This window comes from Natrix helvetica (assembly GCF_964273705.1).
Source record: "Natrix helvetica genome assembly, chromosome: Z".
Taxonomy (NCBI): Eukaryota; Metazoa; Chordata; class Lepidosauria; order Squamata; family Natricidae; genus Natrix; species Natrix helvetica.
In genome coordinates this window covers 34,985,115-35,057,203 of record NC_138554.1, presented here as the reverse complement: position 1 = coordinate 35,057,203, position 72,089 = coordinate 34,985,115, and the positions used below count along the sequence as shown (strand labels likewise).

The following is a 72,089-nucleotide window of genomic DNA, read 5'->3' as shown; positions in this document are numbered from 1 at the left end:
AGCAGGTGAAAGTCACACCTTTTTTCATCAAAACAAAAAAGCCTTGATGAAGCAATTTGGCATATCAATGGCAGAAGCAACTGCCATTATTCAACAATGCCCCACGTGTAGTCTCCAAGCTAATAGTATCCCGCAAGGAGTAAATCCAAGGGGTACTGAGGCTTGTGAAACTTGGCAAATGGATGTCACTCAGTATTCTCCCTTTGCCCCATGGAAATACCTTCACGTTTCTGTGGACACTTTTTCGGGTTTTATCATGGTAACCCCGCAAAGGGGTGAAAATACCAAGCAAACAATTAATCACTGCATTCGATCTTTCGCAACATTGGGGTGTCCAAAAATTTTAAAAACTGACAATGGTCCTGCCTACACCTCCTCTGCTTTTGCTGAATTTTGTTATAGGTGGTTCATTATTCACAAATTTGGAATTCCTTTTAATTCAAAAGGACAAGCAATTGTAGAACGAGCAAATAAAACCTTGAAAATAGCTCTTGATCGGCATATGGGGTCAAAAGGGTTACACCCCCCCAATCTCCCGATGTTGCAAAACATTCTAAATACTTGTCTTTATACTATCAACTTTCTTAACCTCACTGGCACACCTGCTTCCTCTGCAGCCTCTCTTCACTTTTCTAAACCTCCTATCCCTGCCTCCCGACCTCTTGTTTACTACAGGCAATTGCCGGATCCACAGTGGAAAGGTCCGGCACAATTGATCACTTGGGGAAAAGGCTACGCAGCGGTACAAATTGGCGACAAGACTCTCTGGGTTCCTGCTCGTTGTGTTCGCCCGTATCACCGCATACCAGAAGAAGATAAAGATGACCCTGCCTTTTCTTCTCCCCCTGACATATCACTCCTTTTTCTTTAAACTCTTTCTCTCATTGTTATCTTATGCCTCTGCTCGATTTGTTGCTCACCCTCAGGTGATTTTTGCACCTCTTGACACTCATGTGACTTTTGTGTTCAAAGACACTCTTCTCACTACTTGCTCCTATGCCTTGCAGCATCAGGGCCAATTTCTTTTCCCTTCTTTAAAACCTTTGATATTAATTCAATACATATATCATGACTCTTGTCAAGTTCGTCTTTCCTTACACGTAACTCCTCAAACTATTGGCTCCTACTCGTGCATCGGATTTTTGTCCAATAACACCTATTTTAACCAAACTGTTTATCTCTACTCAACACCCTCTGTGGTTTATCCTCCATTATCTTCAATTTTTCTTTCTTGGATGACTCTTGTCCGCACCTCTCCTCACCCCTCTTCAAGAACTTTGCTTCGCCATTTTTCATGCTGTTTTCCAGAGCCATGCAATGTGAATACTTGTTTATGGAAAGCCAAAGAAATTCCAGACTATGCACCAGGAGTAAGCGAGCCTCTCCCAGGAGCAAGGATTCGCCAAAACGCACCGGACTTTCCAAAATACAATTCCCTCATACGAACACACCAGGTACGCTACACCTTCATACAAGGAGTGCCATATGCTCCCACCATGTCTTGTCGACAACGATCTCCTATCAAGAAAAAAGGTACTTTATGGCGATGGTTTTTTAACAACACATGGCTTCCTGAAGATTCAGAACATTATTTACAAACATTTCATTTCCGTACTACTCAATTGACTGTCAAAAACCCTAAGGCAGTAGATTTGGGACTATATCAGTGTGAAATTACCAAAATGATCAAAGGACTTGCCACTTTTGCCAGATTGACCTTATTGTTGTTCCAGAAACAATCCACTCATTCCCCACGAATTCGGCGTGCTGCATCACTTGCGTCTAACAATCAAAGTTGTAGTGATTGCATCACCACCACAATACACAATGGCAAGGTCTCTAAGACATTGATATATCATACCATCAAACCTGAACATTGTCAAATTACTAGTCCATCAACTTGTAGAGTTAATAATACTGTTTATCACATGTGTACCCTTAACAACAAGATTCAATGTTACAACCCAAAAGAAGCAAAAACCGTTACTACATATGTAATGTCCATTTACACCATTGAATGCGGTGTAAGAATTACTCAACAAAACTGAGTTTAAATCCCTCAACACGCAAGTCCACCTCAGTTTTGACGCTTGTTTAGCAATCAATCGCAACTGTTGGAAATCAACTTGTGGGACATTACAATGGGAAAGGAGTCTCATGCTTGAACGAAAATACATGTGCTACAATAACAAAGGGACTTGCTCCGAACGGGACACTTACAGCTTTTGTCCATATTGGTCCTGTGTCAGCATGTGGTCAGGGGATCCACCTGGTGGAAACCATAAATGCAAGTTGGAAACGGGCATAGCCAACAGCAAGTGTCCAAGAAATTCGTGCAACCCAATTACCATAACCTGCACACCTACCAAAACATGGGAAGTAGAATATGGCTTGGCCATAGAAGCAAGTGGTAGAGACCCACACATTGCGTTACGCTGGACAGTAACCAAGCAAACTAAGCAATTGCGAACAACTAAAGTGTCACGATGTTAAAAAGTTTGCTAGGCCTGAACTGCCTAAACTGACATTCAAGAGTTAAACTAAGAAAGCTTTATTGCGCAGGTCATAAAACAAAATGTTATCTGAAAGTGATTTATTGCGCACGCGTTACACATTCCAAAATTCTTTTTCTTCTTTGTTCGGCAGCCAACTTTGGCAGACGTAGCTTTCATTATCAAAATGTAACCATTAGTTATTTTCTGTTTCATTTACTTTTATTATTTTCGTATTAAAGTTTGTTTATTAATTAGAATACTTAAAGACTTTTATTTTTCTCAATATCTCAAAAGATATGCGGAAGGGAATCAGCCACGGTCCATTGATCTCAGATTTCCCCAGGGCATTTTTTTCCTCTGACAACTTGGTAGCAGAGGATGGTTTTGATGATACCAGCTGAGATGGTTACAATTTATGGCTGTATTTTCTCTTCGCGCTATCTTAAGATAACCGACTAAGTCTAATTAGTAATGTCGGAGAAAAAGAAAAAAAAGAAAAAGAAAGATGGGGCGAGCACAGATGAATCAGCTTCCTCTGACGAGGAGGCTTCCTTGGACACAGAGAAGCAAAAACCTTCAAACGTATTCCAGGAGCAACAAAGTGCCGAGCCAAATATGGGGGAAGGAGCTACAGGACGCGACATCCACGAAACGAGGTCAGTGGTTCCTCCTTCTAAAATATCTCCAGGAGATTATGAATTTTTGGGGGCCAAGCCAAAACTTCCCACTCTGCCAGAGCCACTCCATTCCCACACCCTCGCAGATTATCAAACGATTGATGAATGGCAACTGCTGGCACAAAAAAAAATCCTCCCACGCAGAAAGCAGATTTTATGAAATCCCCCCAGATGATGAGCAAGAAATGCAAAGCTATCTTGATCAAATAGAACGTTTCGAAAGATATGCTAGGGAGGTGAGAGTGTGTTTTGAAGAGATAAGGCGAAGTAGGAGAAGCTCCCCCACTCCCAAAATGTCTGAGGACGCCATCTTGTCTTCAAAACAACAGCCTAAGACACACCCCACAGAGTTCATTGGTCAATTAGAACAAAGAGACATGTACACGTCACCGAGGTCAAGTGGTCCCTTTGAGTCAACTGAACTTCCGCATACGTATAGAAAGGAGAGGCAGCCAAAAAGTGAAGCTGCACTGCCATCTGCTGGTGGAGAAAAATTATTACAGCAAAAGATGAAGCAATTGGACCAGATTTTTAGAGATCTGTCTATGAGTTTTACAGAAGCCCAAACTTTGCCCCCAAAGGTTAAGTCTTCACCACCCCCTGAATCCTCCCTAGATGGAAAAAGGCAAAGCCAAAGGCGAATTCGAGGAAGCCAATTTGATGTTGCCACGCAAAGGCCAATGATGCAACCCCAGCATCCCCTGGTTCAACAACCAGATTTGCAACCAGAGCAACAAATTGTTCCTCAGCAGGTATTCACAGTCACCCCCTTGACTGGTGAGTCCAAATTAAAGGAGTCAGGAGAGAATTATAAAGCCTGGGTCAGTGAAATTGCGCTCTTGCTTCGAAGAGAAGGCACATATTCCATGGTTTTTAATCCTCCCCGTCAACCCTGGACACCTGCGATAAGAGACCTCGAAAACAGAGCAATCACGACTTTACTCATGTCAATGGAAAATGAGATCCAAGGTATCTTTCCACCTGATGCAACTGCCCAAGAAATATGGGCTATTTTGGAAGATTGCTACAGGCCTGTTTCAATTGAATCTTCATGTTTGCTCATGTCTGAGTTCCATGGTTCGAAGTTGAAACCTGGTGAACGAATTGGTGGACATTTGACCAAACTGAAAAGAATGAGAAGTGAATTGAGACAAAATGGCCATGTAATCGATGATATCCAAATGATTAGCATCATCATTAACTCATTGAATTATGAATGGAAAGATGCTGTTGCAAAGATTAACTATGTGCCTATTGCTCAACGCACAGTTAACCACGTTTGCAGACTTTTAGTGGAAGACGAAGCTATCAGGTTAGCTACACCACATCTGCAACGGCCTCCAGCGTTAAAGGCTCCAGCCAGACGTCCCTTCCGAGGAAGAGGCTACGCTCCAAGGATGCCAAAATGCTACACCTGCAACCGTGTGGGACATGACACCCGGGATTGTCCCCAACGAGTTCCAGCTCCCGCCACGTACCAGCCCAGAGGAACAGATTCCAGAGGCAGAGGTAGAGGCGGAAGACAAGGCCGTCGTGGTGCAAGGCATGATTCACAAGCTCCACTTGTGACACTGGCCATAACCAACGTTCCACAACCTGATCCAAAGTTCGACAGACGTCTTTTGTGGACTTTAGATAGTGGAGCAGCTGTGCACGTTACCCACAGAAGGGAACTTTTCACAGAGATGGGCGAACCAGAGCCCGAGTATCGAGAACTGTATTCCTTCACCAACCACACTTGCAAGGTCATGGGAAAAGGAACTGTTTACATTGAAGAGCTCGATACACACATCCCTGATGTTTATTACATACCTTCAGCAACCAGTAATTTGCTTAGTCAAAGTCACTTGTCTAGAGAGTTAAAGTTCCAGGTTCACCACCTCGAAAAAGCAAGTTACTTAGTTAAAGATGGTGATATTGTTGCTGAAACCATGCTGATTGGTGGTGTTTATTACTTAAAGCCAAAGCCTAAAGGGCAAGCACAGGCAAGTATGCAAACTCCAAAAAGGCACAACGCAGACCCAGAGAGAGTTGTCCCAGAGAGAGAAAGCATTACTGTGCCAAAGGCTCCTAAAGCCAACAAACAGAGAAAACAAAAACAGATTGCTCAGAGCAAGCCTGAGGGTCCTCATGAAACTGTTAATGTTGAGAATTCACTAACTGGTAAACCTTTGCATTCCAGGTGTATTCATAAGTGGCACAGAAGATTGGGGCATGCCAGCTTCCGTGTTCTTGGAAAGATGCCGGAGTTCGCAAAAGGTTTGGATCTAAAGGGGTGTAAGGTGTTTTTGGATTGTGCGGTTTGCAAAAAGGCTAAATCCAAGGCGGCTGCAATTCCAAAACACGCTACACACCGGTCAACACGCATTTTTGATTTGGTACACACTGACATAGTGGGTCCTTTCCCACCAACACTTGGTGGCAGAAAGTATTTTTTAACAATTGTAGATAATCATTCTAGATATGGATTTGTATATCCTATGAGAGAGAAATCTGAGACCTTTCAGATCTTTAAAGACTTTGCAGCGTTTGTTTCTACACAATACCAAGTTCGCATCGCCAGAATCCAGAGTGACCGTGGTGCAGAATTCATGTCTCAGCGTTTCCAGGACTGGATGCGTAAGAATGGAATTCTTCATCAGACATCTGCTCCATATACACCGGCTCATAACGGAGTCGTAGAAAGAAGACAAGGGGTTCTACAAACCATGATGCGTTGTCTTCTAGAAGATGCCAATCTCAGTAACGCATACTGGGGTGAAGCAATCAAATATGCAAATTACATTGTCAACCGTACTTGGAGCAGTGTAATCAATCAAACTCCTTTCTACATGCTGTATGGCTACAAGCCTGATCTCAAGAACCTCCACATTTTTGGTTCATATGCTATGGTGAACACTCCCTTAAGTCAAAGAAGAAAGGGAGGTACAGTAGCAAAGAGACTGAGATTTATGGGTATTGATGATAATTCAAAATGGTACAAATTCATTGATACTAAACATGTGATTGTCATTTCACAATCTGCTAATTTCGAGGAAGACATTGACTGGTCCAGGATTCATTCCAATGATCCTGAAGTTTATTTTCCTAGAGATGGTGTTCCAGATGCCACGCAGCCTGATGGCAATTCGCAGGCAGATATTCCTTCTACCAGCTCTTCACAACCTGATGTTCCGTCTTCGCAAGCCACGGATGCTGATGCTAGCGACGAACGTGAGGACGAGGATGATGATGAAGAAGAAGAAGACTGGACTGATGTTCCTAGACGCTCCAAGAGGGCCACAAAAGGAATCCCTCCACAACGTTATTCATGGCAACTGACAAAGTCACCATTACCTTTGATTTGCAACGTTACTCTTCCTCCTGAGACATTCACACAAATCAAACAGCTTCCTGATTCAGAACAAGACAAGTGGTATGATGCAATGCAGGATGAAATGGACAGTTTAAAGAAACTTAATGTATTCACACCTGCAAAACCTCCAGCAAATAAGAAAGTCATTGGCACCCGATGGGTCTACAGAATCAAGAAGAAACCAAATGGTGAGTCTTTATACAAAGCCAGACTTGTAGCTCAGGGTTTCGCTCAACGTTATCCTGAGGACTACACAAACACTTACTCACCAACAGTCAGAACTGAAAGTGTAAAAATTGCTTTAACCACTGCAACTATTCTTGGTTTAGAAGTTTTTCAATTTGATGTGGACACAGCTTATCTACATGCAGACCTAGATGAAGAGATCTACGTGAGAAGCCCTCCAGGATTCCGAAAGCAAGAAGGGGATACCTGGTTCCTGAACAAAAGTCTTTATGGTCTGAAACAGTCAGGTTTAATGTGGTATTTATGTCTTACTGACAAACTAAATTCAATGGGCTTTATTAAGTCCGAAACTGATGAATGCGTGTTCACAAAAAGATCTAACAATGCATATGAGATAATTCTTGTTTATGTTGATGATATTGTTTATATTGGTCCAAATAAGAAAATGAGTGAGATTTTTGCCAAAAGTTTGCAGAGATACTTCACACTAAAATCTTTAGGACACATTAGCACTTATTTAGGTGTTCAAATTGAAAAGACACAGAAGGGGTTTAGTCTTTCACAAGAAGAGAAAATTGACCACATTCTACATCATTGCAACATGAAAGATGCTAGCACAACAAAGACACCCATGCAAACAGATTTTCACAACTTAACACATGAACCAAGTCCTGAGTTCGAGGATCAAACACTTTATCGTTCAGTCATTGGTTCACTATTATATATTAGTAGTTGGACCAGACCTGACATCGCACTTAGTGTTAATCTTTTATCATGACACGTAGGTAAGGCAACACAATTTCATTGGTCATGCATTAAGAAGTTGTTGAAATACCTGAAACACACTAAACACATGAAGTTATTGCTAGAACCAACACACACTGATCAACCAAAGTTGATTTGTTTTTCTGATTCCGACTGGGCGAGCGACAAGAAGTCACGCAAAAGCACTTCTGGTTACCTGATGTTCCTAAATGGTTGTCCTGTTTACTGGCAAGTGAGAAAACAGAGTTTTGTTTCATGTTCATCTACTGAAGCTGAATATGCTTGTGTTTCAGATGCTTGTAATTCTCTAACGTGGTTTGATGCTTTGATCACAGATATCTGGACACGTCCGATTCGACCAATCACCATGATGGAAGATAATGTATCTGTTGTCTATATTTCTGAGTCACATTTTACAGGTTCTAGGTCCAGACACATTGACATTCGTTATCAAAACACAAAGCAATTAGTTAAGCAAGGTTTTGTTAAATTGCAACATGTTTCTACACATGATCAGATCGCAGACATGCTTAACAAACCACTTGCTGCAAATCAACACGAGTATCTGCGAAAGAAGATGTGCCTTAATTGATGATTTGATGACGTCAGCCCAGACAAGCAAAAGAAGGGGTGTCACGATGTTAAAAAGTTTGCTAGGCCTGAACTGCCTAAACTGACATTCAAGAGTTAAACTAAGAAAGCTTTATTGCGCAGGTCATAAAACAAAATGTTATCTGAAAGTGATTTATTGCGCACGCGTTACACATTCCAAAATTCTTTTTCTTCTTTGTTCGGCAGCCAACTTTGGCAGACGTAGCTTTCATTATCAAAATGTAACCATTAGTTATTTTCTGTTTCATTTACTTTTATTATTTTCGTATTAAAGTTTGTTTATTAATTAGAATACTTAAAGACTTTTATTTTTCTCAATATCTCAAAAGATATGCGGAAGGGAATCAGCCACGGTCCATTGATCTCAGATTTCCCCAGGGCATTTTTTTCCCCTGACAACTTGGTAGCAGAGGATGGTTTTGATGATACCAGCTGAGATGGTTACAATTTATGGCTGTATTTTCTCTTCGCGCTATCTTAAGATAACCGACTAAGCCTAATTAGCAATGTCGGAGAAAAAGAAAAAAAAGAAAAAGAAAGATGGGGCGAGCACAGATGAATCAGCTTCCTCTGATGAGGAGGCTTCCTTGGACACAGAGAAGCAAAAATCTTCAAACGTATTCCAGGAGCAACAAAGTGCCGAGCCAAATATGGGGGAAGGAGCTACAGGACGCGACATCCACGAAACGAGGTCAGTGGTTCCTCCTTCTAAAATATCTCCAGGAGATTATGAATTTTTGGGGGCCAAGCCAAAACTTCCCACTCTGCCAGAGCCACTCCATTCCCAGACCCTCGCAGATTATCAAACGATTGATGAATGGCAACTGCCGGCACAAAAAAAAATCCTCCCACGCAGAAAGCAGATTTTATGAAATCCCCCCAGATGATGAGCAAGAAATGCAAAGCTATCTTGATCAAATAGAACGTTTCGAAAGATATGCTAGGGAGGCGAGAGTGTGTTTTGAAGAGATAAGGCGAAGTAGGAGAAGCTCCCCCACTCCCAAAATGTCTGAGGACGCCATCTTGTCTTCAAAACAACAGCCTAAGACACACCCCACAGAGTTCATTGGTCAATTAGAACAAAGAGACATGTACACGTCACTGAGGTCACGTGGTCCCTTTGACACCTATAACACCTATTTTAACCAAACTGTTTATCTCTACTCAACACCCTCTGTGGTTTATCCTCCATTATCTTCAATTTTTCTTTCTTGTATGACTCTTGTCCGCACCTCTCCTCACCCCTCTTCAAGAACTTTGCTTCGCCATTTTTCATGCTGTTTTCCAGAGCCATGCGATGTGAATACTTGTTTATGGAAAGCCAAAGAAATTCCAGACTATGCACCAGGAGTAAGCGAGCCTCTCCCAGGAGCAAGGATTTGCCAAAACGCGCCGGACTTTCCAAAATACAATTCCCTCATACGAACACACCAGGTACGCTACACCTTCATACAAGGAGTGCCATATGCTCCCACCATGTCTTGTCGACAACGATCTCCTATCAAGAAAAAAGGTACTTTATGGCGATGGTTTTTTAACAACACATGGCTTCCTGAAGATTCAGAACATTATTTACAAACATTTAATTTCCGTACTACTCAATTGACTGTCAAAAACCCTAAGGCAGTAGATTTGGGACTATATCAGTGTGAAATTACCAAAATGATCAAAGGACTTGCCACTTTTGCCAGATTGACCTTATTGTTGTTCCAGAAACAATCCACTCATTCCCCACAAATTCGGCGTGCTGCATCACTTGCGTCTAACAATCAAAGTTGTAGTGATTGCATCACCACCACAATACACAATGGCAAGGTCTCTAAGACATTGATATATCATACAATCAAACCTGAACATTGTCAAATTACTAGTCCATCAACTTGTAGAGTTAATAATACTGTTTATCACATGTGTACCCTTAACAACAAGATTCAATGTTACAACCCAAAAGAAGCAAAAACCGTTACTACATATGTAATGTCCATTTACACCATTGAATGCGATGTAAGAATTACTCAACAAAACTGAGTTTAAATCCCTCAACACGCAAGTCCACCTCAGTTTTGACGCTTGTTTAGCAATCAATCGCAACTGTTGGAAATCAACTTGTGGGACATTACAATGGGAAAGGAGTCTCATGCTTGAACGAAAATACATGTGCTACAATAACAAAGGGACTTGCTCTGAACGGGGCACTTACAGCTTTTGTCCCTATTGGTCCTGTGTCAGCATGTGGTCAGGGGATCCACCTGGTGGAAACCATAAATGCAAGTTGGAAACGGGCATAGCCAACAGCAAGTGTCCAAGAAATTCGTGCAACCCAATTACCATAACCTGCACACCTACCAAAACATGGGAAGTAGAATATGGCTTGGCCATAGAAGCAAGTGGTAGAGACCCACACATTGCGTTACGCTGGACAGTAACCAAGCAAACTAAGCAATTGCGAACAACTAAAGGACTTTTTTGGTCATTTTATCAGGAAATTGAGAAATTGAATATCCCCAAAATACCACAACATGTTACTAACACTTTTGTCCAACTAGCAGAGGACATTGCTAACACATTGAATGTTACTAATTGTTTTGTATGTGGGGGAACCAACATGGGGGAAAAATGGCCCTGGGAAGCCCAAGAACTGAATTATTCTAAAATAATGAAAATGGACAAACTAGGTAATTTGTCATACACAAAAGGGAAAGATGGGGACTGGACTCTTACAACAAATCTTGTGGGAAATGTTTGCTTCTCCAGACCTGTTGGTTCCAAATGTACAAAAGTAGGGAACTTAATTTGCACTGGGAAATGGGAAAATGGGATATGGTGGTCAGGAAAAAATAGCTCAGCTGGACAAGACGAAACTGCTTTGTTTAAAGTTACACACATGAAAAAGTTTTTGACAAACCCAAACAATCAATCACTCACATGGTTAGCACCCGATGGGCTGTATTGGATATGTGGAAAAATGGCCTATGGACACCTCCCAGCTAATTGGTGCGGAACATGTGTCTTGGGCATTATTAGACCTGGGTTTTTTCTCCTCCCACTAAACACACAACAAGTCTTAGGGGTCCCCGTTTACGACGAAATAGGGAACCATCGCAGAAAGCGCGAGGACGTTGTTTCCTCAATAGGTAAAGTTGTTGTGGGAGGGAACCAAGGCACATGGGGAAATGATGAATGGCCAGCTGAACGTATCATACAAGTATACGGCCCTGCCACATGGGCCGAAGATGGTATGTATGGATACCGCACACCCATCTACTTATTAAACCGACTTATTCGTTTACAAGCTGTAGTAGAAATAATAACAAATGAGACTGTCAAAGGCCTGACACAATTAGCCAAAGAAAGTGTAAAATCTAGAACATACATAATGCAAAATAGACTTGCACTAGACTACTTGCTTGCTAAAGAAGGAGGAGTATGTGGAAAATTCAATTTAACTAATTGTTGTATTGAAATTGATGAAAGTGGTAAAGTAATTAAGGAAATTACTGACAAAATGATGAAAATTGCCCATGTTCCTGTGCAAACATGGAATGGATTTAATTTTGGAGGTATGTTCGATGGTATTTTACCCAAATTCCCAGGTTTAAAAGCTGTTTTTATATTTGTTGCAATGATTGCTATGGGATGTATATTATTACCCTGCTTATTGCCTATTTTTGTATTCATGATTAAGCGTAGTTTGAATGCCATTGCTGAAGCAAAAACTACTGCACAAATTAATATGATGCTTGAGAATAATGCGTATATGTTGATACCAACAGATGAAAGTAAGCAACCCTTGCTACATTTCTCCCCGGATAATGATTCAGAAGATGACGCTGAAAGAATGGTAGGTGCGGACACTGGAAGCCTGGGGTTGGAGGGCAACACGTGACCTGAAATAGCACTCACCTCCATGGACATAAAAGCTCCATGTTTTCAGCTTTAATAAAGTTAAAACAGAGGAGATGTAGCGATCATGTTTAAAGTTGCTAGCTGCATCACATTTTTGCTAAGCCGGCACAAAGCTTGCTCAAGGTTTTGCTTTGCAACATTTCTATGCAACATTCTTCGCTTTGCAACATTTCTATGCACCATTCTTCTGTAACATCTTTTTGTAACATGTGAACAAGCTTGCCCGGTAACAAGTATACGTGACAAGTGAACAAAGCCTGCCCAGTAACAAGTGTTTTAACCAATCATGTAATAACACGCTGTAAGACAGAAACCTTTTGTATGATTTTAATAAATACCGTCTCAATCGGCCAGCCGGGGTCTTTGGATCTTGCTGAGCTGGTTGATGCGTTGCAACACATCATGGAGTCCGTACTTCCTTGGCAGTATCAGGCCCGCCTAACCTAGGCGCACCCCAGCTGGGGTCCCATAGCCGAGCTCAGTCAGGCTCACCTCTGCAGGGGTTTCGATGCCTAGCTCCGGCTCACCTTTGCAAGGGTCCACACTCAAAGCAGACGAGGTCGCCATGTGGCAGCCAGCCACACATTCACTCTCACATATGCACTTAAAATGGTGTGCGCATGGACACAACATTAAAAAAGGGGGGGGGGGAAGTACATTTTTTTCAATCAAGATTGTTCTGTGCATGTGCAGAACAGAAAACCAAGATGGCACCACAGAGGATAGAACTGATATGGTCACATGTCCACCAGAGCTACTACCTATTTGGCTGAACTGGACTAAATAGGTAGGAACCCACCTCTTAATAAGTATCTGTATCACAGGTATATTATCACATCTCCCTCTACTCCCAAACATTTCAATCTTTTTTATTGTATTTCCTTCCTAATTTCATAGGAACATCAGCATGGAAAACCCGTTGCTTAAGGAATAGAAAAAAACAATTTATGGGATATATATTTTGCTTCTCATGAGCCATTTGCTGCCAGACATGCTATTCTATTATTTGGTCCATGCTGATGTAAATCCAGCTCCCTGAAACACAGCACTGAATTTTTGTCTTCCAATCAATTAGTGGAAAGCTCAAAAAGAACCATTAAGGAAAAAAATGTATCATAAAAACAAATCTGGTTTGCCAATTGATAGATCATTTATTATTGAATGTTACAGAGCTTATGATAAATCTTTTTCTTTTTCCCTTATGAGGGAAAAAGATCCCTCATTGTCATAATTCTTTCTGGCCTCTACTTTTAAAATGGCTGACCACTATTTATACAAATTATATGCCATTTTAATAGTAGAGGCTGGAAAGAATTATGACAATGAGGGATCTTTGCTTCACAACTGTGTCTAATTTTGGAGATCATGAATATCTTTTGGGTTGAAAGTACTAATGTTCAATGTCATTCTCTTGCCAACATTTGGCAAGAGAATGCATAATTACATCAATTGACCTCTGGATATGAGCTAATGCCTACAGATAGTTGACACATTGGGTTGCCCTTGTTCCATTTTTTCAAGGAAGGTGGGGATGATGAAACAAAGTGAACAAGAGTCAGAATAATGTAACTAAAAAATTCAAAATAAATTTGCATACACCAGAAAAATAGAAAAGAAATTGCATTTATCTATCATCATTTTGTCTATACTATTGTTTGATAGGGTTAACAAATTCAAAAGAACTAATAAATTCTGCTACATTAGAACACATCAATTTGAGACATGGCTTTTCATTTTGGGTTGATTTTTATTATATTTATATGTTTTCATTGATTTATATTTGATTTCATGTTGAGTGTGCATTTTGTTATTTTATCACTGTTACCTACTTTGAGTACAGTTAAAATAAGGAAGGGGAACAGGTGACTTATTCACAAATGTAACCACATTATCTATACCTGGTTATTGTTTTCCATAATACAAAATGGCAAGACTGATTTCTATACAATTTTGGACTATGAACAAATTTAAAATGTTGAGACCATTAGACAGATATTTATATAATATGTTTGGCACGGTAGATATATTCATTAGAAATAAGGAAGGAAACATGAATTCTATTGAAGCAGCACTTGGTTTTGCAGGGATCCAAGATTTCCATTCATTTTCTTTAATTAAATAATATGGAAAAAAATAACAAAATTGAAAAAAAATATTATTGAAAAATAAATAATTAAAAAGTTGACAGATAATTAGGTATGCGTAGGAATTCATGAGCACTAAAGAACATATTGATATGCTTGAAATACGTAGCGCAGGGTGAAACTCAAGGCCCCTGGGCCAGATCCAGCCCTGCAGGATGCTTAGTTCTGGGACATGGGCCGCCATGGAAACAGTGAAAGACTGCCCAATGGTGCCTCTGCCAGCAGAAACAGAGCCTAGGGGTCCACATGTAGGCCCATGAGCTTCATTTTTTTCTGGCAGAGGGCTGAAGGAGGCTGTCATGGTTGAAAACATGGCCCAGGGGACTGAGTAGCCCCCTGGCCTGTTTTCACTGGCAAGAGGCCATTGTGGCTAAAAATGAGGCCAAGAGGGCAATGTGTGCCCCCCCCCCAGGCTCTGTTTTCTCTGGCAGAAAGCTAGCAAAATAAACTAAAAGCAAAACAAAACAAAAGGAGAAATGTTTCCCCTTTCACATTTGAACATCCAAGAAGGGACAGGAAAGGAAAAAAGGAAAGAGGAAAAACAAAGAAAAGAAAGGAAAGATGGGAAGAAAGCAAGGAAGGAAAAAGAAGGAAAATGGGAAGGAAGAAGAAAGGAGAATGAAGATGGAAGGAAAAATAAGAGAAGGAAGGAAGGAAGGAAGGAAGGAAGGAAGGAAGGAAGGAAGGAAGGAAGGAAGGAAGGAAGGAAGGAAGGAGATTATAATGAGAGTGAGGGAGGGTCTGGGGGAAGTCCTGCCTTAGCACTTGGCACGATGGGTGCCTCTGATATGAGTGATGTCAAGCTGGCCACACCCACCCTGGCCAAGCCCACCCTCGCTGCCCATGGTCAACACAACGTTCAATGAAATTGAGTATGACATGCCTGACCAGAGGAAAACAGCATGTACATATAATTGTCATTTAAATTAATTTTTTTTTAAAAAAATCAGTAATTCATTTTTCTTTCACTATGGGCAATGCAAGAAATAGCATATTCTTTCTTCTTCCTTCTTGTATCATTGCTTTACTTTTGTTTTCTTACAATTTTAATTCACTTAAAAGAGCTTTTGGTACCTCTAACCTGCTGCCTGTCAGTTGTGTGGATTTGTCCAACTAAGACACATTTACTTGATTGATGAGCTGAAATTTCAGAAGGTTTTGTTGGAGAAATTCTATACCTTAAGGAGAAAAAGAGGTGAGTCAGAGATTTCCTCTGCATGGCTGACATTAGAAAAGGAATTCCATACAGCATGGATTCCAGAAATACAAGAGCTAAACTTTCTGGACTTTTATTTTCAAGATACTCTAGATACTCCCATGTAACACCTCTCCTGCGCGAGCTGCACTGGCTACCTGTAGTTTTTCGGGTGCATTTCAAGGTCCTGATTACCATCTTTAAAGCACTCCATGGCACAGGACCTAGTTACTTGTGGGATCGCATCCTCCCACATACATCCCTGCGGCCAATCCGCTCTCACAGGGAGGGGCTTCTCCAGGTGCCGTCCACTAGGCAATGCCAGTGGGCGACGCCAAGGAGTAGGGCCTTCTCTGTGATGGGCCCAACCCTCTGGAATGACCTCCCCCCCGATATCAGAACCACCACAGACTTCCGCTCCTTCCGACAAAAATTGAAGACTCACCTGTTTTGATTAGCTGGCCTGGCATAATTATAATTGTGACAACTGTTACCTCCTGGAAACATATTCTTACCTGGTTATTTATAGGGTACGGTTTTAAATTTAATTGATTTTAGGGTATTTAGAACCAGATTTATATTCTTCCGTACAGTTCTTTTTAAATTTTTAACCTCCTCCTTATGTGTATTTATATCTGTATTTGTTATATTCTTTCCTCCCCGACTTACGACCGGGGATTCCCCCTGTTGTCAGCCAGCAACAGCCATGCTGCGCCTTAGCCAATCAGGCGCGGCATGGCTGAAGGCGGGCTGATCTGCTCTCCTGATTGGTTCCTCGGCCTGACAGCTCTCCCTTAAATAGCTGTCAGGCTAAGGAACGGGCGATTCTCTCCTGTATTGCTCGTTGTAGTTAATTCAAATAAAATAGAGTTGGACGTTCCTCAGTGTGTCAAGCCTCGTCTTTCCCCACACTTCTTCACTGGCGACGAAGGTGGGATCCTCCTGAGGCGACGACCCTGACGGAACCCAACCTCTTCACACAGCCGCTTGAGTTTAGCTCCCCGAGCCGCACAACTCCAAGCTGCTATGTCTTCGCTTCCTCCGTTCGCTCCCTTCGGAACTGAGGGAGAAGGATGGACGGGATTTTTGGAACGCTTCGAGTGTTTCCTGCGAGCCAACGGGAAAAGGGGTATCCCGATGGAGGAGAAGTGCAGCTTCTTCCTCAGTAGCTGCAGAACCCCGATGTTCAACGCCGCCCGGGCGTTGGCAGCCCCTTTGCCAGTCCACGATCTCGACTGGGATACGCTGATGGCCAAGCTGAAGGGACATTACGCCCCGACCCCATCGAAAATTACCAGGCGGTACGCTTTCCGTCAGTGCGTCCAGAAGCCGCACGAAGACGTCAGCCAGTTCCTCCAGTCCTTGCGGACCACAGCTATACCCTGCGAGTTCCCGGACTTGGAGGACAACCTGGTGGAACAATTTGTCAGCGGAATCAGGGACCGCCGGCTGAGGAGGCGTCTCCTGGCTCGGCCAGAAATCACCTTGGCAGAGGCGGTCGCTGAGGCACGGGCGGTGGAGTTGTCTGAGCAATCCGTCGCTGAGATGGACCGCCACCCGTTTACATCTTCCCCAGCGCATACCTGCCTCATTGATCAGCTGGTGCCCATGCCGAGCCCGGCTGAAGAAGAGGAAGAGCTCGTGGCTCGCCTGGCAGAACTGCAGAGACGCCGCAATCCGCGACCTCCGCGCCAGACTTTGACAACCTGCCTTGGCTGCGGGGGCAGCCACGACCGGTCCGCCTGCCCATTCCGGGCATCCATCTGCCGCCGGTGTTCAAAAAAGGGGCACCTGGCCCAAGTTTGCCGAGCTGTGCTACCACCACCACCACCCCAAGGAGCCACAGGCCAGCAGATGACAGCAGGACCGCAGCAGCCCCGCCGCCAGCCGCGCTCGAGAGCCAGCTGCTACACCGTGGAGCCAGGCCCAGCAGCCGCCCCTGCTGAGGCGATCTATCAGGCCTCCGCAGGTGCGGACAGAATCAAGGCGTCAGTCCTCATTGAGGGCGCGCCTTGTGTAATGGAGGTGGACTCCGGCTCGTCCCGCTCCATAATTGCCTGGGCTGACTTTCACAAACTGTGCCCCGGCGTCCTTAAACGCCAATTGACTGCCAGCCCCGTGGCCCTAAGGGACTATCAGGGGTCACTTATCCCAACCCTGGGCTGCTATACGGTCAGGGTTGAATACGGGGGGTTTTCGGGTTGCCTGCCAGTCCTAGTAGTTGAGAAGCCCCTCCCCGCATTGCTGGGGCTGGATTGGTTCCCCGCCCTTGGTCTCTCCGTGCAGGGGGTGCACTCCATCTCAGACACGCCCCCTGACGTAGCTGCTGTCATCTCCGCCTACGCGGACGTCTTTGACGGCCAGCTGGGACTATACAAGGGCACCCCCATCTCTCTTAACTTAGATCCCCAGGTTGCTCCCATTAGGCTGAAGGCCCGCAGGGTGCCTTTTGCCTTAAGGGCCAAAGTTGATGAGGAGATTGACCGCTTGCTGGCGCAGGGCATATTGGAGCCTGTTGACTACTCGCGTTGGGAGACCCCAATAGTGGTCCCTGTGAAGGCCGACGGCTCCATACGCCTCTGCGCCGATTTTAAATCCACCATCAATTTGGCCCTTCAGGCAAACCCCTATCCAGTCCCTGTCCTACAGCACCTGCTCCACTCCCTGGGGCAGGGCTGTATTTTCGCGAAACTGGATATGGCGCAGGCCTACCAGCAGCTCCCGGTGGATGACGAAGCGGCGGCTGCGCAGACTATCGTCACCCACCGAGGGGCTTTCCGTTGCTGCCGCCTCCAATTCGGCGTTTCCGTGGCCCCGGGGATCTTCCAGAGCCTCATGGAGCGATTGCTCCATGGGCTCCCTGGCGTTGTACCCTATTTCGACGATGTCCTGATCGCTGCATCCAGCCGCTCAGGACTCCTCGAAGTACTGGGGAAGTTCCTCGACCATTTTAGGGGCGCGGGTCTCAAATTGAAGCTCAGCAAATGCTCATTTGCTGTGCCTAAAGTGGACTTCCTCGGCTTCTCCATAGACGCCCACGGAATCCACCCCACCCCTGCGAAAGTCGCAGCCATTAAGAACGCCCCCACCCCCGCCTCTAAGGCGGAGCTGCAGTCGTTCTTAGGGCTTTTAAATTTCTACGCGCCATTTTTGCCGCACAAGGCGTCACTAGCCGAGCCGCTGCATCGGTTGCTCGACCGATCGGCGGCCTGGCGCTGCGGCAGCCGCGAAGCGCATGCGTTCACGGCTGTCAAAGACATGCTGACGTCAGAGGCAGTCCTAGTCCAATATAGTGACAGGATGCCCCTGACTCTAGCGTGTGACGCCTCCCCCGTGGGTCTGGGGGCTGTCCTGAGCCACGTCCTCCCCAATGGCTCGGAAGCCCCCATAGCTTTTTATTCCCGGACACTCTCTCCAGCGGAGAGAAATTACAGCCAGATCGACAAGGAGGCTCTGGCTGCCGTGTCCGGGGTTAAAAAGTTCCACGGACGGCATTTCACGCTCTTCACTGACCACAAGCCGCTCCTTGGGCTTCTGGCCGGTGACCGTCCGACACCCCCCATTCTGTCACCCCGGATGACACGCTGGGTGGAGTTCCTAGTGGCATACTCGTATGCCCTGGTCTACCGCCCTGGCAAGGAGCTTGGGCACGCTGATGCCCTCAGCCGCTGCCCCTTGCCCGTCTCCGACCCTCAGACAGTGCCTTGCCTGTCTGTTTTGGCCATTGCAGACCTCGCCTTGCCGCTCTCCGCGGGCAATGTGGCGGCAGCGTCTCTGGCTGACCCCACCCTCTCCCAGGTGATGACCTGGGTTCTGCGAGGGTGGCCTGGGGGACCGGTGTCCGACGACCACCGCCCCTACAAGGCCAGGCAGCTAGAGCTGTCCCTTCACAGTGGGTGCCTCCTGTGGGGGGACAGGGTGATCATTCCACCCACACTGCGTGAACAGGTGCTGTCTCATCTCCATGAGGGCCACCCTGGCATAGCGCGCATGAAGGCGCTGGCGCGCAGCTATGTTTGGTGGCCCCATCTGGACAACGAGATAGCTACCTGGGTTGCCAGGTGCTCGACCTGCCAGGTCTCCCGTCTAGCGCCTCCGGCGGCCCCGCCGCGGGAGTGGGAGATTCCTCGCGGCCCATGGTCACGCCTCCACCTGGATTTCGCCGGGCCCTTCCGAGGCCAGGTTTTCCTGGTGGTGGTGGACGCTTACTCGCGCTGGGTGGAGCTCATCCTCATGACCTCCACCACAGCTGAGGCCACTGTCCGAGCATTAACGCGCCTGTTTGCCACCCACGGCTTGCCAGACGTTGTTGTGTCGGACAATGGGCTGCAGTTTGCGTCCACCGTGTTCCAGGAATTCCTGGCCACCCAGGGTATCCGGCACGCCCCAGTCGCTCCCTATCATCCGGCCAGCAATGGCCGGGTGGAACGCGCTGTCCGCTCGGCCAAGGACGCCCTTGGACGAATGGACAAGGGCGACTGGCCCACGAGGGTGGCTGCTTACCTCCTGGTTCAGCATTCCACCCCGTGTCCACTGTCAGGGAAAACCCCCGCTGAGCTGCTGATGGGCCGGCGCCTGCGGACCACCTTAGATAGGTTGCACCCAACCTATTCTGAGGCACAGCCGAGCAACCTGGGCCCCCCCTCCCCGCTCCTTCCGTGAGGGCGATCTCGTTTGGGCAAGGGCTTTCTCCGGGGATCTTAAGTGGGTGCCTGCCACCGTCACTTCTGTAACCGGCCCCTGCTCTTACAGGGTCCGGACCGCCGACGGTGCAGACTGGCGCCGCCACGTGGATCAGCTAAGGCGTCGCCAACCTTCGGATCCACACAACAACCCTGCAGGGTTGGCCTCTGCCATTCCACCACAAGCCCTGGGGTTGGCGCCGCAACCGATTTCCCCGCCGTGGCCGTTGCCCTGGCCGCAAGAAGGGCCAACAGAGACTGCTCCGAGCGCTCTCCGCCTTCCACAGCCTTGCAGCGTCCCAGCCCCCGATGGGCTACCAGCTCCTCCATTGCACCCGATATTGGCCTTCCCTCAATCAGGCCAGCCTTTCCCTAGTTGCAATTCAAAATTCCCTGTCTCAAGCCCGCCAGCGGCCGCGCCACCCCGGCCCTGCCTACCTGCTCCTGAGTCTCCGCCTCCACCTCCGTCTGGAATAGGCCTTCAAGATGGCGCCCGGAGCTCCACTCCCTTCAGGGAGGAGCTCCCACGGACACCACCTCCTCCTCCGACGATCTGCCCAGTTCTGAGGCGTTCTGGGCGTGTCCGACGCCGCCCAGCCTATCTTAGCGACTACGTATGCTCCACTGTTACGCATGCATCCTCGCTAGGGGGGAAGGAGTGTTATATTCTTTCCTCCCCGACTTACGACCGTGGATTCCCCCTGTTGTCAGCCAGAAACAGCCATGCTGCGCCTTAGCCAATCAGGCGCGGCATGGCTGAAGGCGGGCTGATCTGCTCTCCTGATTGGTTCCTCGGCCTGACAGCTCTCCCTTAAATAGCTGTCAGGCTAAGGAACGGGCGATTCTCTCCTGTATTGCTCGTTGTAGTTAATTCAAATAAAATAGAGTTGGACGTTCCTCAGTGTGTCAAGCCTCGTCTTTCCCCACACTTCTTCAGTATTTATATTTGTATTTGATACTTATTGTTTGTTGTGTGGACTGTACACCGCCCCGAGTCCTTTTCGGGAGAGGGGGCGGTCTAGAAATTCGAAGAAAATAAAATAAATAAAATAAGTATTAAGGCACTGGTGAATTTCACAGATCACCCACCAACCAACTAGTTTAACAACTGGGAGCCAGCATTTTGCTACTTCTAACTATGTCACCTCGATTGTCTTTCATGCAACTTGTAGAGTTTTACAATGAAAGGATTTGAACTAGGGTGAGAAGGAAAGCACTATTTTGAGAGTACATCAACTGAAACCATATTGACTTATTTGCAGACTGATAGTGTACTATTTCCAAAGCACCAGAAGGCAAGACAAAAATCAATGGTTGGAAACAAATCAAGGAGAGAAGCAACCTAGAACTAAGAAGAACTTTTACAATAGTGAGGACAATTAATCAGTCGAATGGCTTGTCTTCAGAAGTTGTGGGTGCTCTATCACTGAAAGCTTTTAAGAAGAGACTGGACAGCCACTTGTCAAAATAGTATATGGTCTCCTGTTTTGCTGGGGGTTGAACTGGAAGACCTCCCAGATCCTTTCCAATTCTGTTATTCTGTTAAATAGCAGGAAAGCCAGTGCCCTCTGTACATCAGTAATCATGCCAACTTTTGTCAAAGCAAAAACCCTCAGAGATTTTCAAGGATTTGGGTTTAGAATTATTTGCTTTGTTTCAAAATACCAAAGAAATAGAAAATATTTTTGTCCTGAACAAAAGTTTTGAAAATAAATATAGATACGGACTCATTTTATTAATCTTTCCTCCTACTCCACAGAAATTAATCTTTTTTTTAAACTACAAGTTTGCAATGTGATTATCAAAATACTAGAAAAAGTAAGTCAACTGCACATTTTTTCTCTCTTAAAATTTTCATTTAGAAATATCGCAAGATTATCATCCTCCCTGTTTCCTAAGAAAAGCAAACAATCCAGGAACAGATTATGTATGTAAGCAAAATCTTGCTCCCATTTTTTATAGAAATTTGATTCATTTGTAGTCTTTAGATTTCCCTTCCTTTTTTGGTATTTGGGGAACCAATGCATCACTCCATTAATCTCCTCCTGACATGTAGATTGCCAAAAAACTCTTTTTTTTAGATGTTAGGAAATTTATTTTAGACAAGAAAATATAATATGGAAGATGGTACAAACTAGGTTTACAGTGTAAAATTCACCTGCCTAGCTTTTTTTGAATTTACAAAATATATGAAAAAGAACAACTAACGTTCTAAAATTCTGCCTTCCTCTAAAACAGTGATGGCTAACCTTTTTGTCCTTGCCTGCTGAAAGCGTATGTGCACACAATAGTGCATGTGCCCACACACATAATACAATGTGTGTGCAACCCCTACGTGTCTCTTGTGCATGTGTACACAAAAAAACCCATGCTTCCCCCACGTATGCACATGCGATCCCCCCGTGTCCCGTTTTGGGCCTAGCAGACCTCCCTAAAACCTCCTGGGACCAAAAACAAGGTGCATGCCTACGCTGTTATGGGTGTTATGTCCCCCTGGTATGCAGCTTTATTATTCTCTAGCATTCATCTCCATTGTTCAGTGATGCATTTCCTGCATCTCTAGGATTTACCTTTATCTGCTCCTCTGAGGCACTTTCTGTTCCTGTTGGATGTACATAGTTATATTCTTGAGGAGGAGGCACGCGCGCATGCGCAGTGGAGCTCAGTTGGGCTGCTGGCTCCCATGCCAGCAGAGAGGCTTCCATGTGTCACCTGAGGCATGCATGCCATAGGTTCACCATCATGGGTCTAAAAGTTTCAATGATAAAATTAAAATTATTTTAATTAAATTTTAAATACTGTGTGTAAAATTATTGTTTTAATTAAATTTTAAATTACAATTTCAGTCTCAGTAACAGCAATAGTTTTATAAAGACTAATTGACTTTGGGTGTTTGGACCTGTGAATAATTTTTCATCTTTTTCCTGAGGGAGTGAAATTTGGGGGACTTCTGGCTGGCTCAGTACTGCCATTGCACAGTCAGCCATAATCAGATGATCCTTTCAATGTTGGAAAGGAACATTCCTCTATCATGAAACATTTTCAATTACCCTGATCATATTCATTTCCTTTCATTTATCAAAATTTAAAGCTGCCCATCTCCCTCACAAAGGGACTTTGGACAATGTAAAGTATTAAAATGTAAAACCATATTGCTCATCCAATTCTTTCTGGAGAATCTATGATCCAAACAAAAAACAGAAAATAGCAATATATTGACGAAGATTTTTAGTCATCTAGGTAGAATTGTTTGGAAGTTGTCTGGAAGGCAAATGGATCTTTTTTTCTTTGAAATATTTTGTTGCTTATCCGAGTAGCTTTTTAGCAAAAAATTTGCAAATCGAACAAAATATATTTCACTTCTTGTTATTCACTGAAATTATTATACAAGCAATTAATATAAGTTAAATAAATAACATTGCTTCAATTAAACAGAGGAAAGAACTAGAAAAACAAAGCAAAGTATTTTAAAAGTGGAGTATGCATAGGTATAGAATAGGCCAGAGTTGGGTTGCTACCAGTATAGCCTGGATCAGCCGAACTGGTAGTAGTGGAGGTGGGAGGCTCTGCCACCCTCCCAGAAGCTTCTGTGCATGCTCAGAAGCATCGCACCCACACACGCACAGGGGCACACCCAAACCAGTAGTAAAAAAATTGGCAACCTTCCTCTAGAATAGGCAGTACCTGTCTCAACAGTAATAACTATGAAAATATCTAAGCATTCTAGTTGACAACCACTTACGTATAAGTTGCAACAAAGATGATAAATGATCTAGAGTTAAATTGTTTGATGAATAGATGAGTGAGCTAGGTATGTCTAACCTATCAAAGAGAAGGATTGGGGGAGGGGCAAAACTGTCTTCCGATACAGAAAAGGGGATTGAGTTATTCATGAAAGTATCAGAGTGCAGGAAAAGAGGTAATGGGTGGAAGCTTGTTAAAGAGAGATCATACCTAATAGTAAGGAGAAATTTTCTGAAAATGAGAATTATTAATCAATGGAATAGCTTGCCTCCAGAATTATGGTGCTCCATCCTTGGAGGTTTTCAAGATATAGATTGGACAACCATTTTATGGAATGTTATAAGACTTCCACCTTGAGCTGGGAGTTGGCCTAGAAAAACTCCAAGGTTCTTTCTAGCCCTTTAATTTTATGTTCTAATATTCCCTAAAGGCACATCTTAAATGGAAAGTTACTCTATATCATTTTTATGCAAAAATGTTCAGAATGACTTTGTCTGAATTAATTATATTAATTCAGAATTATATTCAGAGAATGCAGGCTCAAATATTATCACAGGTTCATTTTCCATTCTGTAATCACGTACAAATTGTCGAGGAAATGGAAAAGTACCATAGTCTCTTTATGTAATCTGCTTTTCCTAATATGCTGAAGAACAGGTCAAAGCATCATTGGGAAAGAATGTTTGATGGTACAAAGATTTGTGTGAATAGAAAGATAAGGAGAGAGAAAGTATCCTACAGATGTTACAAAAGTATCAGGGGCTTGACCTCTCTCAGGACCTATTTACAAATCTTCAGTTTATTTTACAACAGAGTAAATAGACTTTTTGTATTTTTCTTTCAAACATCTAAAGCTTTTTTGAAACTGGTACAGATTACATTCATGTTAGTGTAGAAGTAGAGCTTCTATACATTTGTTTCCTGCTAATCTTATTTCCAACTGAAAATACCACTGGAAAGAGCATTTGAAAATCCTCTTTCTGATATTCTTATAAGCCACGAATAGACTGGTGTTAGGAAGTTTAATAGATTTCTCCTGATTAAGCATCTGCAAAATGTCTTGTTCTGAGAGTGGAATATTTGAAATAATTCTGCAACTTTTTGTTTCTTGGCCAAATGAGCTGATCCAAATATTCTTGCTGGTATAATATTTTTTCTGGAAGTTAATTTTGTGAACCAGGAATAGATGTGGTTTTCAGAATGTGGCCTGGCTCAAGAAAATACTTCTCTAGTATAGCCCACATTTCTTGCAGGAATAATGTCTATCAATATAAAGGCTGGATTTGACTTCAAAGTGAACAGAAATAAACCAAAATATTGAAGAATTTTCATGGAAAATACACACACCCACACACACACACACATAGTACAAAGCTAGACTTGATGGTGGGAGAGAACACTGAGTCCCTACATATCCTTTCTGAGATTTACATATACTTCTGGAATCCTGGCAGTCTTGATTCTTAAATGGTTTCTTTTATTTTATTTTTCCTCTCTCCTCTCCTCTCCTCTCCTCTCCTCTCCTCTCCTCCCCTCTCCTTTTCTTTCTTCCCCTTCCTCTCCTCTTCTCTTTCTGTGTCATGTCTAAATGGTTTCTTTAGTTAATTTAGCATATTGTGATAATATACAGGGGGTCCTCACAGTTCATTGAACAAAAATGTATTTAGTGACAATTCAAATTTACAACAGAAATGAAAAAAGTGATTTATGACTGTTTTTCATAATTACAATCTTTGCAGAATCCCTGTGATCATGTGATCAAATTTCAGACTTATGGCACACTTATGACTATTGTTGTGTCCCAAGGCCATGTGATCACCTTTTGTGAACTTCTGACAAGCAAAGTCAATAGAGAAGCCATATTCATGTAACAGCCAGATTACTAATTTATCTTTTTTTTTAAAAAAAAATTATTGAAAGTTTTAATCTTTAAAAACAGTAAAGAAGACACAACAAGGGGAAAAAACACAATAAAACAAAACAAAACACAGAACATACATTATAGAGTAATTTTAGAGCTTTCAATATCTGCTTTCCTGCTTAGCTTTTATAATTCTCCCTTCTGCAATACCTTCCTATCACTATAACCTTGTCCTCTGATATAACAAGCATAATATTAACACTTATAGTAATATTCATTATTTGTATCTCCATCTATTTATATTCTCTATTTCCTGTTTTGGCTTCTGATTTCTAGCCACTTGTACAATTTATTCCATACTTTACAGAAGTCCAATTCTTCTCTTTCTTTTAGTTCTATTGTCATTTTGTCCATTTCTTCACATTCAAGTATTTTCCTGATTGTAGTTTCATCTGAGGGTGTATTAATTTTTTTCCAATTTTGTGCGAAGGCAATCCTGGCTGCAGTGAGTATGTGTATGATTATGTATTGTACATTTTTTGATCCAGTAGTCCTAATAAGAATGCTTCTGGTTTGAGTTCTATTTTTCGCTCAGTAATTTCTTCTAACCACTTTCGAATTTTGCACCAGTACTTCCTTGTGATGGGGCACGTCCACCACATGTGATAAAATGTTCCAGGCTTGTGATTGCATCTCCAACAATTAGGGGATAGATTTGGGTACATTTTGGCCAATCTCGCTAGAGGCAAATGACATCTATAAAACATTTTATAGAGGTTTTCTTTGTAAGTTGCTGCCTTCGTAAATTTATAATTTCTTTCCCACAGTTTATCCCATTTTTCTAACTCTATATTGTGGCCAAAATTTCTTCCCCAGCTAATCATTGTCTCCTTTACCATCTCTTCCTCCATTTTATATTTTAAAAGAAAAATATATAATCTAGTGATCATTTTTCCTCCCGTTCCTAGTAATATTTTATCTAATTCCACTTGTGTCTCATATATTCCATATTTTTCCGATCTTTTTTAAATCTTGTTTTAATTTGTAGGTAGGGCCACCATTCCATATTTATTTCCTGTGCTTTCAGATCTTGTACTGGTTTTAGTTCTCCTTTTTCATCTAAGAAGTCTGCATATCTTACCATTTAACTAAGGTCTATAGTATATGGATATGTCATTGCCTCCATGGTTGATAACAGCTTGGGATTTTCAGGTAATGTTTTTTTTTTTAATTTTTCCCCAGACCCTAAACAAAGTATCCCTTATTATATGTCTCTGAAAGTAGGAATGGGATTTAGTCTTTCCCTCCCAGAGGAAGCCATGCCAACCTAGTTGGAGATTGTGTCCTTCTAGCATAAGGATTCTTTTATTTTTTAATTGGATCCAGTCTTTTAACCATATTAGGGCTGCCGCCTGGTAATATAGTTCCCAATTTGGGAGTCCAAAACCGCTTCTATTTCTACTATCTTGTAGAAGTTTGTATTTGATACGCGGTTTTTTCCCTAACCAAATAAATTTGGATAGCATTTTATTTAGTTGTTCGAAAAAAAAATTCTCTAATTTAATCGGTATTGTTTGAAAAGGATAGAATAATTTGGGTAGTATATTCATTTTGATTGTTGAGATTCTGCCAATTAGTGATATCTGTAGTTTAGTCCAATTGTCCAAATCTTTTTGTATCTGTCGTAGCAGTTTGTTGTAATTATCTTCTTTTATTGTAATACATTTTGCCGATAGCCATATTCCCAAATATTTAATTTTCTTGGCCCTCAAAATTCCCAGTTTCCCCTCCAGTTCTTCATTTTGTCTTTTGGTTAAATTCTTAGTTAATATTTTAGTTTTTTCTTTATTTGTTTTAAGCCCTGCCACTTTACCAAATCAATGTCTCTAGTGAGAGGATAAATAACAAAGGGGATAGCGGGCATCCCTGTCTTACCCCTTTGGTTATGCTGAAGTCATCTGTTGCTTCCCCGTTTAATATTATTTTTGCCCTCTGACTCGAATATATTGCTCTGATCATTCCGATGAATTTCTCTCCGAAGTTCATTACTGCTAATTGATTTATAAGAAAATCCCAATTCAGATTATCGAATTCTTTTTGTGCATCGAAAAATATCAATGCTGCTTGTTTTCCTGGATGTATTTTGTAGTATTCTAATATGTCCATTATTGTTCGTATATTGTTTTTATGTGTTTGTTGGGTAAAAATCCGTTTTGGTCTGGGTGTATGATTCCGTTTAATATATTTTTAATTCTTTCCGCCATTATTGTCATAATTATTTTATAATCAGCATTTAGCAGCAAGATTGGCCTATAATTTTGGGTCTTTTGTTTTTCAGCGTTGTCTTTGGGAATTAGTGTTATTAGTGCCTCCATCCAGGATTTTGGTGTCTTAGCTCGATACTTCATTATACATTTCTAATAATATGTTCTCTAATAATTTTTTCAATTCTTTATAAAATTCTGCTGGACCTGCCATTTTATTATTTTTTTTGTTTTTGGATTGCCCTTTTTAATTCTAGCCTCATTATTTTCTCATTTAATGTTTCTTTTATTGTTTTCAGTAGGGTTGGAAGATTCCTCCTCTGGAGATACCTTTTAATATCCTCCTCTTCTATTTCCTCTCGGTAGTACAATGCTTAGCAGTAAGTATCTTACTGCTATATTTTTTTCTTCCTTTTGGTGGTGTATCACCCCTTTTTCATCCTCTAGTTGCTGTATTATTTTCTTTTCTTTCTCTTTTTTTAGTTTATAGGCTAGCCATCTCCCCAGTTTATTGGCATTTTCAAATAATTTTGCCTACATGATCTAATTTTCTGGGTCACTTCTTTTTGTGTAATTAAGTTTAATCTATATTTAATTATTTCTTTTTCTTCTTTGGCTCTTTGTTTTGAAGTTCTTTCTGATGTTTATATTCTATTTTCCCCAGTTTCTCCTGAAGCTCTGTATATCATTTCTTTTTATCTTTGTTTCTTCTTATTGTATATACTATTGTAATGTCTCGCACATAAGCTATTCAAAACCTATGGGATGCAACCAAAGCTAAATAATTCCAGTTTTCTTTTAGGAAAAATGCTAATTCTTTTTCCACATACTGTATATAATTATTTTCTTTTACAATCCTCTGATTCATGGTCCATCTCTTTTTCCTTTTGGCTTCTCCTTTCCATTTGATTGTTAATGAGTTATGGTCAAAATAAATTAAAATAAACCATTTTAAAAAATCTATACTCAATATTTTAAAATGTATTGTGTTTGGAATTTTTTAAAATAGTTTTACTTAAAAGTATTGAGTATAGAATATTTTAAAATGGTTTACTTCAATTTATTGTTTGTGGACTCTTTTTTTAAAATTGTCTTAGACTATTTAAAAAAAGATTATATCAAAAACAAATTAAAATAAACCATTTTTAAAAATTCTATACTCAATACTTTAAAATGTATTGTGCTTGGAATTGTTTTAAATCATTTTATTGTAATTTATTGTGTATGGAATATTTTTAATGGTTTCATTTTAAATTATTGTTTGTGGAATAGTTTGAAATGGTTACAGTATAAATTATTGCTGGTGGAATAATGGTTACAGTATACTATTGCTGGTACAATACCTTAAAATGGTTATAGTATAAATTATTGCTGGTGGAATAATGGTTACAATATACTATTGCTGGTACAATACCTTAAAATGGTTATAGTATAAATTATTGCTGGTGGAATAATGGTTACAGTATACTATTGCTGGAACAATACCTCAAAATGGTTACAGTCTAAATTATTGCTGATGGAATACTTAACAATAGTTTTTAAGGATTTTTTAAATTTATAGAATATCTTTTTAAAAAATTATTTTTAGGGGATTTTTATTTTTTAATTGTTTATAAAATATATTTACTACAAGAAATGTTATTCCTATTTGCAAATGTTTTCTTTGTGATGCAATATGTTGCTTTTAAGTGTTCAGACCAGGTTTACATGTCTCAAAGTGACTGCTTTTCTATGGGCAGGCCAGGTTGGTGCAAGGCAGCTTTGCCAGATTTGATTTGTTTCATCCTCATTGTTTAGGTAATTGAGAGGTCGTTGCTGGTTCTGTGAGCTTCCTGGCACTGTCCTTTATAATTTCCCACAATGCCTTGATGGTTTTTATTCCAGTGGCTTTGTCTTTCCTGTCCTTAGGGTTAAGGAAAAAAACTGGTTTCATTTGCAGTCTTTGGGGGGGGGTATTTTTGGATGTTTTCCTGGCACTGTCATAGCTTATGGCATAGGGTGTGGGTCAGTGGTGGGTTTCAAAATTTTTACTCTGTGGGTGTGGCCTGCTTTGTGGGAGTGGCTTGCCAGCCATGTAACTGGTGGGAGTGGCTTGCTGGCAATATGACCGGGTGGGAGTGGCTTGCCAGCCATGTGACTGGGTGGGAGTGGCTTGCTGCCCATGTGACTGGGTGGGAGTAGCCAAGACAATGTCACTGAATTCTTTGCCCCAATGAATGAACTACAATAAAATTAAAATAAGTACAAAAACAATAAAAGAGCTACTTAAAGAAGGAAGATGACTGTTCTTGCGGTCTTCAGTATAACTGACTCCAATGAATGGGCTGCACAAAGAAGAGACACAGAAATGAACTCTTTCATTGCATGCACTGCATCGAAACCAGCACACAAAACAATAAAGTTTTTTTCCCCTAACCCTAAGGACAGGAAAGACAAAGCCACTGGAATAAAAACCATCAAAGCATTGTGGGAACTTGGACAGTGCCAGGAAGCTCACAGAACCAGCAGCCACCTCAGAACTAGCTAAACAATGAGGGTGAACACAAAATCTGGCAAAGCTGCCTTGCAACAACCTGGTCTGCCCATAGAAAAGCAGCCACTTTGAGACACATAAACTTGGTCTGAACACTTAAAAGCAACATATTGCATCACAAAGAAAACATTTGCAAAAAGGAATAACATTTCTTGTAGTAAATATATTTTATAAACAATTAAAAAATTAAAATGACCTAAAATAATTTAAAAAAAGATATTCTATAAATAAATAAAAAATCCTTAAAAACCATTGTTAAGTATTCCACCAGTATTAATTTATACTGTAACCATTTTGAGGTATTGTACCAGCAATAGTATACTGTAACCATTATTCCACCAGCAGTAATTTATACTGTAACATTTTAAGGGTACAGCAATAATTTATACTGTAACCATTTCAAACTATTCCACACACAATAATTTAAAATGAAACCATTAAAAATATTCCATACACAATAAATTACAATAAAATGATTTAAAACAATTCTATGCACAATACATTTTAAAGTATAGATTTTTTAAAAAAATGGTTTATTTTAATTTATTTTGGATAGAACCTTTTTTTAAATAGTCTAAGACAATTTTAAAAAAGAATCCACACACTATAAATTGAAGTTAACCATTTTAAAATATTCTATACTTTTAAGTAAAATTATTTTTAAAAATTCTATGCACAATAAATAAAATCTTATTTTAAAATACATTAAAAAAATAATGTACATGGGGCTTCCCTTGAGATGCACTCGGAGACTACAGTTGGTCCAGAATACGGCCGCGCGGGTGATTATGGGGAGGACTAGGCACTCCCATGTAACACCTCTCCTACGCGAGCTGCACTGGCTTCCTGTGGTCTATCGGGTGCATTTCAAGGTTTTGATTATGATCTTTAAAGCGTTCCATGGCACAGGACCTAGTTACTTGCGGGACCGCATCCTGCCCCATACATCCCTACGACCAATCCGCTCACACAGAGAGGGACTACTCCGGGTGCCGTCCACAAAACAGTGTCGGGGGGCGACACCCAGGAGCAGGGCCTTCTCTGTGATGGGCCCAGCCCTGTGGAATGACCTCCCCCCTGACATCAGGATTACTTCCGATCTCCGCTCCTTCCGTGTAAAGCTCAAGACTCACCTCTTTCAATTATCTGGCCTGGCTCAACCGTAGTTTATCCTATTCCTCCTGACAGTCCTTTTTAAATTGTATTATTATTTTGGGGTATTTTTTAATGGCTAATTTTCATTATTATTAATGTAATGTATATTTAATTATCACCTCCTCCATGCATGTATGTATATGTATGTATATGTGTGTATCTACATGTTTACATGTATGTATGTATATTTTTATTGTACACCGCCCCGAGTCCCTTGTGGAGAGGGAGCGGCTAACAAATTAAATTATTATTATTATTATTATTATTATTATTATTATTATTATTATTATTATTATTATTATTATTATTATTATTATTATTATTATTATTATTATTATTATTATTATTATTATTATTATTATTAAAAGAAAAAGAACTGGGTTACTTACCAGCAGGCAGAATCGGCAGCACTCCAATGCGATGGATCCAACTCCGATGCAATGGATGGATGCAACAAGCCGGTTCCGGCGGCTGACGGCGATGGGCAGAGACTGCTCGCCCCGCGCATCCCCGGTGGGCTCCCCACCCCTTGGGGGGCACAGGACGCCCCAAAGAGGCATTCTGCCAGAGGAGCGGCGCGGCAGGAGGACCCCTGCATCGGCGGCGGCCGTCGGGGGGCTCTCGCTTCGCTCCAGGCACCGAGGAGCGCGAAGGGGAGACGCGCTGAAGCGTCTTCGCTGTGAGGCTGTCCGGAAGAAAAAAAGAAAGCTGAAGGATGCGGCGGCAGTGCGGTGAGGTGTAGACTCCCTTCATACCTATCACCAACTCTAAAACTTGTCAGTTGTGTTAATTGGAACTTTTGCTAATTTGGAGAGGTGCGGCTGGAGGGGAGGGGGATTTCCCCCCCCCTTGGACAAGCGGCTAGAAACAAACGTGCTCGTAGCCCCAAGGGAAGGAGGAGGGGGAGAGCCAAACCAAAGAGGTCACACTCCAACTAAATGGATCTTCAGATTTAAACCTTCAGGTTTTAAGACAATGCGATCTGGAAGCCTTGGGAACTTTGAATTTTGAAAACTTTATTTGTAGCCTCAGTACCCGAAGTTGGCAGGGCAAGATGGCACACTTCCGTTGTCTTCATGAAAGCTGAACTTGACTCCACCTCTTAGCTTCAGGCTTCCGGTCTTTGTCTCCGTGTTATTTGGATAATTCTCTTGTGGATTGTTTGTTTTTGAACTTTCTGGACTGAAAAAGTCTGTTCCCTGCCAGGGTGATTAGAGAGTTCCCTTGTGCTTGATCTCTCTACCCTCCGGACTCCCTTGGCTGCTCTACCACTCTGATTGATTCCTCTCTATACTGACTGGACCCTTTACTACCAACAATGACATCTAAAAGACCACCTCCTGGAAAGTCTGGCTTTGCTGCCTCTGCCCCGACATCTGCAACCTCAAGTCTGAGCACACAATCAACATTGACAGCCTTTAAACAAGCTAAAACTACGGACTTGGAGTTTCATCAAATGTTTCAGCAACTTCTACAGGGACAAGAGGAAATAAAGAAACAACTGAAGGAGATGAAAGAAGAAATTAGAGGGAACCAGGAAAAAATTAATAAGAACTCACAGAGACTGGATCTCTTGGAGCGGGGGGTGGCTGAGATGAGGGGGGGGTGAATGGCGTGCAGAAGGGAAACAAAGAGCTTGACACCCAACAAATGAAAATAGAGTTTGAGAGAATGTCTTTTTATCTTAGGTTTCAAAATGTGATGGAGACAGATGATGAAAACATAAGGGACATCATGACAACTATCTTGGCTGAGTATATCCAAAAAGAAAAACAACAGATGGGGTGGGAAATAGACTTGGTTTATAGAGTGAACTCTGCATATGCTAGAACACACAATGTCCCCAGGGAGGTACATATTAAATTTCTTAGGAAAAGCACAAGAGATGAAATTCTGAATACACAAAGGGGACAAGCCCTGACATACAAAGATAAGGAGATAACCATACTGAAACAGATCCCCAAGAAAGTGAGGGAGAAAAGAAAATATTATTCGCAATTGGCGAATAAATTATACCAGAAGGGGGTGTGGTTTCATTGGTTGCTGCCTGAAGGTATGTTAATATTCTGGGAGGAGACAAGAGTCAGAATTAATACACCCATAGAGGCGCAGGCCTTTATGGAAAAAAATAAACTACTCCTAGAAAAACCAGAAGATATCCCAGTAGATGCACAAGACACGGGAGGGGCCGGAGCACTGCCAATGGGGGGAGATGGGGCGTCATCAAGAAAGCTCAGATCACACAAATAAGTAAGAAAATCCACATGACATAAATTGATTGAAATTATTAATGAATCTATCACACTGACTATATGTTATTATGTAATATTTGAATGCTATGCAAATGTACACCATGAGTCTGGAGGGGGGGTATACCTACTGCAGTTTGCGGCTGCCACAATTTGTAACTTTCCCCATACCTTTTCCTTTTGTAAAACACCAAAAAATCAATAAAACTTTGTTTAAAAAAAAAAGGAGCAGACAGGCAGAGAGGCAGCAGGACAGGTAAAACTCTGGACTTGAGGGACAAGGCCAGGGTTGTCACTAAGCAGGTTGCCTGGAAGGCTCAGCCAGCCAGGCGAGGATGGAGAGGGGGGTGGGGGGCTTTCGGCCTTCCCTCGTGGAAGCTAGCCTCTCGCCGCCCACGCCGCCTCCGCCACCCGTGGCTTTAGCTAGGAAAGGCCTGCAACTAAAAAGGATATATAATATTAAATACCTGAAGGCCTTCCCTCGTGGAAGCTAGCCTCCCACTGCCCACGCCACCCCTGACAGTCCGCGGCTTTAGCTAGGGAAGGTCTGATGGCCTTCCCTTGTGGAAGCTAGCCTCCTGCCGCCCGCGCCACCCCCGCCAGCCCACAGCTTTAGCTAGGGAAGGCCTGAAGGCCTCCCTCATGGAAGCTAGCCTCCCACCGCCCCCCCTCATGCTTAGTTGCTTACCTGAGGGAAGCAGCAAGCTCCTGGAAGGCGAAGGGAGTTTTGAAATGGAGGACCCGGTCAGCAAGCATGATGCGAGAGCTGTTCTGGAGGAATGTTGGCCATTGGCACCACCCTTTTAAAAGGGTCACCTCCAGCCCACTCACTGATTGGCTGGACTCCAGCCAATCAGTGAGCGGCGGGCTGGGCTAGCCTAGTTTACAGGTCCGGTTACTTCCGGGTCTGGTCACGAACCAGTTTGCTTGAATCGGTGCGAAATGGCAGAAACCCATCACTGGTGTGGGTGTGTAATGTCCCGCAGTTATCTACGCATTAATAATGAGCTAGTAATATTTCCTTATACATTTTAGGGACCTTTCCTTATATAATTGGTGTTTTCTTTCATACTTTTGGATTTCTAATTTCTGTTTCTTTTAGTTAGCAATTGCTAAAACAAATCCCACGTGAAAAAGTATTCAAAGCCTTCTTGATTTTAATTGTCAATTTATTTATTCCTGCACATTGTAATATTTATTCATTTTCATATCTCTGTTTTTCCACTGTTGTGCAAACACAATTCCAGCAGCTGCTAATATGTGTAAAATTAAATATATATTATACTCCTTTTCAATATAGCCAACAAAATATTTCTGGTTTTAATTCCATATCTTGTTTTACCATTGCTTCTAACCACTAACTTCTGAATAGCTACTTGGACCAACCTAACAACCAGGAAAGCAATAACACAAGTATGTACTTGATTGTATCTCTTTCATTGTGTTATTCTTATGTAAGGTGTAAGTGCAAGCGATTAAAGTCTTGATTTCTGTGTCTCTCCTTTGTGCAGGTTGTTGAAGCAAAGTGATAGGGTGGTGTGCAGAAGACCGGCAAGGCAGTGGTCCTTCCTCTGTAAGTAGCTGTCTTTATTGCTGGGTGTGCTCTGTGTTGGATTCATCCTTGAGATAGTGAAGTACAAGTGATGTGTCTCTCCTTTGTGCAGGTTATTGGGGCAAAGTGGTGAGGTGGTGGTGCAGAAGACACAAAAAAGGACAGTAATTTTTCTTTTTCTATTATTTTGCGTGCTTGTTTCATCCTAATGCAGTGCATGCAGTTAAAGTCTTGCTTTCTGTGTCTCTCTTTTGTGCAGGCTATTGGAGCAAGGTGGTGAGGTGGTAGTGTAGAAAACCAGCAAGGCAGTAATCTTCCCTCTGTAAGTAGCTGTCTTTATTGTTTTGTGTGCTGGTTTTATCCCAATGCAGTGCATGCAATGAAAGAGTTCATTTCTGTGTCTCTTCTTTGTGCTGCACATTCATTGGAGTCAGTGATACTGAAGACTGGCAAGAACAGTCATCTTCCTTCTGTAAGTAGCTCTTTTATTGTTTTTGTACTTATTTTAATCTTATTATAGTTCATCCATTGGGGCAAAGAATTCAGTGAAATCGACTTGGCCACTCCCACCCAGTCACATGGCTGGCAAACCACTCCCACCCAGTCACATGGCCAGTAAACCACTCCCACAAAGCAGGCCACACCCCCAGATTATGTTCCAAAAAAATTTGAAACCCACCACTGGGGGAGGGACTTAAACACTACAATGGGACCAAATGATCAAGCATTATTTAATCATTTTAAGATTCACTATGATGACAATGTAACAGGAGAATCTTTGCATTCCAGACAATTTAAAGACCCTTAAGCTAATCAGACAAGTTTGTGTGTAAGACAAATGACTATATGTTTGCATCTTTGTATCCTTAATGGGTCCCCATGGGGAATATATTTATCGGGGAGCAGGAAGAAAATCCACAGTTGATTACTGGATAATATCATATGACCTCCTGAAGTTCTTATGGTGGTAGACTCGCGACTGGAAAGCAATCATAATACAATACTTCTTATCTCACATTGCACCAGAAATCTCTAAGGGCAGGCACTGCCTACCTACCCAGGTTAGAGACTCAAAATACCCAGGTAAAAAATAAATGGAATGAGAAAAATGCTAAGGAAGTTACTAAATGGATGTTAACCCCTGAAACCATCGAGCTACGTACATCTCTACTAAGAAATAAGTGTGGAGGATCTTATCTAGAGGGGTTTGAATCCTTAATTTTCAATTTGAATTCAGTTCTCAGTAACAGATTACTAGCTCACTCCAAAAGGCCGGTTTCAAAGAACAAAAAATGGTTCGATAGAGATTGCATGCAACTAAAAAGGATATATAATATGGAATACAAGAAAAGTAAAAGTGCCCCCTTTGAGGATCACACTTACTCCTTAAAGCAGCTGAAAGCACAATATAAGAACCTTCTAAAATAAAAGAAAAGTGCGGTTCTGAAGGAGTCTTGGCATAGATTAATTACAGCAGTCAGGACAAAAAATACATCCCTTTTTTGGTACATCATCAGGGGATTGGGAAAACCTCCCTTACCCCAACAAATCAGGTTCCGATTCATGACTGGGAAGAGTATTTTAGGGAGCTTTTTATACAGATCCTGACTATGTAACCAAGGAGAGCCAAGCTAGTTTGGACCAAACTCCTTACTGGCCCCCTGTTACACCAGAAGATATATCCGGGTTGATTGGAGCCCTAAAGACTAAAAAGGCACCCGGGGCTGATAATGTCCTGCCAGAAATAATAAAAAAGAAGGCCAGTTGGTGGGCTCCACTTTTAGCATCACTGTTTACATTTATAGATAAAACAGGCCATATACCTAGAGATTGGGGAGTAGCAATTATCATACCAATTTATAAAAAAGGTAATAGAAATGACCCAGGCAATTATAGACCCATTAGTCTTCTAAGCGTTATTAGTAAACTGTATGCCAAACACCTAAATTATAAATTTCAAGATAGGATAATTTCAGGGAGGATAATCAAAGACGAACAAGCCAGTTTTAGAGAAGGAAGATCTACAGTGGATCATATCTTGGTACTCCACTATTTAGTACAAAAATACATATACTGTATATATATATATAAAATCCTCTCTTTTTGTGGCCTTCCTTGATTTTAAGCAGGCCTTTGATTCAAATTCCAGGATCACCCTCTGGGAGAAATTAAAATGCACTACTATCGATAAACACCTCCTCTTCCTCATACAAAAGTTGTATGCCAATTCCACCTTGAAAGTGAGGAATCCCCAAGGGAGTTTAACCGGCTCAGTAAGGGTACAAAAAGGGGTACGGCAGGCTTGCATCCTGTCCCCCTCCCTCTTTAAGTTCTATATTAATCCCCTGATTGATCTCTTACAGAACCCTGATTTCCATCCTCCTAACCTAGCACAATGCAAAGTGCCAATTCTCTTATATGCTGCTGCTGCTGCTATCATTTCACAAACTCCTGTAGGACTGAAGAGAGCAATTAGGGCAACACTCGGCTATTGCAGGCAAAACAAGCTGGTCCTTAACTTTGATAAATCAAAAATTTTAGTTTTTGCTAAAAGACCAAGCCAATACTCCTGGAAAATAGAAGGGCATAGTTTGGAACAGGTTAGAACATTTAGATACCTTGGGGTGGTTTTCCAATTGCAAGGGACATGGAAGGCACACCTGGATCACACATTGCAAGTAGCCAATAGGTCCTCAAATGCAATTAAACATTTCTTTTATACAGGTGGAGGTCAGTTAGTACCTGCTGCCTTAAAACTTTTTGAGGTCAAAACATTGGCACAAATTCTATATGGGGCACAAACAGGAATCCTTGCAAAGAAAGACTTGCTAGAAACCATACAAACCAAATTCCTGTGAGCCATCTTAGCTGCACCCAATGGAACTCCAAATGCCGAGAAAAGAATTGAGACAGGCATGCCTCAAATTCAGGTAAGAGCCTGGAAGATGATGATCATTCATTGGCTTAAAATGCATTTCTTTCCAGAGGGACTGTCTCCACTAGTGTTGACTGACAATTTCCCCTCCCCCTGGAAACAGGCAGTTGATCACAAACTGGGCTCTTATGGGCTCTCACCATTATTCTTAATGTCCCTAGGCCAGTGACGGCGAACCTATGGCACGTGTGCCAAAGGTGGCACGTGGAGCCATTTGTCAGGGCACGCGAGGCACTGCCTTGCATGTGCGCGCTGCCCAGCTGACTTCTGGTTTGCTTGGAGGGTCATTTTGAGTGCTCCGAAGATATCAGGGAAGCCTCCGGACGGTCGCTGAAGCCTTCGGAGTGCTTAAAATGACCCTCTGAGCAAACCGGAAGTCCGGTTTGCTCGGAGGATCATTTTGAGCGCTCCGAAGACTTCAGGGACTGTCTGGAGGCTTCGCTGATGCCTCCGGAGGATGCCCGGGGGGGCGGGGGCGGGGGAGGCTGTTTTCGCCCTACCCAGGCTCCTATAAAGCCTCTGGAGCCTGGGGAGGGTGAAAAAAGCATGTAAAAATGGGAGGGGGGCCGCCTGTAGTGCGTACATGCGCAGTGGGGGTTGCACATTGCATTATGGGTGTGGCACGCCCACACACGACCCCCCCTGCACTCCCCCCACTTATGGCACGTGAGCCAAAAAAGGTTCGCCATCACTGCCCTAGGCTTTGATCAAGCAAAGCAAGTAGTAATTAATAGAATGATGGACATGGAGTTCCAAGAAGAACTAAATAGGTTGCCTCTCCACAGTAGGGGCAGAATCAAACAGGGTGTGTGGGAATCGGCAAGATATCTAAATGACCTGATCTTCCCAAAACAAAGAATAGCTTTCTTCAGAGCCAGATTTAACATTCTTCCTTCAGCACTCCTCCAGGGCAGGTATAAGAGAACAACTATAGCAGAACAGGTTTGTATATAATTCACATGTTCTATTACAATGTAAGTCTGCACATATTCTCCCCTTATTAGAGAGATTGCCAGGGAGGGCAGACAATTTTTAGCTGGGCTTTCTCCTCCAGGACACTAACCCGGTTACCATGTATGCAGTGGCAAAGTTCTGTGCTGCTGCAATGTCCATAAGAAAAAAATTGGCTACAGAAGTATAGTTGTCACCTTCTACAAATTATCTGGACATATCTCTAACAATCTTTGGATCATGGTATTTACTCCTATACTTAACAGCATTGTACCCAGGTAAACCAGGGAGTGACCGAACAATCTGATAACATGTATGTTATCAGTCTTGTTATAAATGATAGCTATGCTTATCTTTCTGGGAAGGGCAAGATATGCCTTTGAGTTAGTATTAACTGATTGTGATTGCCTGGATTAGTTCCTGTACATTTCTTGATAAGAAACACCTTTTCCTTCTTCCTAGGAAGGTACTGATAAAGAGTGACTGTTTCATTGTCATCCAGTTGGCCTTGTGCATAAGGTAAAACTAGAACTCCCACTCTCCCACTCCCCGTTCCAGTGGAGTACCCCCGAGCAGCAGGCATTCCAGGCCTTGAAGCAAGCATTCATGAAGGAGCCCATCTTGAAACATCCTGACCACCACAGTCCATTTGGGGTGGAAGCGGATGCATCAGATGTTGCTGTTGGAGTGGTGTTACTCCAGCCTCACACATCCAGCAGTACACTATCCCCCTGCGCATATTATTCACAGAATCTTAATTCTTCTGAGAACAACTACACTATCTGGGAGAAGGAGAAGGAGCTACTGGCCATTAAGATGGTGTTTGAGGACTGGAGACATCATCTGAAGGGGGCCCAACATCAAATTGAGGTCTGGACAGACCACAAAAACCTGGAGTTCCTGCAGATCACCCGGAAACTGAACCAACATCAGATTTGTGGTCCCTCTTCTTTTACAGGGTCATTTTCCATGTCACTTATATCCCCAGTGCTTGCAACCAAAGGGCAGATGTGCTCTTGCAGAAACCAGAATATTCCATATTGAAGATCTTGCTCCAGACAGTTTTGCCTGTGGAGTCTTTCTCCGCACTTCAGGAACCAGTGGACTTACGGGTTTAGATATGGAAAGCGCGGTGGCATGAGGATTACATGGATCAACGGAAGGAAGAGGTTGCGCCCCCCTCTCCATGGACATTTAACAAGGACCTCTTGTGGTACTGAGACAGGCTATCTGTGCTGGTGTGGCCATTCTAGGACCTTATCCTGTCAAAGCGCCATGATAATCTTGTGGCAGGGCACTTCGACATCTTTAAGCCATTGAACCTAGTTTCTCACACCTTTTGGTGGCCACAGTTGTGACACAGTGTCCAGGCCTATGTCATATCCTGTGTTCAATTTTGAGAGGTCAAGTCAGCAACGGGAGCTCCCCTAGGACTCTTCCAGCCATTGCCAACAAAGGAGAGACCTTGGGGTGCCATTTCCATGGACTTCTTGATGGTTTTTCCTACATCTTCTGAATTCATGACCATGTTCATGGTGGTAGACATGCTGACAAAGATGGCACATTTCATTCCATCTCATGGATTACCGATGGCTCATGCCAATACTTGCATGTTTATCCAACATGTCTCCTGGCTGCACAGCCTACCTGGTAGGATCATTTCAGACAGAGGGGCTCAGTTTACAGCCCAGTTTGGAAAGGGCTGATGATGGCTGTAGAAGTGAAAATCTGCCTGTCATCGGCGCATCATCCAGAAACCAACGGAGAGACTGAGAAAGTCAGTCTGGAGCAATACCTGCACTGATTCATGAACCAGCAATAAGACAATTGGTCAGATTATTTGGCAGTAGCAGAGTTTGCATTTAACAACTCACAGTACATCTCCATGCAAATGATCCCTTTCTTGGTGATTGTGGAATATCATCCTCAATTCTTTCCCCTTATGCAAATCAACTCATTGGTTCTGGCAGCTAATGACTATCTATCTGAGTTGCAGGCTGTCCATCAATTGGTGCGAAGGTATCTAGAGAAATCCAAGGAGGACTATAAAAGAGTCATGGATCGACCTCAGAGGATGATGCCATTGGCTGTGGGGGATTGGGTATGGTTGTCCACCAGACACCTTCCATCAGACTGGCTGGTCAGGAAGCTAGACAACTGGTACCTTGGCATGTTCCCTGTTGAAGCAGTCATCAACCCTATTGCTTACCATCTGACATTGCCATGCTCGATGCAAGTCCATCTGGTCTTCCATAGATTCTTCCTTCTTCTAGAATAGCTTGTCTGTCCACTCTGACAACATGACCATCCCCAGCCAGTGCCATGTCATGGAGATGGATTGCCCGAGCATGAAGTTGCCAGCATTCGGGACTCCTGGTGGCTGAAAGGATGGTTTTCTTTTGTGAAAGAGGAAAATTCTCATTTCTCCAAATTTCAAATTAACTAGGTTACTTGAGCCAAGTTTGTTGGAAGAGTACTAGGGACATAATACAAGTTTATGTCCACTTGAAAAGTGTTCAAACAACTTTTAATGCTGAAAAAAAATGCTGATTAGTAATAATAGCAAATATTCAGCAATTTGTTTTATGCCTTCACTTGCATTTCTTTTACGTTTAAACTTTTTTTATTCTAGCTCCCAGATAGTGGGGGACTAGACTAGATTAATTAGCCTGTGTCTACATATTCATTGGAATCACAGGACAGAACAGGCGTTCAGTCGTTTTTCTTCAGAAATTTGTCATAAAGTAATTACTCACACTTCTTCTGAAAAGATTATCATAATATTTGTTTATGAACTGTATATATAGCCTGTTATATATTTTATCATCAATCAATCCTAGACGGGCAGAGTTTGCACTGAATTCAGTTTTCACTGAATAGATGAATGTGATTTCTTCCAGCTTAATGTGAGTATGGTTACTTGGAGAATATTTTTCTTTACAAATATTTTATTTTCAAAGAGGAATTAGGACTGTATACTCAGTTAACCTTGTGCTTGTTCTTGAAAAGGTAGGCTGAAGGTTTTTACTTTTTCCCAGACTCTCTTCATTTATTGGGCTTTAAGGCTAAGAATGGGAGGTAGAAATAACATAATAAATAATAATAATTATTATATTTTTATTTTATTTATTAGATTTAGAAACTGACCAATTCCTTCACAGCAGGAAAATGTGGTGTACCAGTAATACACGAAAGCCATAAAATTGAATAAAAATTTAAAATGGATACAATATCGTCAAAATTCAATATTAAAAATTAATTAAAAGGCAGGGGGATTTCAGGAAGCTAGTCACTCTCAGGTCTTTATACATCTTTGTCAGGTCCCAAAAGTGCTTTTTCAAGAAGCAACTGGACTTTCTGGTTTTTCTTTGGAGATGTTTTGCTTCTGATCCAAGAAGCTTCTTCAGCTTCTTCAGAGTGGGGGCCAACTTAACTGCTGGGGAGGGGGGAAGGTTCCAAAAAGCCAGGACAATGGCAGAGAAGGCTTTCTTTTTGGACTCTGCCAATCAGAATTCTTTAGCTGATATGTCTAACATACCTTCCCTTCCTAACTGAGTGGAACAGGCCAAAGTAGTGAGATGAAGATGGTTCTATAGGTAATCTGACTTTATTGTACTTGAGAGAAACATGTATAACAGAAAAAGAATTCTAGTATAATCATGACATGTGTATCATGTGCTACCATAGCCGGATGGGTTTATAATTCAGTCTAATGACATAGTTTATTTTGTATCTGAATAAGGAACTACATACTTAGACATAACTTGTGCTACGTACATATGTATATTTCAGAGATAAAACATAGAGGCAAGCGTGCACAATGTATATATTTAATTCTTACATTGAGGTCTTGTACAATAGGAAGGCTGACCTTTTTAGATGTGCAAAGAATAAAGTAGCATACTAAAACTCCAAAGCACATTTATTTTCCAAAGGCCTTGAATCAATTTATAATGTATAGTATTCTTTTAATGAGATACAAGAAAAAAGATTTTTTATCATGCATGTCTTTATTTTTCATCTCTTAAACAACTATCTCATTACTGAGTACCTGACTTACTCAGAAGACTCACAGACTAGATAGGATTTAATTGGATTCTTTGCCATTGGCAAAAATAAAACCATATACAACCAGAACAGTTGTGGAGTATCAGAGATACACACATATTTGTTGCTGAATCATCTGTGATACAACACTAGTTAGATATTTCATCTTTGTCTTGATGACTTTAAAAGACATTAATCTATATGAACGTGACAGATAAATCTAGTCTGGGTTCTACAAGTTTTCATTCCTTGTAATAATTCCTTTCATACTTTCATTCTCATTTCTCCAAATTTCAAATGAACTAGGCTGCTTGTTCACAAACTTTAATTGAAAAAAAAAATGCTGATTAGTAATAATAGCAAATATTCAGCAACTTGTTTTATGCCTTCACTTCCATTTCTTTTAGGTTTGAACATTTTTTTATTCTAGCTCCCAGATAGTGGGGGACTAGACTACATTAATTGCTTATGGTAGAATAGAAGAAAAAGAACTGAAGAAAAATAAAAAAATGCAATGTATTTTGCTGATAATAATGGAATGTCTGTGGCAAAGTAAAGCAAAGATAGTTCTAATAGTAATAGGCACCTTAGGTACAATCCCAAAATATCTGGAGCATTCCTTGAACACCATCCATATTGACACAATCACCATCAGCCAGTTGCAAAAGGCAGCTTTACATGGATAGCTACATACTGATATTTTAAGTTCATAGGACAACATCTCCCTATCCTAGGGAAGGACTCAATAGGTAGATAAAAATATTAAATCTAAACATGTAGCTGATTGTGCAACAAACAATAATAATGTAGCTACAGCAACAAACAATTGTGTAATGGTATGTATGGGATATTTTCTGAAAATGTTTCTTTCCCACAGAAATATCTGAAATCTTTAGGTTATTCAAAGAAAAGAACCAGAATAAAAATGGTAAGAACATATGTAATTTATTTCTCTATAACCGGAAATATGTCATTGTTTACTGCCTTTAGAACAAAGTAAATTTCAGCATGGAACAATGAAAGTGAAGTGTGTGACTTCCTATTGCAACTTCCAGAGTTTTCTGCAATCATGACTGCTGAAAATGAGAATCAGTTTTTGACCTTTCTGTAGCCCTGAAGCAAGCATATTACAAAAGAAAACGGAACACCGAAAGGTCTTATACAGATGTCAAACCTGTACATTTAGACAGTGTGACTGACCATTCAGTGATACTTAGCATCTACTTCTTAATGTTAAATGATATTGAAGGTGTTGCTGTCTTCCAAACGTACACTGCCAGGAGTTAAATTGAACAGAATAAAATTTGACTGAATTCATTTCACTGAATTTGTTGCCTATGCAAAATTTATAAAATCTCTCTCTTTCTTTCAATAAAGGACAGATTTTCTAAACTGCCAGCTTTCACCCCCAGGTAAACAACATATTATAATATTCTCTCTTGATTTACAGTCATTGAAATGGTAGGTATAAATCTTAATGCTAATTTGCCCCATCAAAGTGGCAACCCTAAACCTACTAACATTTGAATTATATATCCAATCATATCAATATTTTGCCAAGAAGGAAGAATAAAAGTTTCATAATTAACTCACAATGAACAACTCTGGCATCTACAGTAAATGCTGATCCTGGAGCAAGCCAGATTTCAGAGGAATCTGCTAAATTAGATTTAGCTTTTATACGGTTGGTTAGATAAGAAGCAGTTCTATCCATTAGTTTAACTTTTTGTTTCAGTAAAATATGTTCATAAAGTGTCACTGACATTTTATTAATATAATTTTTATTAATTTTGATTAATCAGTATCATGATATATTAATGCCTGTTAGCAAACATATGAGAATTAATATTGTCTTCTGCTACTTGGCTGACACCTGCTCTTGATGATAACCAAAGAGGATATTTGTCAATTATATTTCCTCTACTTTTTAATTTACAAACCACTATGTTTGTAAACCACATTGTTCTAATAACCTCAATTTTCCCAGGCTACAGTATAAATTTATGCATGGACTTGACATATGCTTTCTGAAAATTTAAAATTTAAATTGCAGATATAATCATTTAGAAAAAAAATAAAAATATAATCTTTGTCTCTAAATTTTTAATAATATAATATGCAATAAAAAACTAATCACCTTCTATTTTCTTACAATTGTAGCTTTTTGCATCTACAATACTTGAAATCTTTAAGTCACCAGAAGGTTGCTTAAATGTTTCAAGCATTGTAGATAAGGAGTGTTTGAATGATGACTGATTTCTACCTTTCTGTGTTTCTTTCCAAATAGTGACATCCGGATTTCCAGAGATATATCAAAACATGAAAAACAGAATGTAGAGGCCAGAAAATGCATAGTGAAAGCATGTCTTCAGAAGCTTAAAATTGAATGTTCCATGGTAAAAATCCATACATAACATTGAATTACATGTTAAGAGTGTTGGGGCAGGGGAAGAGTCAGAATTTGCTTTAATTTAATGTTGCTTAAATTTAAGTTAAATATCTTAATAAGCAGCATAATCACATACTACATAGTAAATCATTGTAACCCCTTTTTTCACATTCAAACAGAAGCAAATTTGAAGGGGCTTATGAGCTACAACTAGGGTTCAGAGGCATGAATGGATCTGTACAGCAGATGGCTCTTTGTTAGGGAAAGCGGGAAAGTAATGGCTCCATTGTTGACGAAATTTCTAGCAGTGGTTTACCTATAACCTGTCCAGGGAAAAGAGAGGTAATCTGCCATTGGTTGAATTAAGGTTTAGTAAAGCTGGTTAAAAAAGGGGAAAAGATCTAAGAAAGAAGATAGACCACAGTAGAGTAGAAATAAATGGATCCGCATGAGAGATTGGAAGGAAGAATGAATTGGAAAAATAGGAGACAATGAAAAATATTTGAATTAATGTCAAATTCATTTCAACAGCAGTTTGATAATTGAGAAAAGTATATTTTTGTGCTGAATTCATATATGGTACTAAATCATAACTTGTTTCATAGTAGTTTGTTGATGTAATAATAGCTGGTTTCACACAGCATGCTAAGCTATAAACCATAGTTTATGAAGTATAACATTTGGGTTCATACAATACATTTAGCCACACTAACAAATATTATTATACATTAATAAATGCTTGAGTACATGAGTAAAGAATTTGTGCTACAAAAACAATGATATTCATAGGGCATTTTGTTACTATTATGATGAAAATTTTAAGTTTTTGTGATTAGTTGTACATGAACAAAATCAGTTCATAAATGGAAACAGAAGAGAAGAAGTCATCGTAGGATGACATGCTAAATTTTAAAACACACATTATATGTTATGAGATTAGGTGTAAAATAAGATTCCAATTGACAGATTTTTAATGATATGATAAATGACATTTCCAAACACACACACACCATTCATCATATATTTAAGTTTTAAGTGTTCAACTTGACAGCTGGATATTATCAAAAATAATTATTATTTTTCTGTCCCCAGAACAATATCCCCAATATTGCCATATTGGGTTCAGGCGGGGGACTGAGGGCTTTAATTGCACTGCAGGGAACCCTGGGAGAGCTGCAGAAACAAGATCTGCTGGATATAGTGATGTATCTTTGTGGAGTATCAGGTTCAACATGGTAAGTGGCAGCAAACTATATTGGTGGATGACTTATACATTTATAGACACAGCACTGAACAAAAAGCCAGAGATCTGATAAAATTACCTCTACCAATTCTGCAGGCTGTAGGTGGATGAATCTATGACATGGGAATGGCATTTGAGAGAATAGAGACATGGCTGGAAGGAGAAAGGAGTTTTAAATGTCTTGATATTTAAAATTACATTTGTCAATTCCTGAAAATAAATAGCTTTTTCACTAAGTAAGGCTTCTGAGTAAATCAACCTTAAACATTTGACCAATAGTTTTATATGTATATATTAACCACTCCCACAGATATCCAGATAAGGGGCGGGGGGGAACCTCTTGCATGACCTATTTTCTCCAATGAGTCATAAATCAAACACACATGCCATTCTTTTTAGCTTTTTGCACAGAATGCTGATAACCACTATCTTTTGTTCCTGAACTAGGAACTAAAAATAATTACTGGGATTTGCTGGGACATATTTTATGGGCAGGAACATGACTGCTACTATCTCAGGCAAAATAGAAAAGTTGGGAAATGTGCATTTTTAACCCTTAGTTTTCAGGTTTGGGGTAATCCTCCACCATTGCTATGCCAACAGTTTTACCTATTTTCAAGGTGTATGTCATACATTTATGAAAATGAAGAATGGGGAAAACAACTAAAGAGCTTGGAAGAGAAGTTGTGTGACAAACTGGTAAATCCACACTGGGACTGGAAGAGAGTGTTAAAAAAACTGATTGAGTCAAGTAAAGATGACACATACTCCTTGACTGATTTCTGGGGTTATGTTATAGTTTACAAAATAATGCATGACGTGAGTATAATGAATTCCTTTTAATAAATATTTTGTTGTTCCCTAGAAATATGATGGATGCTGTAACTGTTTTAAGTGATTTAGGAAACAAACATGCAAATGTTCTCATGAAACAATAGTGCAATATCTTTTGCATTTATTTCATTCTACCCTGCCACAACTGTTTTAGGAAGGAAAAAAAGGAGGGAGAGAGGGAAAGAGAATAATGGATAACTACTTTCTTATGGAAGAAAACAAAATGGAAATTATTATTGTAAAAATACAACACATGAGATTATGTTTAATATTGTGGAGTGGAATGTTCCAACTCATTCTCTTCCATTCCACTCCACTGCATTCCATTCCAATTTCCAAGCTTTTTTCCCCTCAGCAGTATCAGTAGAGAGTATCCTTAAGTATATGAAATTTTCATTGGACTTTCAGAAAGAAATCACTTGTTTGTAAAGTTACATGAAATAAAAGAGATTTTTTTCCTTTTCTTATTTTAACACAATAGCTTCAATTGCGGGGACTAATTAGTGGGATAATAGCATTTATAAAACTGAACATTTAACTACATGGATGTACACTTGATTAAAATCCCTTCTCCAAAGTAGACTTTTGTATTAATAGGAAAGCTAATGTTTCCTTCAGATTGTGCTTGATTTTTGTGTGGAAGAGAATTTGTCATGACATTTTCTAAGTATCCATATTGTAGTAATTTATCACATGATTTATAGTTCAAGATTTATTTTCCCTTTTCTTAGTGTGCCTCCCAGGGCTGAGAGAAATTATCCACCTGGCTTTCTTCCTAAAGCAGGATTAGGACTCACAGTGTCCCAGAGCTCACATATACCAAAGTGATAATTAAGCCCATTTAGTTTATATCCGATATGTAACTTGGCTTGGATTATTTGCTTATGAGTTTCTTTCTCAACAGCTGGATGATCATCATCTGTCTGATGAACAGAACATTTGTAACAATGGGGTAGTTCCTTACCCAATCTATGCAGCAGTGGATGGAACCAGATTACATCCTGATGCAAATCAATTCAACTCAGGTGAACACTAAAATCTGTCTATGTTTATCACAACTTTCATTTTGAAATCAACACATGCTGGATTGTCTGTCTCTATCTATCTATCTATCTATCTATCTATCTATCTATCTATCTATCATCTATCTATCTATCTATCTATCTATCTATCTATCTATCATCTATCTATCTATCTATCCACACACACAATGTATACACACATACATTAGATAGATAGATAGATAGATAGATAGATAGATAGATAGATAGATAGATAGATAGATAGATAGATAGATATTGTTTGGGGAAGTCACAAATATATGTTATCTTTTTAATCCACTTTTGAGGCATATTTTTCTGATAATATTATGTGCAACAATATCTTTAATACAGATATAGGACCAGAATTTGCGAAGAAAGGTGGTTGCTAGATAAGTCATGCCCAATTTTATGATCTAGTTGCCATGTTAAGTGAATCACTGCAGTTAATAAGGGAATCATGGTGTTAGTAAGCAAACCCAGCTTCCACTATTGCATTTTCTTGTCAGAAGCTGGCTGAGAAGCTAACAAAGAATGATCACATGAGATGCTGCAACTATTGTAAATAAATGCTGGTTGCCAAGTGACCAAATTTTGATCATGTAATCATAGGGATGCACTGACAGTCATAAGCATGAGGGTTGGTTTTAATTGGTTTCTAAATGATTTTTGGGAAGAGGAAGATAACCTGTAAGAAATGATTCAAACTTTGAGGCACTCTTCATGCAATAGCAGGATATTAAAAGAACTATCCTGCTCTGCAACAGTAGTACTTACATGTTCAAACTGTAATTTTTCAATCTCTTTAAAGATATCTGGTTTGAATTTACACCACATGAGAGTGGATTCTTCAACCCTGGAGCATTTGTGGATGTGACTCTCCTTGGAAGCAAGTTTGAGAATGGCAAACTGAAGGAAAAGAAGAATGAAAAGAAAATGACTTATCTGAGAGGTAGCATTGCTTTTGATAGACATATACTGATGTAGAATGCACAGTCTGGCAGGGAAGCTTAATTACAGAGAATCTTTACTCCAGTTGGAATATTGGACAGACTACTATACATAAATTGTACAAGGTTACTGATTTGTTTGCAGCTGTGTTAGTATCTTTGGGAGGCATAGATGGAAATTGAAACACCACAAGCACAATGTGAGTGAATTACAGATGGTATTCAACCAGTTCTGACAGGTTCTGGATAACTAGTAGCAGAATTTTTGAGTAGTTCAGAGAACTGGCAAATAGGCTGGCTCCGCTCCCGCTGCCTCCCAGCTGATCTTCACACACCCACAAAGCCACACCATGACCACAAAGCCACACCCACAGAACTGATAGCAAAAAAAAATTGAATCCCACCACTGGAATGAATGTAATGGTTCACACAAGAGAAGGCATACTATTGTGCAGTTGTAGTGCAATAAGTCTGCAATTTAATATGCACACCTCTCAGAATAAATTGGGGAGATAATGGACTCATAGAAATTTACTTTACAGTACATATTTCTAGAATTGCACTAAAACTCCTAAATCTTATAAATTTAAGGGATGGGGAATGACAACATTACGGGATTAGATAAGGTCACCAACTTTATTGTTCTCTTTCTTTTTTTTCCTATTTTAACATTCTGTAACATGTTTACAAGTGCACAAGTAAAATATAAAACCAGATATGTGACTGTAGTGAGCAGGGTTGTCTCTATAGGATAGCCAGGTAGTGATCACAATAATCTGCTATAAAACATTACATTCTGAATCAAAAGTAGTGATGTGGTAGTATCGTACCTGCTGCTATCACCTACGTTCAAAGGGAAATGTTATCTACATGTTATCTAACCTGTACTCTGTGGCATGGAGCACTCATATCCTGCTGATTCTGTTGGATAATAAAATATTTGTAGCAGCAGAATAGAAGATAAAGGGAAAAAATCACAAAATACAAAGATCTTCAAATAGAAGTAGAATGACTGTGGAAAAAGAGAGTAAATGTGGTAAGGGGTATTTGGGTACAATCCCACAACATCTGGAGCACTTAAAAATTTAAAAAATGTAAACACTGTCAATATTGACAAAAGTAAAGCTGCCTTTTGCAATTGACTAATGGACACATTAGTCAATTGCAAAAGGCAGCTTTACTTGGAAAGTTCTGGGACAGTACATATTATTAAGTAACAAAAACTGTCTATCCCATAGCTAAGATTAGAGAAGGATTTGAAAGATGGATAAACATCCAAACGACTGTATGATGAACCATAATGAAATAAATTGTTGTTGCAGCATCAACAGGGTTATAACAGATGTTATACATGTTTCCAGATGTATAACATTGAGGCATGTGGTGTCTGAATGTGTCAAAAAAAAAAAACCCTGCAATTTTTATATACACACGTAGTTTTTATCTCTAATATCTTACATTTATAGCTATGACTTATTGCGCGATCTAGAATACAGTACTTGTGCAATTTAAAAATGATAGTTTATAACTTTGTTAGGATAATAAATCCAAAATACCTGTTTATTTGTTATGATTTTTATTTTCTATGAAGCACACACAGTGCTTTTTAAAGTGAGAAAATAAGATATTGTTATTTCAAAGAAAGGAACTATCTTTATGAGTGGTTCCCATAATGCTTTTAGGGAAAACTTATCTTGAGGGGATGGGAAAGATCAAAATAACAAATAACTGAGATGATACATACAAGTCTATATCTCACCTGAGGCATCTCCAAATAATGACCAAATTATTATTTTCAATATGATCAAGGGGCCAAATTATTAAATAAATATGTAATTAGATAATAATTATATTAACTATATTTCTTGGTAGTGAAGTTTAATTTTAACTAGAGTGAATTGTATTTATTTGTCTTCCATTTACCATGTCTTGCTTTTGGGAGGATGGCCAACACATTGGTCCAAAAAATGCAATATATTTAAGCATTCTGTCTGACATAACATATGCTTGCACATTTTGCTAAGTTTCTAGAAAACTATTCCTTTTCTTTCAGGATTATGGGGAAGTGCTGTTGCAGATTTCACAACAGACATGCAAGTTTTAAGAGGTATTGTATGTTTCATATTGATGCAAAAAGTTATCCAAGATTGGACTGTGGCCCAATTGAGCAAAGAAAGTCTCAGCATTCCAGAAGAGCTAGAAAAAAATATTTAAAAAATAAATCTTCCATAAAAGATATGTGTACTGGTGGGACAAATTTTGCCACATGCAAAGTGAAAGGAAATTAATTTCCAGTGAATAAATGAATTTCAAACGTATGTACTCTTATGCCCTCTTATATGGAAATTTTAGCTGATGTAAAGTCAGATTGTTTTCCCAGATAAATATTCTTTAGAAAATGCTGAGATAGCTATAACAGCACAGCTGTTTATTTTTGTTTCATTTAATGTTAGACATATCCTTTAGCATTGAGCTATAAAATTTGATTTTGATTGAATTTTGATTGCTAATTAAGATTTGTTAGATTAAAAGATTTTAGAACTGGCCATATAATAGATTGAAAAAAAAATTGTTAAAACTGCCCAGAAAATAAAGGTCGTCCAGAAAAGTATACTTACTTACACACTAATTAAAACGTTAAAAGTGTCAAATAAAACAGTCCTGGATGACTTGACAACTGATCCAAGAAGAATTTTTCAAGTCTTTAATTTGGAGATAATAACTTTCAGGTGTTTATATGACCAGATGAACTTAAAAAGATGTTAAATAATTGAAAGGTTTATATAGATAAAGTTATTATTTGAAATGTGACATGTTTTTAACGAGGTTGTGAACATATTTATAAACTGAAACTGTTTGACTCTATTATATTTCTAGATATCCTTAAGAAGTTGATTTTTCATTATGAAGCATCAGGTAAGTTCCCAATGAAGCATCAAGTAAGTTCTAACTTGTTAGAAGTACATAACATCAGATCTCTTCAAAAGAAAACCACTCTCTTTTTATCAAGTCTAAACCCTTGCATTTGCACTGTGCAATATTGATAGTAGCTTTTTTGTCTAAAGGGCCAAGAATAGAAATATCAGCTTGTGAAAAAGCACAAGTCCAAAATTAGGATACTATGATATTACCAGAAAAGATTGGTAAGGACAACATAAAACAAAAAGATTTTTTCAGTACATATTCTCCAAACCCCACTTTTTATCACCACCTGGAGATGCTAGAAAAGAGATATTTTGCACATACACAAAAATCTCATCCAGTTAATCAAACACTAGAAAAGATTCCAAAATGATGTCAATGTCTTGACAGCAAATGTTTTGCCTCATTACCTTACAAATAAAGACATATTGTTAGGCTTTAAGCACCTTGTCAAGGAAGTATACAGCTGCTATAGGATGGCTATACAAGTAGTCTTTAATTCACTAATGAGATTTCAAATTGTTCTTTCCAGCAAGAAGCAAAGCTTCTCTTTTTGCTTCAAGTGATAGCCTAATATGACCTGGCAATTATAGTATTATGATAATACTTAAAAACAAACAAGGGACAACTTGTTAAGAAAGGAATGTTCTGTGAGTGATTGAACTTTAGCTTAAAATCTGGGCGGAATTGGGCAATAATTTTTTTATGCTGTATCATAAGAAATGGACACTTACTTTGAAGATATAAAAAAATAATTCAGCAATGTCATTCTATTTTTGAAGAATACAGATGCTCCTGTGACTACTGTAAAGTTGCTTTAGAGACAACACAGTTCTCCCAGCATATTATGGAAAGCCAAACATATATGATGGAAAGTAAAACACATGAAGCTATTAAGAAGCATATCACAAACATTACAGAAATCCTAGAAAGTAAGTTTCCTAGAAAGTAAGTTGATCTTAAAGAATGGTAGGTTTTAGCCTTTTCTGTTTCTGTGAAATTCATCATGATTTCACTAGTGGCTTCTACTTCTGATTCATAGCCTGAAGACAAATTCCTGCCAGCAAGAATACAGTAGTGAATTATCTTGTAGAATTAGACATGAGTATCTAATTGTATCTAAGTGAAGGAGTTTTCTTGTCCATTTCATTTAGCTTTAGATTGTGCTTTGGGTCAGAATACCTATTAGATTTTCAAAATCCAGCTGTTTTTACTAAATAAAACCCAAAGTAATTGGCAATTAAAGTATACATGTGCATGTCTACAATCCTATCTATTCTGTTTCTCTCTTTTGAAATAGACAGCATTATGCAATGTGCAAAGGGCAGTGTGTTGTTTTTCTATATAATAATAGAAGAAAAATAGTAAACCAAAAAATTAAATCCATGTGATAAGAAGAAAAGGAAATATGGTTCAGACTAACAGAATAACACTAATACCATTCAGGGAACTGGCAATTTATTACTTCTCTGCGCAGTGAGGCAACATATTGAATTATTGATTCACCCTTCCTCTGAAGGCACTGCCTAAATGCATGTCTTCTCACAATCTTAGACGGGGTTGGAGCATAGTGATTTTTTAATTTACTCAGGAGCACCTCCAAGGTACAGTATTCATGGACGCCGGGGTGGACAACACTCTAGCTGTGCCAAACATTTCCGGGCCGCAGGCACTAAGGAAGAATCCCTTCTTCCTTTCTGCCATCGCCTCAGTAAGATCATTGGCTAGAATGAAGCAATCAAATCTCTCAATGAATGCTTCCCAGGATTCTTTTTCTGCATTGAAAGGCATGAAGCTCGGGATGGCTGCCATTATGAGGATTAGAATTAAAACACTAGCTCGGATGGCTGAGGGAATTTAAAATTCCATCCTCGTCGCCAGTTTTATGTATTCCCTGTGAAGGGACAAGTGACTGAGGCGAGTGCGCACTAAAACACGAACTGCTTTAATCAACACAACTAGGGGAACAGAACAGAGCCTGCCAGTTTGACAGCTATTTATACAGGTGGCTGTCAAACCGGCAACTAATCAGAACATGACATTTTCCTGCCAGAACCCTTCTTTAATTTCAACCAATGGCAATCATCCTCAACCCTGATTGACACTGAAGATACAACAGAACCCTTGCAAAGTATTATTATTTCTACCATGTCTTGGATTGATTCATTAATTTAAATAACTAAAGTCTCTTCCTGTGGTGGGGGAGATCCCCAAAAGGCAAGATGTTGGCCCACTGCATAATCTTATAAAAAACAGTGAGATTTTGATCATGGATGGAATCATGACTTTTTGGACTTTCCTCACAGATACTTTTGAGCCTTGCATATTTGGTTGTCATCTTTATACAGTGTTATTGGATTTATGAGTCTCAGAATCCTCCAGCTAATAATCTGCTAGCATTGTTATTTCCTGCATCTATTTTAGTTCTAGTCTGTTTTATAAATTAAGATTTCACTAAATTCAGTTTGGAAGAATGTTTGGAAGTATTATCTAGTATGCAATTTAAGAAATATGAATAGCAGATATTCCAAAGATTTGAACTGATGGCATCTTAAGTTTAATGTTTTAATGAATTCTTTCCATCTCCAATTATATTAAAAAGACAAAGGACCCAGTGATACCTACAACTTTTGTTGTACCCTGAAGGAAATTGATTATTCTTTAGACACAACTGAGAATGGTAAACACATTTTGAAACTGGTGGAGACCTTACAGTTAGAATTTACAGGTAAGTACGATTCACAATGTATATATTTTTAAACTCTCCTATAGACCAGTTCCTTCCATTTTGTTTGATGGTGCTTAAGTTCTTTTTATTGTTGCTATTATCGTAATAATATTGTCTCCCCTTTATAAATAACTCAAAATAATGGAAATACCTAATACTGCTTTTTATGTTTCTCATCAAAACAAAGCTGCAAAACTAGGCTGAGAGAGAGATTGGCTCAGTTAACTAGTCAGTTTTTATGAGTGGCTCAGAATATACATACTTAGAATATTTTCTTTGTACAAGAACCATGGTAAATTGTTTTCTTGCAAAATCATTTTACTGCATATCACTGACATTCTTAAAAATTCTATGTGTATTTGCACAGCTGAAAAAAAAGTAATCATCGATCACAAAGAAATTACAACAAGTAAGTATCATATGTACATTAATGTCATCTTCATTGTTATTTTATTAGAAATAAATTTAGAAATATGAAAATGAAGTTCTAAGATATATATTATTCGCTTTTTTGCCACAGTGATTTGGATATTTGTTATTTGAGTATGTGGCCTTAAATTTTTCATTCTTTGTTTTAAATTATGAGAAAAAAAAGTAACTTGGAACTCTCTAAATCCATATCTACTGTAGATAACAGCTATAAGCTGTTCACCTTAAGTCCGGAAAAGACCTTCATAAAGATTTCTACCTGAACAGCTTATGTGTGAAAGCTACATCTTCTTGGTAAATCTGGAAAAAGAGAGTTAAAATTATTAGGATGGATCAGGGAAGATCTAATTCTATTCTCTATTTAGTTTAATTAACCAGTGATTTCATTTGAATTTTCCCTTTGATGTACAAGGTTTTTTTCCCCTCTCCAATCAATCTATAGTCATCCACAAAACATATTAAATAGTCTATCTGAATGACATGATTCAATCTTTAAATTAAACCCTTGCACAGTGGTTATTTAGTGATATATGGAATTTTAATAAATAAATAGATAAATTCCAAGAGATATACATGTAAAACCACTGCTCTGTAAATTTACTGCTTGCTAGGCACATTTATTACTCGCCCCTCCTTGCAGATCACTGTTCCTCTAGTATTTCCATAATTGAACTACTGGAATCCACAAAGTTTAAAATTGGCATCAGCATTTCTTTTCTTTGTTTAAAGAAAAGGAAAATAAAAACCAGAACATCTTAGACATGCCAATTATTCTTTTAAAATATTATTCACAGCTCTGCCATTCTGATGACCTTACCACATTCAGCTGCTAAAATAAATTCATAAAACTTCAACCTCTAATGTATATCTGCAGTTTTATTCTGCTGTGAAAAAAATTATTGAAATAGGTTTTTTTCTTTCCATTTGCAAAAAAATTATAGCCTTAAAAAGACTATTGATATTTTTTTTTATTATTTTATTTATGCATTTTGCAGTACAGCTAGACAAGGAAATGCATTGCATATTTGAGTGGTGTGTAATCAAATGCATATTATCTGTAATCAATTAAAATGTAGTTAAAATATGCATTAAATTAAATCAGATTGTATGGTTATCATCATTTCTTTTGGGGGCACTGCTGAACTCAAAAATAATGAACTTCTTTTTCTGCAGTCTTCACTTCAGAAAAAGTTACATGAACCTCAGTGTTAAGTTATTACCAGAATTTCAGAACTAACCATTTCATAATGTTAAAAAACTGTTCATTAAAACAACACTTATTGCTCTGTTTTCAAACTCCTGCTATTAGTCACAAGTGAACTGGAAATGAATACAGAGAAGATTACTATGCATGAGACAAGTTTGGAGTTCCATATATTTGGATATGGTGAGTTCACCATTAATATTCTGGGAAGATAAATAGCTTCAGCTTTAACCATCAAGTTTACCAATTTATGGGATGAACAAGTTATCGGGTGTAATAGCTTTTTCTAAACTAAGACTGTGATTTAATGTGAATTATGTGTCAAAGGCCAGATACAAAAAATAGTGAATTAGACCAGGACAACTAAATTAATTTCCTTTTATAAGTAATACATGTTCAATGCTATTATTTTCCATACATAACTTTAATACTTTCACCTTTCTTTTACATGCAAAGTATTTAACAAATTTTGATTTTACATTTTTAACCATGGTTTCAGGCTTGTTATTTGTGAAGCCACCATAGCAAGACTGCTTTTCACAAGTTCCCTAGAAAATTGTGATCATGTATATAGGATATCAGTACTAAATGAAAAAAAAACCATTTGAATGAATGAATATTATTTTCATATTATTAATACTGTAATATTGTTATAATTTTGCAGATATATGGGACATCATTAAATTTATACACAAAACTCTTCAATGGAAATGGGGAAACATTTCTAACTATACTTACAAATACAGTAAGGATAACCTAAGTATATATTAATGCATATGAATTTAAATTTATTTCTCTTCAGTTGTGACAGTCTTTTATGATCAGAATAAAATGGACAAAGATGTCTTTAAGTTAAAATTAAATCCTATTAATTACACCCATATAGTTTTCTTGGCAGGGTTATAGAAATGGTTTGCTTATCTATGAAACCTAGCAATTACTTTATGGTTCTCATCCAAATACTAAGCATGTCTAAGCCTGATAGGTTTCCAAAAGCAAGCAAGAATACTTAGATCCTTTAAATTGTTACCACATTTGGGAAGTGAATGTATATCTTTACCTTTCTCAGCAAGCCAAGTAAAACTAAATGTTATCTAGCATATTTATTTATGTATTTGATTTTATCCCATCTTTATTGCTTTATTAGTAATTCAAGGTGGTAAACATACTCCTTCTCCCCACTAAACAAATCTGTTACTTATTGCTTGTGCTGAGAGAAAGTTATCAGAGTCACTCAGCTAGTTGTTATGCCTAAGATAGGACCAGAACTCACAGTTTCTTTGTTTCTAGGCTAGCATCTTAACAACTACACCAAACTACTGGCAACATAATACTCGAAGAACATGTTTAAAATGCTGATTAATAGTTCCCTGACACCAGTTAAAAGAAGTAATTTTAACCAAATGGCTACTGGATAACTGTATTCTACTGCCATGAGCAAACATGTACTTAAAAGTCAGTAACAATAGCAATGAGGCAAATCTGTGCTTTATGTGCTTTCTAATAATTGGATTGGATTTGATAGGTATCCTGAATTATCTAAAAAAACTCATTTGGTGACCTTAAAAATCAGAAAATTTTCATTGTAGACATTTGATGCCATAGGATTTGGTACAATATATTTTGAAGTGATTGTAAAGACAACACTAGGATAATATTATGATAACTTCTCTATCATTTTGAATCACTTTGTTTTCTATCCAAGAGAGGAAAGGATAATGCTTATCAGAGCTAAGAATTTAGATAGATGGGAGCACAGGAATTTTCACAGTTCCAGATTAGGTTTGCATTGTGTAAATGAATCATTCAAAGTGATTTATACAGCTAAGTAATGAAGAAAATATTTTGTTTTCTCCCCTTAGGTGACCTGAAAGACAAAAGCTTGACTGAAAAAACAGATGTTCAGTTGGTAGATGCTGGCATAGCCATAAATTCTGCTTACCCCCTTGTCTTGCGTCCAGAAAGAAAAGTGGAACTCATTCTATCTTTTGATTTTAGTGAAGGAGATCCTTTTGAAGTAGGTTTTTCATATTGGTATTTTTTAATAATAAAAATATGTACTTTGAGGTACTCATATTGTTCAAGCTGAAATTTATTGATACATTTTAGGAGTTAGTCATAATAATTGTCACATTGTATGCAATTCAGTTTCATAAATTATTTCTTGTAACAGTCCAGTGCTTCTTGATAGAAAACGATACAGCCAATCTTCTTTGAAGGGTCATCCCAAGTTGTGATCAGTGCTTTCTTTATATGAATCATGCCTGTGTTATTGAGAGATAAGAAATAACTGCTCTCTCTCTTGCTAATTAAAAGCAGGGCACATATTTGTTTTCAAGAGCTATTTCAAATCAGCAGCAGATCACTTGACTGATGAATGAAATGAATCACCCTGTCAAAGTTCTTCATATCATAGAAAGGAAGCCAGTTAAGGTTTCCTCTTTACACAAATTTATCTAATGTACGAATGCCATCCCTATTGGTAGAATTTACCTCTTTGCCATATCCAGATTTATACTTTTCAAAATGTCATGATGCAACGGAGAACTGAAAAGTACATTCAACATGTCTGTGTTAAGTAATAGGAAACATAGAAATATAACAAATCACCTTAAAAAATTGCAAAAATAGATTAAAGGCCATTCTAAAATTCACATGAAAAGCTAGCTGCATTTAGTCTTTATAGCAAAAACAAAAACAAAAAGGTCCCATCACTCCTGAATATCTAAGCAATTTATTTTGACATAAACTTTTGAGTATCATAGCATGAGGATCATAGTACATAGAATATAGTATGAGGATCAAGTATATAGAATATAGTGCTAAGGAAATATATACATATATTCTGCTGTTATTGGAATAAAAGAAACTGGAATAGGCCTTACTTATAGGATCCTATAATTGTACAGTACATTGTTGCACTGATAAGTCGCTGATAGCAATGAAAGTAGGTGAGAAATTTGTACATATTTTCATGTATTTTAGCTCAATTGTTTTACAATTAAATGTTAATTTAATTAAAAGAGCCATGGTGGTGCAGTTGTTAAAATGCAATATTGCAGGGTAATTCTGCTGACTGCCAACTGCCAGCAGTTTTGCAGTTCAGACTTCACCAGGCTCAAGATTGACTCAGTCTTCCATCCTTCCAAGATTTGTAAAATGAGGACCCAGATTATTGGGGGCAATTTGCTGACTCTGTAAACTACTTAGAGAGAGCTGTAAAACACTGTGAAGTAGTATATAAGTCTAATTACTATTGCTATTGCTAAATTAGTCTTATTCCCAAGTTTGTCGTCAGTGAGAAAGGATCTAAAAAAGTGACATGCTGCTGTTTGAGTTGTGAGATTTCTGATATCAGATATTTGGGGAAGAGCATAGAGGTTGGTCAGTCTACCTATTGTATGTATTTACTTGGACTGCAATGGAAGATTTTATTATGATTGGAGTATTGTAAATGAATACATGGTGCTGCTTGTGAAGACAATTTATAATAGGCAGCTGGTGTGGAAACTGGTGGAAGTTAGCTAGTAAAACCCACTGTTGTACAATTACATTTCTTTTAAGGCCACTATAATCAATTTCAATAGACATTTGGCTGCAATTCAAAATGCTAGCCATTATCATAAAGCCTTATTTGTTGAAATACATCACAAACACCTCACAATGCACGATTCGTTTTGCTTATTCTGGACATTGACTCTTCCCCAAGGTGCAGGGGACATGGACAAGGTGCCAGGCCTTCTCAATAATAGTGTCTTGTTTTGTTTTTGTAGTGTACAATCCAGAATTCTAAATTAGGGCTGGTATACAAAAACTGTGAAACAAACCAATATGTGTTCTTATAGACTAGCCAGAGATCAATATTTTTTATGAGGATGCAGTACTTCATAATATTTGTTTTGCATAATATATTAAACTGCAATGTGATTATTGAGTGGGTCATGGTTAATATATGATTTAAAATATGACAATATTTCAGTTCAATCCATTCAAATGTCAATTTTCTCTTTTGATCTACTTTACTTGGACTTGATTGATTGATATCTTACTTTTACTGATTCATAGCATAATTAATTATTTGCTGTGTAGATACAATCCCTCTCAGTGTAGACACCTCATCTGTAGTATAGAGTTTGCAGTTTGAATTTATTTTATTAGGTATCACTTTTCCATCTTCTCTTCCCAGACTATCAAGAAAGCAAGTCAATACTGTAAGAAAAACAAGATTCCCTTTCCTGAAATTGATGCCCTTAAGTTAGACAAGGATAAAGACAACCCTGAAGACTGTTACATCTTCAGAGGCAATGGTTGTCCAACTGTCATGCACTTTCCACTTTTCAACAGAGTGAACTGTGGAGGTACGTCATGTGTTCTTAATAAATAGTTCAAAGTGAATAGAAGTCCATAGACAAAACAAGAAGTACACTTTGCAAATACTCATTTCCTATATTCTGGGATAAGTTTGACATGACAGATATTTGATGGTTTCTGAGCAAGAAGATTACAATTAATGCTTTTTCGTTGAGTTTTGTTTGCAACATTGAACTAAGAAAAGCTTTCCTCTAATTTCTGTGCCTCATAACATGATTGATAATGGATAATTTCCCATTCAGATAAATTCTCCAAACTGGACTGATAAATTGGATTGGATTGCATTGTGGATATAACTTTAATTGCCTTATCCAGTCATTAAAATGTTGCTATTTTATATAATCAATATTATGTTTTTTTGGTATGAAAATCTTTCCAAAAATTGTTTTCTAATGCTTGGAAAATACCTTTTTCTAAGTCTTTAAAGAAGCCCTAATTGTTTCAAAGGATTTTTAAAATCTCCCTTTATATTTTATTGAATTTATGTTGAAGGATACCAAACAAAATACAGGTATAGATTTACTTCTAAGTTGAAAGCATGTTATTATAGGAAATGTTTATTTGTTTACTGAATTTGATCCTTTTTGTTTTCCAAGATAATGTATCGGACTGGCGTAATAGGTATACAACCTTCAGCCTATCTTACCCAGAGCAAGACATCAAAAATCTTCTTGAAGCAGCAAAAACAAATGTGCGAAATAATGCTAAAAAAATCCTGCAAATGTTGAAAACTGTAGCAAATCCTTAACAACTCTATATCGGGGATGTGAATGTTGATATTCTCTTTAACTCAAAGGCAAACAATCTTGAGGAATCCTCGAATTAAAGGATAGTTTTATTGAAATCTTATAATTTGTAGTTTAATAATTAGTATATTTTACTTTGGTTGTTTTTATTTTGCAAATGCTTTTCTAGGTAAAAATGCTGAATATGGATCACTAAAATTATGTTTCTTCTTATTATAAATATATTCACATTTATACACTCCTTTTTATCATAGGTAGCTGGAGTGTGCCGTAGATATATTAGGTTGGCAAAAAAGGGCTGTTCTCAGAATTATCAAATTATTATTAATTCTCACTTGATTATTGTTTTTACAAAGGCTGTTAGCATTGATCACTAGAAGAATGCTTGCTTTTTGCCATTGCCCATGTAAAGGTATTCTAGAGCATGTTTGGGGGAGGGGGGATCAGAATATAATGTCTGCTTCCAAAGTTGCAAAATAGAGTTCACCAGAATGCAACAAAATAAAATGTATATCATTGCATTATGTCCATCTGAATAATAATAATAATAATAATAATAATAATAATAATAATAATAATAATAATAATTTTATTTGATTAGCCGCAACCCTCTCCCGAAGGACTCGGGGCGGCGTACAATCAAAGCAAATAAAATACAAATAATGACAAGATAGGTGCATATATTGAGAAATGAAGCTATATATTGTGACATGCTTTTTAAAATTATTTGAATTGTTATTTTTATATATTAATACTCTTTGGCAATTTTATAATTTAGCATAATTTCCAATATCAGTAGTACATGCAATTTATAGCAAAGTATTTTGTGTTACCTATTTTATGAAATTGATGAAACAGAAAATGCAGGAGTAATTGAATTGAATTAACAAATAATCAATAATGGATTTTCAATTATATGGAATTACTTTATATACAAAAAAAATATCTCCTGATTTAGCTAACCAGGCTAAATGCATTGTAATCTTATTTTTTTTTATCAGTGGTTATTTTAGGTAAAGTAAAATATGCCACATCAGAAGATCTTGCACTTTTTACTGCTGCATATAAATTTGTGTCAGTAATTTTAAATTTTAATTACTTTTTCCACAACATGTACATAAAACTGTTCATATTAGGATGGTTTTAAGTTGTCGTCATCTATTATTATTCTATGCTAGTTAATGATCAAAATAAAACCCATAAGTGACTACACATTTTGCTCATTTCTTTTTGTAAAAAAAAATATTCTTCTACAGGATCCAAAAAAACTGAATATATAACATTTACTAGAAACATATATCACCTATCTTATAAATAAACATATCTTTATACTGTTAAAACAGGAAAACTCCCCTTTGGTTAAACCTAAGTGGAATTTACTATTGGAAAGCTATTTCCGAGCTGTAGATTTAAGGTTGTATACTGTTGCTTTTTATACTTCATTCTTAAATATATTTATTGGTCTAACTACTTCTACTACTTAGAGACATGACGGCGAACCTATGGCACAGGTTCTCAAAGTGGCACAGGAAACCATGTTGCCCAGCACACGCGGCCTTGCCTGTTTGTCTTCTGGGTTTCTGGCATGCAACAATCAGCTGTCCTTCATGTGGGCAGCAGTTCCAAAAACCGATGTGTGTATGTGCGCCAGCTAGCTGATTGTCACGTGTGCATGCGTGCCAGAACCAAGAAGTTTGGCTTTTCTGGAGCTTGATCCCTTTGTGTGCACAGCAGTGTTGAAAACTGTGCATACATGCCAGCCAGCTGATTGTCAGGTGCATATACACGCTAGAATCTAAAAGTTTGGATTTTCTGGTGCCCAGCCCTGAAGAGGGCACACATGTTTGTGTGTGATGTTTGTGTGTGAACTTTTTGGCATTCAGTGCTGAAAATGTTCACCATCACTGACTTAGAGGTTCCCTGAAGTATAACAGTAATTCATTTTTATGCAGATTGGACAACAGAAAATAATATCCATTGGAAAAATGCACTTGCAATCTCTCCCTCTTTTTCTCTCTCTACCTCCCCATATCTCCCCATCAATCTATCCATTTTTCTGTGTCCATAGAAGCTTGTTTGTGTATTCAATTATTATTATTTAGTCATACTAAATGATAGACACATATCTCAACAATGATAAAGGTAATACCATTGAACAATTTTTATAAAAAATAGTAATAAATATTGAGATAGACAAATACTTGCATATTAATTTATAGCACATATGCAAGCCAATTATATTATTTCGTACTTCAAGAAGTAGAGGGAGGACAAAATAATAAAATGCATTTTAGATCTAGACAGAGATCTATTATTTGTGTATGAATATAAGCAGCTATAAACATCAAATAACAATATGTCCTAATAGGATCACCTTCCAAATCTTATATTCTTCTGAAACCAATGTCAAAAAAACAAAAAAAAAAACAAAAAAACGATTCATTAAAAACAAGAGAAAGATATTTATTTCTATGTATCTCTCCAATTAGCTAATAATTGGCATTATGATGTGTGATGTACAGTAAAAGTCTTTCCAACCCATTTCTCAAGGCATCCTTTACTTCACTATTTCTAAGATTGTATATAAGAGGATTAATCATGGGACTCAAAGCTGTATAGAAGAGAGAAGAATTTTTTTACATGTGTTAACTTCTTGGGAGAAGATAGACAAGCATCAGTGGTCCATAATACAAGCCAACCACTATGAGATGAGAAGAACAATTGGAGAAAGTGTTTCACCTTCCAGTAACAAATGCCATTCTCAGGATAGTAACAAGAATGGAAATGTAAGAGGTCACAATGAGAACAAATGGAGGCGGAATAAGTATAAAGGTAAATACAAATGAAAATAGCTCAGTGAAGTAGGTGTCACTGCAGGAGATTTCTCTTATGTCACAAAGAACATAACAAAAAAGTGATCAATCTCAATGTGGCCGAAAAAGATAATATCATATTCCAAGTTAAGGTTGTGCTCACCATCAAATCAGTTGACCAAGACACAGATGCTAAGTAGAAATTCAACTTTCTCAGCAGAGTAAGAAAGTTACTCAGAGATGATTCACACCCTGGTCAGTGTCTCTTTGCTCTTCTATCATCAGGCAGAAGACATCAAAGTGTAGCCAGCCGAACAAACAGGTTTAAAGATAGTTTCTATCCTTGGGCTGCCAGACTTTTAAATGCAACCACAATCACTCCATGCACACACTAGTTTTTTTCTCTTTCTTTCTTTTTTCATTTCTGTTATAATTTTGCACCAGTGAGGTTAAAACCAATTTCGTTGTGTTTAAGTACAATGACAATACAGATTGTACTTACTTATACTTTCTTATCTTGCAATTCATGAGAGTGACATAGTGGAGTGGCTTGCATGTAGGTATCTGTCATAAGTCATCATTGCTAGCAGATAGCATTTTGCAGCTCCTAGACAGGCATATATAAGAAATTGCATGAAACAGGATTTAAAGTATACAATTATCTCCTTTTAACATTTTAGATATAACTGTTGAGCTGCAGCAGGCTTCCATAAAAGCCAGGTTTGCTAGGAAAATGTACATTAGTCACAACCAGTATGATAATGAGGAAGTTTCCAATCAAAATTACCATACAAATCACTAAGAATAATGAGAAGAGAAGTACTTGTAAGTGTTAGATACTTGCTCTAGCTTCAGGTTGTCCTCTCTACCTATTCTACCAAGGTCCTCTCTTCCAGTGGGAACAGAGGTTTAATCCTATTGGTCGAAGGGTCTGACAGCTCCCTATAAAAGGGCTGCTGTCAGACTCAACCTTTGTTGGATTGTTCTCACTTGTTGTGTTATAATAAAGAGCTGTTGTTACCGTTAAGCCTGTGTGTGCCTATCCATTACCCAATCTAACACTGGCAATGAGATTGGGATTGGAAGGCACCTAGACTAACCAAAAAAGAGCGAAGAATCCAGCAAGTGTATGCAGCCCAGAGCTCAACGAGGTTTTCGAGCAGCCATTTTTGAGTGGCAAACTCAAAACGCCCTCTGAACACAAAATGGCCATGCACACCCCACCGACTCCATATGACCTAATCACCAAGCACTGGGACTCATACATGCTATGATTTGACTGCTCCCTCAAGGCAAATGACCTCATGGACGTTTCTGAAGGCCACAAGAAGAACATGTTCCTTGGATACTGTGGCCGGGAAGTGTTCGACAGCGAAAGACCTTTCTGAGCCAACATTGATACAATCAGTCGCTTGGTCTGTGCTCCAGAAGACGCTGAGGACCCACTATGCGCCCAAGCTGTCCAAGCACGTTTGCCAGCAAGAGTTTAACATCAGAAACCAGAAAGAGGGTGAGTCAATTAATGAGTATGTTGTGGTGTTCCGCAAGGCCACAGCATACTACGAATTGAAGATGAAGCCATCTTTAAGGAGTTCGAGGACCAGTCTGGGTAAGTATGTGAGGACTCCAATTTCTTTAGTTTGGACCCCAACATAGCCCCAATAAGGCTAAAACCCAAGAGAGTACCTTTTGCTCTCTGGTCCAAAATTGACAGGGAAATTGACAAGCTCATAGGCCAGGGAATCCTAGAGCCGGTCAATAAAACTATAGGGGTCTCCTGTCAAATCTGATGGGTCTGTCCGCATCAGTGCGGACTACAAGTGCACAATAAATAAAGTGCTACACCAAAGCTACTACCCTTTACCCATTGTACAACACCTCCTTCATTCATTAGGCTCCAGAAAATGTTTTGCAAAATTGGACATGGCTCAGGCATACCAACAATTGCCTGTAGATGGTGCTATAACAATTGCCTGTAGATGGTCGTTGGAGATCCTCCCGCTCCGAATTTGACCGAGCACAGGCACGAGCCTATTTGAAGACGTACCTTGTGGCATTAAGAGCGGCCAAATGTCAACATTGCGCCGCTCTTATTGCGTCTGCAGATAACCGCCCTGCCGCCCTGTTTCGGGTGACCCGTTCTCTCTTGTTTGAGAGACCACGGGAAGCCCCACTACAGGGCAGAGCAGAGGAGTTTGGGAATTATCTACAGGACAAAGTCGCTCAAATCCGGATGGGATGGACCCCTTTCAGTGGTTCAGTAGAGACGCCCGCTGCGAGTCTTGAGGGACCGCTTTGGGAGGAGTTTGACTCGGTTGCCATCGAGGATTTGGACAGGTTGCGTGGACGTCTGCGACCCACCACATGTTTATTGGACCCGTGTCCCTCCTGGCTTGTACTGGCATCCTGGGAGGTTACGCGCGACTGGCTCCTGGGCCTGGTGAACGCCTCGTTGGGTGAGGGGTCTCTACCGGCCGCCTTGAAAGAGGCGGTGGTGAGGCCCCTGCTCAAGAAGCCTTCCCTGGACCCAACGGACCTAGTCAATTATCGTCCAGTCTCCAACCTTCCTTTTTTAGCGAAGGTTGTAGAGAGTGTGGTAGCACAGCAGTTCCCACGTCACCTGGAGGAAAATGATTATCTAGACCCGCGCCAGTCCGGCTTCCGACCCGGGCACAGCACGGAGACGGCCTTGGTCGCATTGGTTGATGATCTCTGGAGGGCCAGAGATAGGGGTTGTTCCTCTATCCTGGTCCTATTAGATCTCTCGGCGGCGTTCGATACCATCGACCATGGTATCCTGTTGCACCGGCTAGAGGGGCTGGGAGTCAGGGGCACCGTTTTACGGTGGTTTGGCTCCTACCTCTCTGGTCGGACGCAACGTGTGTTGACAGGGGAGCAGAGTTCGACCCGGAGGCCACTCACATGTGGAGTGCCACAGGGATCGGTACTCTCGCCTCTCCTGTTCAACACATATATGAAACCGTTGGGCGAGATCATCCGTGGTTTTGGAGTGGGATATCATCTGTATGCTGATGACACTCAGCTATACATTTCCACTCCGAACCACCCCAATGAGGCCGTCGAAATGATGTCCCGGTGTCTGGAGGCCGTACGGGTCTGGATGGATGGCAACCGACTAAAACTCAACCCTTCCAAGACGGAGTGGCTGTGGCTTCCGGCCTCCCGGTTCAACCAGGTGCTTCCATCTCTGGCCATCGGGGGCGTCCAACTAGCCCCCATGGAACAGGTGCGCAATTTGGGCGTCCTCCTGGATGCCCGGCTGTCCATGGACAACCATGTAACAGCCGTGGCAAGGGGGGCGTTCCATCAGGTCCGCCTGATGCGCCAATTGCGCCCCTTATTGGACCGGGATGCCCTACGCACAGTCACCCATGCGCTAGTGACGTCTCGCCTGGATTACTGCAATGCTCTCTACATGGGGCTTCCCTTGAGATGCACTCGGAGACTACAGCTGGTCCAGAACGCGGCCGCGCGGGTGATTATGGGGAGGACTAGATACTCCCCTGTAACACCTCTCCTGCGCGAGCTGCACTGGCTGCCTGTGGTCTACCGAGTGCGTTTCAAGGTTTTGATTATGATCTTTAAAGCGCTCCATGGCACAGGGCCTAGTTATATGCAGGATCGCATCCTGCCCCACACATCCCTACGACCAATTCGCGCACACAGAGAGGGACTTCTCCGGGTGCCGTCCGCCAAACAGTGTCGGGGGGCGACACCCAGGAGCAGAGCCTTCTCTGTGATGGGCCCAGCCCTGTGGAATGACCTCCCCCGCGACATCAGGATTACTTCCGACCTCCGCTCCTTCCGTGTACAGCTGAAGACCCACCTCTTTCAATTATCCGGCCTGGCTCAATCGCAATCGTAATCTTCCCATTCCTCCAAACTGTTTTTAAACTGTCCGTAAATATTAATTTTTTGGGTTTTTACAATTGGGGTATTTTAAAGCTGACCTTAACTGTCTATTGATGCAATTTGTTTCCTCCTCCGTGTATGTATACGTGTATGTATAGGTGTTGTATATGTATGTACGTTTGGTGTTGTTGTTTATGCTCCATTGTACGCCGCCCCGAGTCCTACTTGGAAAGGGAGCGGCTAATAAATCCAAATTTATTATTAATTTATTTATTATAGCGGAGGCTAAAACCATTGTGATGCACAGGGGTGCATTCAAATGTCACCGCCTGCGTTACTATCACCCCAGGACTGTTCCAAAGTGTCATGGAACGGCTTTTGCAGGGGATTCCAGGAGTCATTCCCTATTTCGACAACATCTTGGTATCAGCTGCAAACGAGGCACAACTTTTAAAACGTGTATGAACAGTTTTGGCTCGAATTAGAGACAAAGGTCTCAGCCTCAAAAAAGAAAAATGCCAAATTAACGTGCCAAGGGTTGAATTCTTAGGGTACCTCATTGACAGCTCTGGGATTCACCCAACCACACAAAAAATCAAAGAAATTCAAGAAGCCCCCACACCTCGCAATCAAACCGAGCTGCAGGCGTTCCTCGGGCTCCTTAATTTTGACAGTGTTTTTCTTAAACAGAAAGCCATCGTTGCTGAGCCCTTACACTGTCTCCTGGTAAAGAACTCGAAGTGGTCCTTGGGCAGAGCTGAGGCAGTCGCATTTGCTGCGGTAAAATGACTCCTATTGGCAGACTCCTTCCTGGTACAATACAGCCAGACCCTGCTGTTGGTGCTTACCTGCGATGCTTCCCCGTTTGGCGTTGGCGCCATCCTCAGCCACTGCATGCCAAATGGAACTGAAGCACCTATTGCATTTTACTCCAGGACCTTGTCTGCCACAGAGCAGAACTACAGCCAGCTGGACCATGGGGCTTTGGCTTCAGTGGCCAGAATAAAGAGGTTCCATGAGTATCTATACAGCCAGGCCTTTGAACTGGTTATGGGCCACAAGCCGTTGTTGGGCTTACTGACTGGGGACCGACCTACCCCAGTGTCATTATCACCCCACATGACCAGATGGACCATATGCCTATCTGCCTACTCCTATCGTCTCATTCACTGACCAGGCTCCATTTTGGGGCATGCTGACGCTCTCTGCCACTGCTTGCTGCCTGAACTTCTCACTGACCCTACCCTCGAGATGCCAGTCCTCCTCATTGACTGCCTTGAGACTGGTCTTGTCTCATCCAGTCACATTGCCCATCACTCTGCAAAGGACTCCACCATCAAAAATGTTTGAACTGGGTGTGGAGAAGATGGGCCAAGGGGCCTGTTGGGGCTGATTTCAAAATATATTTTGCCAAACATGATGAGTTACCGGTTGTAAATGGCTGTTTACTGTGGGGGGCACTGGGTTGTTGTTCCACCCAAACTGCACATTGCAGTATTAGAGGTATTATACATAGGGCATCCTGGAATTGTCAGGTTGAAATCTTTGGCTAGGAGTTGCGTGTGGTGGCCTAACATGGACAGGGAAAATGAAGAATGGGTGGCCACCTGCATACCGTGTCAGGAGTCTAGACCAGCTCCCCAGAGGCACCCACTAAGGAGTGGGAGTGACCTCAAGCACCATGGTCTAGGGTGCACATTGACTTTGCTGGCCCAGTTCATGGCCAGACATTTCTCGTAGTTGTGGACGCCTACTCGAAATGGTTAGAGGTAGTCCTGAGCCAGTCGAACATGCACGCTGAGAGACCCCTATAGTGAAACCTGTCAAATTTGATGGGTCTGTCTGCATTTGCACGGACTACACGTGCACAATAAATAAAGCACTACAATAAAGCACCTACCCTGTACCCATTGTATAACACCTCCTTCATTCATTAGGCCCCAGAAATTTTTTTGCAAAATTGGACATGGCTCAGGCATACCAACAATTGCCTGTAGATGGTGCTATGGCAGAGGCCAAAACCATTGTGATGCACAGGGGTGCATTCAAATGTCACCGCCTACAATTCGCCCCAGGACTGTTCCAAAGCGTCATGGAATGGCTTTTGCAGGTGATTCCAGGAGTCGTCCCCTATTTCAACAACATCTTGGTATCGGCTGCAAATGAGGCACAACTTTTAAAATGTGTGCGAACAGTTTTGGCTCGAATTAGATACAAAGTTCTCATCCAAAAAAAAAAAAAAGAGAGAGAGAAATGCCAAATTAATGTGCCAAGGGTTGAATTCTTAGGGTATCTAATCGATGGCTCTGGGATTCACCCAACCTCACAAAAAATCAAAGCAATTCAGGACGCCCCCACACCTCACAATCAAACCGAGCTGCAGGCATTCCTCGAGCTCCTTAATTTGACAGCGTCTTCCTTAAAGAGAAAGCCACTGTTGCTGAGCCCTTATGCTGTCTCCTGGCTAAGAACATGAAGTGGTCCTGGGGCAGAGCCGAGACAGCCGCATTTGCTGTGGTAAAACAACTCCTGTTGGCAGACTCCTTCAAGGTACAATACAGCCATACCCTGCTGTTAGTGCTTACCTGTGACGCTTCCCCATTCAGCATCAGCGCTGTTCTCAGCCACCGCATGCCCAATGGAACTGAAGCCCCCATTGCATTTTACTACAGGACCTTGTCTGCCGCAGAGCAGTCTGACCAGTTCAAGGAAACCCTTCCTACTGAACTGCGCAGGTCAGGCAGAGCTACCCAAAAGCCCGCTTACCTGCGTGACTATGTAACAAGCAGGATTGTTCCATCCAAGAGTGAAGGGGTACTTAGATACTTGCTTTAACTTCAGTGGTTTCCACCAAGAACCTCTGTTCCGGCAGAAACAGAGGTTTAATCCTATTGGTCGAAGGGTGTGATAACTCCCTATAAAAGGGCTGCTGTCAGACTCAACCTTTGCTGGATTGTTCTCACTTGTTGTACTGAATAAAGAGCTGTTGTTACTGTTAAGCCTGTGTGTGCCTATTCATTATCCCATCTAATAGTAAGTTTTTGACATCTTCAAATCTGAGCAATATGAATTTAGAAATAGGAGGATGATTTGTCATGTTTGCTGCATCTGGAGAAAACAAGTCATTTCAGCAGTTTCACCAAGATACTTAAAACTGGAGAGATAGAAAGAAAATCAGTGTAGCAGATAACTGGAGAATTATGGCATGCTTTAAGAACCATGATGTAGTTAGAATTTTG

The 72,089-nt window shown here is 39.9% G+C and overlaps 1 protein-coding gene across 1 annotated transcript; it reads left to right on the top strand.

Moving 5' to 3' along the window:
• Positions 1-40,409: 40,409 nt before the first annotated feature.
• On the top strand, positions 40,410-62,202 carry LOC309401533 (cytosolic phospholipase A2 gamma-like; the record flags this gene model as incomplete). Its single annotated transcript, XM_081970603.1, has 13 exons — positions 40,410-40,474; positions 45,596-45,704; positions 46,790-46,932; positions 47,561-47,759; positions 48,679-48,799; positions 49,626-49,766; positions 51,818-51,871; positions 52,642-52,680; positions 53,469-53,618; positions 55,289-55,414; positions 58,910-59,064; positions 61,234-61,405; positions 62,015-62,202. 13 exons carry the CDS (start codon positions 40,410-40,412, stop codon positions 62,164-62,166), a joined length of 1,626 nt encoding a protein of 541 aa, XP_081826729.1. The 3' UTR covers positions 62,167-62,202.
• Between the last annotated feature and the right edge of the window lie 9,887 nt (positions 62,203-72,089).